Consider the following 72,089-nt stretch of genomic DNA (forward strand, 5'->3'; position numbering starts at 1 on the left):
CACCGGGCAAACGAAAAACCATCTCGACAGAATCAATTGTCCACCGTATGCTGATCCACCGATATAAGAGACCAAATGTCAATATATTGGTTGGACCAGATCTTCTCCTTCGCCGCGTCGTCCAGGTGACAACCCAGGGGGCTAACACCACAAAAGAAAGAATCCTTATACACTCCCGCTAAAACTGGGGCGCGCGCCAAAGAAGGGGTAGGAGAAGAGGACATCTTAGAAAGCAATGCTTTGAGCGTTGACTCCAAATCCGCACTGAAACCCCCCCCCCCACGCCCCAGTATATTGGTACTCACCAGGTGCATCCGCCGCTAGAGCCGAAGAAGGACCGGGTACCGGGATCTCAATCCGGGGTTCCGTCACAGGAGCCAGGCTGTGAGCCCTGGAAGCATTACTAGGCACCCGCCTCTTACGTTTAGCACCCGCCGCCCGACCAGACTCCTCAGATGCGCCGTCGATCCATCCGAAGATGACGGAGAGCGCCACCTGGAGGACCTGGAACGCCTGCTGCTACCAGAAACCCTGGAACGGTGCCGGGACCGGCGCCTGCGCGCATGGCGACGATAACGCCTACCACTATCCGGGGAAGACGATGATGTCTCAGACACCTCCCTGCGCCTGCGCGACCTTACGCTACTCCCAGAGGCTTGGGGCGGCAGAGGGGGCTGAGGCTGAATTTGAGGCAGCTGAGGGGGTTGGGACGTCAGAAGGGGGTCAGCAGCTACTATAGGGGGCTCCCCCAGCGAAGCAGCAGGTCCCACTAAGCCGACCTGGCCGCCAGCAAGTAAAATCGGGGCAACCCCTGCACCCCCATGGCAATCACTAACAGCAGCAGGCGCTGCAGGCTGAGAAGGAGGGGGGGGTAGGGGGGGAGTCGCACGACGCGACACTGCCTTGCGCTCCCATGATCCTCCTCACACTCGCCTGCCATGCACTGAGAACTTCCGGCGCGGCAGGGGACGAAGTAACCGGAAGGGGCGGGGCTACCGCGCACTGAAGCGCCGAACTAGAATGCCGGCCGAACGGGACAGCGCATGCGCGGGGCCGGGAGCTGCGGTGAGTGCCCGAAGATCTAAGGGAGGGTGCGGGGGACTATGACCTAAGCGGGTGGGAGGGCGGGTGCGCCGAGCGGACCGGCGGCCTCCATGAGAAGCAACAGCGCTGCCTTCAGCTTGCGGCAGCGCCGCCGCATCCCCAACAATCGCAGCAGAAGAAGAGGGCAGAGGGGAGCCAAGGCTGCTCAAAAAAGAATGCAGCCAGCCCTCTCCCCCTTCAGAATTACGCGCCATAAGGGCCTCCCTCAGCGAAGCGTCCCTTGCGGTCATCTCTTGTGCGGACAGCCAGACCTACTAACTCGGCTTCCGCTGACAAAGAGGAAGTGCAGCAGCAGAGGAGGGGGTTATATAACCTAGATAGAGGGAGGAGATAAAAACCCTACGCCCCCATAGTGACGAATCTCCCACAATACCTTAACCCTTTAGATACCTAAACCAGGGCAAGGTGCTACACATGACCCCAGGCTGGGGAGGGGAAGGGGGGCCACCAGTCCCTAAGCACCCTCCATAAAAAGTCGGGCGCTTGCCAAGCTTGAAATACTTCAATAATTTTCTGGCTTTAAAAAAAACACTCTATCTATTAAACATTCTATTGGGGGAGGGGACATAGATATTATCCTGAAACAAAAAGAGTCTAAGTGGATTCATATGCTAAATACTATGTCACCAGTAGGATTAAATGAGAATATCGATTTCTCCTGCTTTTTATAGCTGACCGTGATTTATCTATAAAGGAACAAGTGTACACTAGAGGGGAGGGTTTGTCGCCGTCTCCTACACTGTACGTTCTCACTCTTTCCTGATATATAACATTATAAACATAAACAATATTAATATTTCTGCCCACACTGATTCGGCACAGAATAGAATGAGTAGCTAGGATATTCCTGTTATACACGCATGTAGAACCATTGACCCTACCACCGGTAGCCTCCGTTTTTATGTGGCAATGAGATTACGGATATGTTTCAATACTCTGATATGTATTTTGACTCGGGGTTGAACGATCTGTGTGTAAATAAGTTAATGTGTGCCAGAGAGGAATGGGGGCATACAGAAGATCATTACACGATTTGGTTAATAGATGTAAGCGCGGTGTCCTCATTTGATTACCTGTTACATCATGTGACTGAGGACTTGACAGCGCGCCATCATGTGATCATGGATACGGTGACAAAGTGCCCCGACTCCACATGCTGTGGACCACGTCATCGCAAAGCACCCTGGGCGTGGTAACGTCACGTGACTGGCGACGAAGTGACTAAGACACGCAGTGACGTAGTGTCCATCACGCCACAGGTTCACGCCCATCTATGGATAGATTCACATAGACGACGGTGAGAACGCCGATACTAGCCCCCTCCCATCACACTCCAGGCAATAGCCGGCGACCTCACACAAGGGACCAGTGAGGCGCCGACATAGGTGAGTGTTTATAAGCATTGATGATTCAGACTCCACAGCGATGATGTTCGGGACATGAGGACGGCTTTGGCTAATGCTGTCCACCTCTCCCCTGGTTGTCTACAGATTGTCATGGGCCAAATTGGAACACCCGGAGCACGCCACAAATCCCAGTGACTACATGGGACCATCCATTTTTAGTCTGGGCACTGTTTATCTTGTATAACATGGTACACACTATCAGTTATATGTGACAATTCCCATTAGGCTATTCACTGATATATCACCAGGACCGTTTACCTGGATATGGTGTGGCATTCTTTCAGCATCCTGACCCTGCAGGGTCTTCACTCGATGGATATTATTTCCATTAGGAACGAGTGTGTAGGTGTGTCTTTTGGTTCGTATGTCTGACAGGACGAGCTATCCTAGTATATTATATCAAAAAGGTTATCTACCATGAATGTTTAACGCACTGTCATGATGAATGACGGTTTGCTGTGGTATCGATTTGGGAATTAACGCCCCAGACGAAGCATCACGGCGAAACCCGGGTCGGGCTCTACTGATTAATGAATGTTTTTAACACGCTTTTAAAATGGTACTTTTGTGAGTATAATAAATACCTTTAATGTGATACATTGGTACGTATTTCACTATTGTGACCTCCTTCCCTTGAGATCGTTGGAAGTGTGAATCTGGTGTTACCCCTGGCGACTGCCTCTTACTGATGGAATTGCAGTTTGGTTCGGAACCCTATTGTATTGACGGCTCCAGGCTCGGGTCGATTACACACACAGAGTACTCCTTTAAAGATTACCGAGCAATATCCACCTAATCGACGGCTGGAGGTGCACGCCCATCGCACCTGTGAAGCATCCCTGTGGAGGACATCGACTGGACTTCTATCTATGCGTGCTTGTAGTGGAGTCTTGTGAGTATAGCTTAATCACAAGGTGCGGCAATTTTTTTGCATACGTACTACACCAGAGTGCGGTTTTCACATTTTTTTCAGGTTTCCATGCTATTGCTGGGACAGATGTTTGTATGTGGTCCATTTTATTGAAGGCTTTTTTCCGAATACACAAGCATAAGAATTGAGTGAAACAGTAAAAGAACTTCCTCTAGCAGCACAATCCTTTTTGCATTATTATATATTGTGGACTCTCCTTCTCGCAGTGTCCTTGGATTTGCAGCGCTTGAGGGGCCAGTATCCTATACAGAGAATTATTTAATTGTGTTGAACTATTTCACCTTAAGGACCAGGCCATTTTTTGCAAATCTGACCAGTGTCACTTTAAGTGCTGATAACTTAAAAACGCTTGGACTTATCCAGGCCATTCTGAGATAGTTTTTTCGTCACATATTGTACTTCATGACACTGGTAAAATGAAGTAAAAATTTTTTTATTTTTGCATAAAAAAACCTAATTTACCAAAAATTTTGAAAAATTTACAAATTTCAAAGTTTCAGTTTCTCTACTTCTGTAATACATAGTAATACCCCCCAAAATTGTGATGACTTTACATTCCCCATATGTCTACTTCATGTTTGATTTATTTTGGGAATGATATTTTATTTTTTGGGGATGTTACAAGGCTTAGAAGTTTAGAAGCAAATCTTGAAATTTTTCTGAAATTTACAAAAACCCAATTTTTAGGGACCTCTACAGGTCTGAAGTCACTTTGCGAGGCTTACATGATAGAAACCACACAAAAATGACCCCACTCTATAAATGACACCCCTCAAGGTATTGAAAACTGATTTTACAAACTTCGTTAACCCTTTAGGTGTTGCACAAGAGTTATTGGCAAATGGGGATGAAATTTGAGAATTTAATTATTTTGCCTAATTTCCCATTTTAACCCATTTTTTCCCACTAACAAAGCAAGGGTTAACAGCCAAACAAGACTGTATCTTTATTGCCCTGACTCTGCCGTTTACAGAAACACCCCATATGTGGCCGTAAACTACTGTGCGGCCACACAGCGGGGCGTAGAGTGAAAGGTGCGCCGTTTGGTGTTTGGAAGGCAGATTTTGCTGGACTGGTTTATTTACACCGTCCCATTTGAAGCCCCCCTGATGCACCCCTAGAGTAGAAACTCCATAAAAGTGACCCCCAGCTAAGAATCTACACCCCTCAAGGTATTCAAAACTGATTTTACAAACTTTGTTAACCCTTTAGGTGTTGCACAAGATTTAATGGAAAATAGAGATACAATTTCAAAATTTAACTTTTTTGGCAGATTTTCCATTTTAATATTTTTTTCCCAGTTACAAAGCAAGGGTTAACTGCCAATCAAAACGTATTATTTATGGCCCTGATTCTGTAGTTTACAGAAACACCCCATATGTGGTCGTAAACTGCTGTACGGGCACACAGCAGGGCGCAGAAGGAAAGGAATGCCATACGGTTTTTGAAAGGCAGATTTTGCTGGACAGTTTTTTTTTTAGGAAAAGTATAGGGATGGCACTCTAATCATAGGTATTGCATGTAAAAGAGTATTTTATTAGTGATAACTGGCTGGTTTACGCCAGCTGTTGGTAAAAAGATAAGAATGTCTATAACTAGTAAAAGATAGCGTTCTCCTGGAAGTATAAGATGTAGACAATATAATAACAATGCACAAATTGTGGACTAAAAAGCATAAAAAAGTTGACATGAATCAGTATGTGGCTCGTTTCTGTCGACTACTACGAGTATGAGTAGTGACAGATCCCAGGCACAAATTGGCGTTCTCCTTTGAAGTAAAAAATGTAAAACAGAAAAATAATAGTGTATACAATAAATAAGATGATGATAGTATAAAAAGGTCAGGTAGTAATAAAAGTCAGATGTTAATAAAGGTAGGTGTAGGTACCAAGTCCAATGTTGTCATATAAGGAACAAATAGATGAGAGGTGGGGGCCCCCTTTTTTGAGGGAATTAGTATCCGATCTAAATTTGCCCCCTTTGTTTTAGATGGATAGAGTGTTTCTCCTCCGGTTAGTGGTTATTTGTTTCCACAATTGTCCAACAGTAGTGTTATAATAGAGTACTGCTGTTTTAGCAGGTACGTTACCCTCCTGTAGATAAGATGTGGGTTGGTAAGCGGCTCCTGGCGGGCGGATGGCGTCCACGTGTCTTCTTCCCGCTCAAAAGCTTTCTTCCTGCTTACGGAGCTGTATGCTCGGCCCGTCTGCTGCTGCGGCTGTGCGTAACTTACGGTGACGTCACCTGCGCTCGCTGACTCTCCCGCTCAATTCACAACGGCATTACACGTGGTATCCGATGGCGGGAATAAGAGGCTGCGGCTTTTTTCAAAAGTTAAGGGTGCTCCGGAGCTGTTGAAAATTGGGATCCTTTTAGTTTTAGCTAGCTTGGTATGGGTATGGCTACCTCAAATTACCCTAATGGGTACATCTTATACTTCCAGGAGAACGCTATCTTTTACTAGTTATAGACATTCTTATCTTTTTACCAACAGCTGGCGTAAACCAGCCAGTTATCACTAATAAAATACTCTTTTACATGCAATACCTATGATTAGAGTGCCATCCCTATACTTTTCCTAAAATACTCCTTACACACAAGCGTTGGGTACGCTCTGTTCGAATAGAGCACCTTATTCCATTCTTTGGGTTGTAGTGAGCCGCCCTATATTTATACTTTTAACAGGTTTTTTTTTACACCATGTCCCATTTGAAGCCCCCCTGATGCACCCCTAGAGTAGAAACTCCAAAAAAGTGACCCCATTTTAGAAACTACGGGATAGGGTGGAAGTTTTTTTGGTGCTAGTTTAGGGTACATATGACTTTTGGTTGCTCTATATTACACTTTTTGTGAGGCAAGGTAACAAGAAATAGCTTTTTTGGCACCGTATTTTTTTTTTGTTATTTACAACATTCATCTGACAGGTTAGATCATGTGGTATTTTAATAGAGCAGGTTGTCACGGACGCGGCGATACCTAATATGTATACAATTTATTTATTTATGTAAGTTTTACACATGATTTCATTTTTGAAACCAAAAAATTCTTGTTTTACTGTTTCCATAGTCTAAGAGCCATAGTTTTTTCAGTTTTTGGGCGATTATCTTGGGTAGGGTATGATTTTTGCGGGATGAGATGACGGTTTGATTGGTACTATTTTGGCGTACATGCGACTATTTTGATCATTTTTATTACCTTTTTTGGGAAGTAAGGTGGGCAAAATTTCAATTTCCTCATAGTTTTTATTTTTATGGCGTTCAGCTTGCGGGGAAAGTAACATGACCATTTTATAGATACCTAATATGTGTAGTGTATTTTATTTTATTTTTTTTATTTAGTGATAAATGTGTTTTTTTTTATCTTAACTTTCTTGAAGATCCAGTGGGTCTGATGTCTGTATAATACAGTACAGTACACTATATAGGGTATTGTACTGTATTTTACTTACACTTTGTCTGAACAGATCTATGCCTTTAGCACAGATCTGTTTAGCAATATGGACAGCAGGTTGCCTTAGAAGGCGTCCTGTTGCCATGGGAACCTTCCCCGTCTGCTCAGTTGTGGCCACAACTTCGCAGACGGGGAAGGGTAAGGAGGGGGGCTGTCTGGGGGCTCCCTCCCTCTGTCACCCAATCCGGTGGGTGGGCTGCAAAGGCACAGCAGCCCCCCGATGGGAGAGGGAGGGAGCCCCCTCTTACTGTTAACTTTTTCCATACTGCATCTGCACGTGTGAAATTCAAGCGTTATATACTGCTGTCATATTCTGTTATTAAAAAAACACCAATTTTGGGCAAAAAACTAAATTTTGCAGCCTTTGCTGCATATGTCATTGTGAGATACACCTTTTAGATACTGTGGTTCTATTCTGCTATTAATAAAACACCCATTTTGGGTAAAAATCTTTAATTGCGGCCTAGTCTGAATCTGTACGTGTGAGATACACCCTTTACATACTGTCGTTCTATTCTGCTATTAATAAAACACTCATTTAGAGCAAAAATCTTTAATTGCGGCCTAGTTTGCATCTGTACGTGTGAGATACACCCTTTACATACTGTGAAGAAAATGTAAGGCAGTTCTCACCTGTTAAAACACCCTCTGTCACAACAGATAGACAATCACAGTCTGCTTAAACTAATAACACACAAAGAATTAAATGTTACCATGTTTTTATTGAACACACCATGTAAACATTCACAGTGCAGGTGGAAAAAGTATGTGAACCCCTAGACTAATGACATCTCCAAGAACTAATTGGAGTGAGGTGTCAGCCAACTGGAGTCCCATCAATGAGATGAGATTGGAGGTGTTGGTTACAGCAGCCCTGCCCGAAAAAAACACACACACCAGTTCTGGGTTTTCTTTTCACAAGAAGCATTGCCTGATGTGAATGATGCCTCGCACAATAGAGCTCTCAGAAGACCTACGGTTAAGAATTGTTGACTTGCATAAAGCTGGAAAGGGTTATAAAAGTATCTCCAAAAGCCTTGCTGTTCATCAGTCCACGGTAAGACAAATGGTCTATAAATGGAAAAAGTTCAGCACTGCTACTACTCTCCCTAGGAGATGACTGCAAGAGCACAGCGCAGACTGCTCAATGAAGTGAAGAAGAATCCTAGAGTGTCAGCTAAAGACTTACAAAAGTCTCTGGCATATGCTGACATCCCTGTTAGCGAATCTACGATACGTAAAACACTAAACAAGAATGGATTTCATGGGAGGATACCACAGAGGAAGCCGCTGCTGTCCAAAAAAAAAAACATTGCTGCACATTTAGAGTTTTCACAAGAGCACCTGGATGTTCCATAGCAGTACTGGCAAAATATTCTATGGACAGAGGAAACCAAAGTTGAGTTGTTTGGAAGAAACACACAACACTATGTGTGGAGAAAAAGAGGCACAGCACACCAACCTCAAAACCTCATCCCAACTGTGAAGGATGATGGTGGGGGCATCATGGTTTGGGGCTGCTTTGCTGCGTCAGGGCCTGGACGGATTGCTATCATCGAAGGAAAAATGAATTCCCAAGTTTATCAAGACATTTTGCAGGAAAACGTAAGCCATCTGTCCACCAGCTGAAACTCAACAGAAGATGGGTGTTGCAACAGGACAACGACCCAAAGCATAGAAGTAAATCAACAACAGAATGGCTTAAACAGAAGAAAATCCGCCTTCTGGAGTGGCCCAGTCAGAGTCCTGACCTCAACCCGATGGAGATGCTGTGGCAGGACCTCAAGAAAGCGATTCACACCAGACATCCCAAGAATATTGCTGAACTGAAACAGTTCTGTAAAGAGGAATGGTCAAGAATTACTCCTGACTGTTGTGCCCGTCTGATCTGCAACTACAGGAAACATTTGGTGGAAGTTATTGCTGCCAAAGGAGGTTCAACCAGTTATTTAATCCAAGGGTTCACATACTTTTTCCACCTGCACTGTGAATGTTTACATGGTGTGTTCAATAAAAACATGGTAACATTTAACTCTTTGTGTGTTATTAGTTTAAGCCGACTGTGATTGTCTATTGTTGTGACTTATTTCATTTTTCCAATCTCTTGTTGATCCCTACTAACGTATTCTTATATCTTTGCGTATTACTCCAGGTTATCATATTTTTTATATGCCCTGAGATGAAATAAAGTTCCAAATCTGGTACTGATAATCCACCCTTCTTCTCATGGATACACAATATTTGTGCCTTTTAACCTCGTTTTTTTGCCTCGCCATATTAAATCCGTTAATAAACTGGCTATTATTTTGAAAAATCTTTTGGGGATTATCACCGATGTATTCCATCAGATATAATTCAAAGCGGGTAGTAAACACATCTTCACCAAGGAAATACGACCAGCCATCGAAACCGGACATAATCCTTAGGATTTGGGGTAATCTGAATGCCCAGATATTTAACTGTTTCATTAATCCTCTTAATTTCCAACAATCCCAGTCTAAAATTGTTCAGAGGATCAATCGGGACACAAGCTGATTTAGACCAGTTTATACTGAGTCCAGCGTATTTACCATACTGATCGAATACCTGAAAACTCCTGGTGAGTGATCCATGCGAACCCACAAACAGCATTATATCATCCGCATACAGAGCAATTTTTTCCTCATGAGTACCATACCTAAGTCCCACAATTTCTTTATCTTGTCTGATCATATCAGCAGGCGGCTCCATAACTATAGCAAATAGCAGAGGAGAAAGGGGGCTTCCCTGTCTAACCCCTCTACCAATATGTATGTTTTCAGAATATTCTCCATTTACTATCATTCTTGCGGAAATTTCAGTATATAATAATTTTACCCATGAGACGAAGCAATCGCCAAATCCCATTTTCTTCAATGTGCTGATCAAAAAGGGCCATTCTATCGTGTCAAAAGCCTTTGAGGCGTCTATGGTTACAATCATCCGTTCTCCGCAATTTGTAGGTTCAAGCTGGGTATTCACAAAATATCTCATGATCTTCTCAGTTGCGGTTTTCCCTAACATGAACCCCGTTTGATCCTCATATAAATTGTCGCAGGGTATCTGGCAATTTTCCTGTCCGCTTCGAGGTTTCCCACATCATAAGCAATTTCAATACTAATATTTCTTTATATTGGGCATAAACCTCAAACGGACTATCATCCACTCCTGGGGCCTTATTCTTTGTTATCCTAGATAGCATATCCTTCACTTTAAAGGGGTTAGAGGAACTTCCAGGGACTTGTTAACCTAGATATAGTAATTTTATCCAAAAATTGTTGTATCTGTTCTGAGTTTTTGCTTGTCTTACTACTATATATATCTGCAAAGTATTTTTGAAACAATTATATTTTGGCTGTTTGTTCAGTTATTTTATGACCCGTTTCATCAACTAAACAGTAGATATGATTTATTTATTTTTGAGCCGCTACCAAAGCCGCTAACTTTTCTCCTGGTATATGTGCATAGGATATAATTATCCCTTACATCATTTTCTTTTTGGTGTTCTGCCAGTAAAAACTGTTCGTCCTTTAATTTGAAAGCTTTCTCTAACTACTCAGTGTAAGGCCTCATGCACACTGACCGTTGTTTCATTCCTGTGTCCGTTGTTCCGTTTTTCGTGATTTTCTGCGGACCCATTGACTTTCAATCAGTCCGTTGAAAACTTGGCTAATGCACCGTTTGTCATCCGCGTCCGTGATCCGTGGTTCCAGTCCGTCAAAAAATTATAACCTGTCCTATTTTTTTCATGGAAAACGGTTCGCGGACCCATTCAAGTCAATGGGTCCGTGAAAAAAAGCAGAGGCACACAAGATTGTCAACCGCGCGTCCGTTTTTTTCCTATCATTTGCATGGCAAACTTGACTTAGACTTTTTTTTTTACTTTCCTTCATGTCTGGTGATCCTCCAAAAATAAAAGAAGACACACGGAAACAAAAACAGGAAACGGATCACGGAACAACGGAACCCCATTTTGCGGAACGGAACACAACAACGGTCGTGTGCATGAGGCCTAATTTTGCTCTGTAGGGTTCTCAATATACTCTATTTCCAGATATTCTCTTTTTCCAGATTTGTTATTTTCTCTCTTATTCCTTTCTTATATATTACTGTATATTTTGTAATAATCCCTCTAATTAAGGCCTTAGCCGCCTCCCATACCATGTTAACTGTCGCAGAATCTTACTGTGTATACCCATCATATTTATCCATCCTATATTTATATTCATCCCTTTTTTTTGTGTGTGTTTTTATATTTATATTAATTGGGTTGTGATCCGAAATTTCACGTTGCCCGTATTTAACCCCTACAATATCTAGTGAACCTTCATTATTTGTGAAAAGTAAATCAATCCGTGACAGACTCCTGTGTGTCTTTGAAAAACACGAATATTTTCTTAAATTTGGATACATAACTCTCCAAATATCAATCCATCCCATCTCCTCTGTGATATTTTTTTATTTAGATCCCATAGAAGGACCTTGAGTGTTTCCTATTCTACATCTATCTAATCTTACATCAATTACATTCAGGGCCAGTGCAAGGATTTTTGCCGCCCTAGGCAAAGATCCATTTTGCCGCCCCCTCATGTCACTCACTCACTCACTGACAGACACACACTGACAGACAGACACGAACTCAGACACTCACTGAATGACATACACAGAAACTCACTGACAGACATACTCACTGACAGACACTCACTCACAGACACACACTCACTCACTGACAGACACTCACTGATAGACATACACCTACCCACTGAAACACACACACACACAGAAACTCACTGACAGACACTCACTCACTGGCAGACAAACATACACATACTCACTGACAAACACATAGACACTTACTGACCGACAGACATCCACACTCACTGACATACACTCACTGACACTCAATGACAGACACACATACATTTACTGACAGAAAGACATACATACATACACTCACTCACTGACATAAATACACAGGCAGACACTCACTCAGTCAAACACTTACACACTCACCTCCCTGGGGTCCAGTGTGGTGCAGCTCCTCAGTCCTCCAGTGCGCCGTTTAGTATGCCGGGGCCGGAATTACGTCATATTCCGGCATCACAGAGGGCGCACGAGGGAGGAGTGGGGAGATGCTAGAACAGCCTCCCTATGCCGTCCGCCTCCTCTCCTCCGGTAATTTACTGGCAGAGCAGGCACCTGCCACCAGGGTAAGCAGATGCCTGCTCTGCCATATTTAAGAAGGACGTCCACCTCATGGCCCCCCTGTTACGGCGCTGGGGGCGGCTCAAGAGCCACTCTCCCAGGGCTGCAGCCCCAGTCAGGGGGAGCCCACCAGGGCGCCCCCAGCAGGCCGGTGCCCTAGGCGAATGCCTAGTTCGCCTATATGGTTGCACCAGCCCTGATTACATTATTGAAGTCCCCCATAACTAAAAGTGGTTTATCCCCCGCATTAAGTGCAATATCATGTATCTTTAATAGGACGTAAATTTTGAAGGGTGGCGGTATATACACACTTGCTATTAACCATGCTCTTCCTTCCAATATACAATCCAGAAGAACATAACAGCCCTCCCTGTCTGTATCCTTTGCATAGTCGGGAAATAACATTACTGTTATACCTGGATATTCCAGCCTCCCGCTCTTCCTTAACCTTCGTAATATCTCCTCCTTATCCCTAACCGATAATAAATTAAGGATAATTGCTCTCGGTCTCATTCCTGGAGGAGGTATTTTTGCTGACAGTCTATATGCCAGTTCCACAAAATTTTTATAATCGGAGATGTCTTGACCCAGTTCCATCAGCCACATTTGTATAAGCATGGGGGTCACGCCTAGAGATGTCCCGAACTATTCGCCGGCGAACATCGCTTCTTCGCGTTCACTGCGGCGGGCGAACATATGCGATGTTCGGTCCGCCCCCTATACGTCATCATTGAGCAAACTTTGACCCTGTACCTCACAGTCAGCAGACACATTCCAGCCAATCAGCAGCAGACCCTCCCACCTCCTATCAAAAAGCAAGGACAGCATCCATCTTAGATTCATTCGGAAGCTGCAGTCTTAGTGAGAGCAGGGACAGTGCAGCTGCTGCTGATTTAATAGGGAAATTGATAGCTAGGCCAGTGTTCTGTGTCCACTCCAGTCCTGAAAGACTCATCTGATCTGCTGTAACAGATCAGCACCCCAAAAAGCCCTTTTTAGGGCTAGTACATCAGTCTGCTTTTTTCTCTCTGTAATCTAATTGCAGTTGCCTGCCAGCGTGTGTGTCAGGCCCACAGTGTGTACTGTGCCCACTACTGCCAGTGCCCAGTTGCACCACTCATATCTGGTGTCACAGTAGCTTGCACGCATAGTAAAACTAATCGAAAAAAAATGACAGGCAGAGGCAGGCCACCCCGCAGGGGCCGTCGTTGTGGTCATAGTGCTGTGATTTCCTTTGGCCCTAGAATAATGCCCAGTGTTCAGAGGCCACGTATCCTGAACTCAAAAGGTTCTGAGGACATAGTTGACTGGCTAACACAGGACACCCAATCTTCTACAGCTTCCGCTCTGAACCTTGACGCACCATCCTCCTCCAGCTCAGCTTCAGGCACCTCTCAAATTACCACTCGCCCGCCTGCCGCCACCACCAACACTAGCACCACAGCCGCTTCACTTGATCTGTCAGAGGAGTTATTTACACATCAGTTGGATGAAATTAGTGATACACAACCATTATTGCCAGGGGATGTAGATAACAGGGATATGTCTCAGTCAGGCAGCATTACACAGATGGACGTACAGTGTGATGATGATAATGATGATGTTGTACCCGCTGCTGCTTCCTTTGCTGAGGTGTCAGATACAAGTGAAGCGGTTGATGATGACGATGTGTCTGTGGATGCCACGTGGGTGCCCGCTCGAAGAGAAGAAGAACAGGGGGAAAGTTCAGATGGGGAGACAGAGAGGAGGAGGAGACGAGTTGGAAGCAGAGGGAGGTCGTCGCAAGGAGCTAGTGGCCCAGTCAGACAGCATGTATTGGCACCCGGGGTCAGCCAGACAGCACTTACATGTCCGGCCGCCCGCACTGCCGTACCGCCCACACAGTGGCGCGCGAGCGCGCACCACTGTGAAGGACACGTGGGCCGGCGCGGTGAGATGACGTCACCGCGCCAGCCTGCGCGTCCCTGCACGCTCGCCGCAGGGCTGTGCGCGCTTGCTGACAGGCGGGAGATCCTTTGATCTCCCGCCTGTAGCTTTCTGCATTCCGGACAGCGTGATAGTAATTCCGCTGCCGGAATGCGCATAATAGAGAGAGGGGAGGTATCTCCCCTCTCTCTATTATGCATAATTATCTCCAGCAGGGCTGCAGATAATTAGAACAAAAGGATTCAAATTCTTTAGAATTTGAATCCTTTATGTTCACCAGAATGACCGGACCTTGTCTGGTCATCCTGTTGCCTTCACCCAGATTACATCAATGTGAATGCTTGGGGCACATTCACATTGATGCATCTGGGTCCATGTAACAGGAGGAGGGGGTGGGATACATAGCATATATATCAGGAGGATACATATCATAAGGGGCACAGCTATATATATATATACATATATATCCTAAACACACACATATATATATATATATATATACACACACACACACATGTACATAAGGGGCCACAGCCCTATATATATTATAAGGGGCACAGTCTAAAGGAGGCACATATTTCCCACAGGGGCCACCATGTGCACATCTGCGCACATCACCCTATAAAGTGACCGTTAATGCATGCATCCATCTGACCACTGATACCTGGTCTGCAAAGCACGGTCAGGGCAGGTATATCACGTACACTGCGCATTGGGTAAACCTACTGACAGCTTCCAAGCATGCAATGCGTGGCTCTGCAGAGGATTGGTCTCACCGCCACGACTTGCAGGCAGGCCTGCTGCCACCTCCTCTACTCCTCCTACTCCATCCTCTTCGCTAACCTCCTCGGCTGAATCCTCTTCTGCTGCTGCGTCTTGCTCCACATCAACTGCACCCCCCCAGCTCCCCAGGGGCTATTCCACATCCCGGATACGACAGTGTCACGCCGTCTTGGGGTTGACTTGCCTGAAAGCAGAGTCACACCGGACCAGCACTCCTGTCTGCCCTGAATGCACAGGTGGATCAGTGGCTGACTCCGCATCAACTGGAGATCGGCAAAGTGGTGTGTGACAACGGAAGCAATTTGTTGGCGGCATTGAATTTGGGCAAGTTGACACATGTGCCGTGCATGACACGTGTTGAATCTGATCGTACAACGCTTTGTGCAAAGGTACCCAGGCTTACAGGACCTCCTCAAGCAGGCCATTAAGGTGTGTGGCCATTTCAGGCATTCCTACACAGCCATGGCGCACTTTTCAGATATTCAGTGGCGAAACAACATGCCGGTGAGGCGCTTGATTTGCGACAGCCCGACATGTTGGAATTCAACACTCCTAATGTTCGACCGCCTGCTCCAACAAGAAAAAGCCATCAACGAGTATTTGTATGGCGGGGGTGCTAGGACAGCCTCTGCGGAGCTGGGAATTTTTTTGCCACGTTACTGGACGCTCATGCGCAATGCCTGTAGGCTCATGCGTCCTTTTGAGGAGGTGACAAACCTAGTCAGTCGCACCGAAGGCACCATTAGCGACATCATCCCATTTGTTTTCTTCCTGGAGCGTGCCCTGCGAAGAGTGCTGGATCAGGCTGTAGATGAGCGTGAAGAGGAAGAGTTGTGGTCACCATCACCACCAGAAACAGCCTTATCAGCGTCGCTTGCTGGACCTGCGGCAACGCTGGAAGAGGAGTCAGAGGAGGATGGGGCTTTGAGGAGGAGGCTGACCAACCACAGCAGGCATCCCAGGGTGCTCGTTGTCACCTATCTGGTACCCGTGGTGTTGTACATTGCTGGGGGGAAGAACAGACCTTCAGTGAGATCAATGAGGACGAGGAACAGGACATGAGTAGCTCGGCATCCAACCTTGTGCAAATGGGGTCTTTAATGCTGTCATGCCTGTTGAGGGACCCTCGTATAAAAAAGGCTGAAGGAGAATGACCTGTACTGGGTGGCCACGCTACTAGACCCCCGGTATAAGCAGAAAGTGGCTGAAATGTTACCGAATTACCGGAAGTTGGAAAGGATGCAGCAGTTCCAAAACAAGTAAAAAAGTTTGCTTTACACAGCGTATAAGGGTGATGTCACAGCACAACGGGAATCTGACAGGGGAAGAGGTGAAAGTAATCCTCCTCCTACCACGACCACGCCGGCAAGGACAGGACGCTTTACAGATGTGTTGTTGATGGAGGACATGCAGAGCTTTTTAAGTCCTACGCATCGCCACAGCCCTTCGGGGTCCTCCCTCAGAGAACGACTCGACCGACAGGTAGCAGACTACCTCGTCCTAACTGCAGATATCGACACTCTGAGGAGCGATGAACCCCTTGACTACTGGGTGTGCAGGCTTGACCTGTGGCCTGAGCTATCCCAATTTGCGATAGAACTTCTGGCCTGCCCCGCTTCAAGTGTTCTGTCAGAAAGGACCTTCGGTGCAGCAGGAGGTATTGGCACTGAGAAGAGAAGTCGCCTAGGTCAAAAAAGTCTAGATTACCTCACCTTTATTAAGATGAATGAGGCATGGCTCCCGAAGGGATTGACAGTGGGCGATACATTTAACTAAAAAAGGCCTGATGAGATGAGATGCCTTGGGCTAAAAATGGTCCACACGCTGCTGTATTTTATCTCTGCATGCCGGATGACTTGCGTGACTTCTCCGCCACCAACTAGGGTTCAAGCTGCAATGTTTTAGTGCACTTTCCGCCTGGAAAACATACATTTTTCCGCCGCTGTAACAATAACTGGCCTCTGGTGCTGCACTGTGGCTGCAAAAACGAAACAAAATAAAAGCACATACATGTGTCAATTCCCCTTCGTGATCGTTACCTTGTTGTGGTGAAGGGGCTTGCGTATCACAATGAAGCGATCACCTCTATGAGTATGTTGGCAATGGCAATGTTGGCACAACCCAGATGATAAGGTCGTTGCTTCATTGTGAACAGACCAAAAGCGATCGGCTGGATAATTTTGGATAGAAAAAACATTAATTTTCTTTGTGATCATCTAAGGTGATCATTAAAGCCTACTAGGCCAACACTGCAGAATTATTGTTTTCTGGGTCACTTAACTGTCACTGAACTACCTCAGCACGACAATAGGCTTTTAAAAACTGCCATCGCCTGCAATCTCCTAAACGTGCGCACGAGCACAGTCATCACTACACCAAGATTGACGCATAGAGGAATAAAATTTATGTCATGAGTGTGTCAACTATCGACAACTCTTTGCGGTTGTCTAAAATCTATTCAATACACGTCCCCTGATAGGGGACGTAACAGGGAATAAACTGATAGGAATAGTACTACTTAACACACCACTCATATAGGGTGGCACAGTACATTGCACGGCACACGCGCAGTGTCCCAAATTGGAAGTAGGAGGACCAACCAAGCATCTTTTTCCATCTCCCAGTTCCTAAAATCTATTCCCTAGACCGGCCCCTGATAAGGGACGTAACAGGGATTAAACTGATAGGAATAGTACTACTTAACATACCACTCATATAGGGTAGCACAGTACATTGCACGACGCACGCGCAGTGCCCCAAATTGGAAGTAAGAGGACAGACCAAGCATCTCTTTCCATCTCCCGGTTCCTAAAATCTATTCCAAACACCACACTGGCCCCTGATAAGGGACAAAACAGAGATTAAACTGGTAAGAACAGATTTTTTTAATTAAAAAAAAAGAGGACAGCCTCTGCGGAGCTAGGTATTTTTTGGCCGCGTTACTGAACTGCTCATGCACAATGGCTGTAGGCTCATGCGTCCTTTTGCGGAGGTGACAAACCTGGTCAGTCAAACCCAAGGCAACATCATCGACCTCATACCATATGCGTTTTTTCTGGAGCATGCCCTGCGATGAGTGCTCGATCAGGCCGTAGATGAGCAGGAAGAGGAAGAGTTGTGGTCACCATCACCACCAGAAGCAGCCTTGTCATCGTTGATTGCTGGACCTGCGGCAACGCAGAGAGAGGAGTCTGAAGAAGGAGTCAGAGGAGGAAGGTGGCTTTGAGGAGGTGGAAGACCAAACACAGCAGGCATCCCAGGGGGCTTGTCAGCGGCTGGGTGGAGGAAGAGACCTTCAATGACGTCAGTGAGGACAAGGAACGGGACATGGCTAGCTTGGTATCCAACCTTGTGCGAATGGGGAGTTTGCGGTTGTGCAAATGGACGATTGTTTGCGGTGCGTTAAACGGGGAGTTTGGTCTGTCAGAGTTTGGTCTGTCACTGTGAAGCGGGTGTAACCCTTACACTACCTGATCGATACAACATCATACCTGATGTTTTAAAGCACGTTATTCCAAACAATTCAGAAATGTTAGGTGATTTATGCCCTTTATGGATTAATACCCAACTCTGCGTCAACTACGTAATTTTCCATGGGAGTTTTGCCATGGATCCCCCTCCGGCATGCTACAGTCCAGGTGTTAGTCCCCTTGAAACAACTTTTCCATCACTATTGTGGCCAGAAAGTGTCCCTGTGGGTTTTAAAATTCGCCTGCCTATTTAAGTCAATGGCGGTTCACCTGGTTTGCGAACATTTGCGGAAAATTTTATGTTCGCGACATCTCTAGTCACGCCCCTCCACTCCCTCTGGGATACCCAGACATCTCAGATTAACCCTCCTAGACTTATTTTCTAGATATACTAGTTTAATTTTTAATTCCCTATTTTCCTCCTTTAAACGTTCTTTCTCTTTAACCGTTATCTGCAATAGGTCCTCCACCTCCGATGATCTTTTCTCAACTTCTGTCAACCGGTCTTTGTATTTTTGTAAGTCAGCTCTGAGGAGCCCCACCGACTCCCTAATATTTCCAGTCTGGAGAGAGAGGTCCTGTATCGCCATATTGCATTTTTTTATTTCTTGGAATATATCTTGCAGGCTAGGAGCCTGCTCCTCTTTTTAGAGGCATTTTCCTCCACTTCCTTTAGCTGTTTATTACCTCTCTCCCCAGGCTGAAAACCCTCCCCAGGTAGCACCAAGCCCAGGTTTTCCTCCAGGAGAGATTCACCCTCTTGGCCTGAAATCACATCCTCCTTTTTTTTTCTTTGTGGGGCTAGTCTGTCCACGCATATTGGTCAAAAGTAGTTGCTTAGATTTTTCAATTTTTTGGGGCATTGGGGAAATTAAAGTATTTAGCTCCAATTTCCCCTAAGCCCTCTTCCCCGTGCCCCGTCTCACCATCTCCTACCCTAACCGCTGACCCACTATCTCCCTCCTTTTCTGCTTTCCCTCCTCCTCTCCAGCCACCCCCGTCGCTCCAGAATATTCCACCGTTATCAAAACCTATAGAGGGGGAAAGTTAACATACAACCCCCAAAAAAACAACATGTATTAGTCAACATTCATATATTCAAAATTCTGCCAATTCCGCTTCCAAGTATCCGCTATCAATCAGCAGTTCATCTTGTCTTCAATGCGGTATAATACAGTTAGTTGATTAGGTGCTCTGTCGTTTATAGGACTAAGAATTTCAACAGTTAATAACATAAAACCGCTAGCAATCCCTTGATTTATTGAGTTAGTTAGGTTAGTTCATATTAATTCATGTTCATACATTCATTTTTGTTAGTTCTTTCCTATATAACTTGCGATTCCAATAGCAGCTCTCACATGCTATAGTTGTTTTGATTACCAGGTAGTCGACCATATGTATTGACATGTAGAAAGGGATTAACAGCTTATTCCTTTATATACCGCCAGCCATTTCAATTTTACCAAATCCAGCAGTCAAGTTATTTATAGCAACATAAATGATCCACCTTATTCTCTGACCACCCAGCTATGAATTGCCCTTGCCACCTGCAAGCCCCAGAATGACAACACACCCTCTACTTTAATCCTTTGGCCTGGAGCCCTCAATCAACGGCACTCCTCCACCTCTGTCATGGTCTAAATTTTATGTGCCGGCCACGGGGGGCACCCGTATCCCACGTATGTATTTTAGGACCAGTTATCGTAGCCCCCTCAGATCCGCTGTTATATCCACTATTTAATAGCCCAATTTTGGCGGAAAAAAGGAGCATATATATTTTTCACCATGTTGCCAAGAAGTGGAGGTGGGGAGGGAAACACTCACGCCCGTCGAACCGGTGACATGCGTTCCCCAGTCTTGTATCCGGCTCCACTCAGCTCCCGATTGCCTGATGCCGGGGAGCCTTTTATATGTTTGCTGCAGATGCAGAGGGACGAGGCAACCAGCAGGTGGCAGGACAGCAGCAGTCAGCGGGACAATTCTCAGCCGAGCAACAGGGAGGGAGACCGAACAGAAACCAAAGCGAGCCCAAAAGCGATGGCTGGAACAACTTCAGGTCAGTAGCCAGAGCGGCCCCCGTAACATCCTCCAGGTGGTAACCGAGGAGGCTGCAAAACCGTGGTTAGAGCGGCCTCAGAGCTTAGGCCCGACCGGCTTCTCATCGGGGCGGGAGCTCAAACGACCGGAGTGAGGGAGTGTGCGCACGTCACCTGTGTGCGTCCGCACGCATGCTCCTCCCTTCAAAACTTCAAACACACTTAAAAGGACTTTTGGGTCTCTGAAAAGTTTTGGTGGTAAAAATATTCTTAAATCACTCCCTACGCTGTCTGTCCCTTCCTCAGCACAGCTCTCCCTGACTGAGAATGAGCCGAACATGGGTCATCGGGTGCTATATAGCACCCGATGACGCGTTCCGGCCAGCCAATCACTGTAATGCCAGGAGCCAACATGGCTACAGCATTACAGTGAGGGCAGTACTTACCTGCACATTTATTGACTGCATAGCAGCCAAGAAACTTGCGGGACGGAGAACTGGTGTTCGGCCAAGCATGCTCGATTATCACTAATTGTAACTCTCATACAATCCACTGTTGGTGTATGAGAGAAGCAATCTGATGATTGATTTTAATAGTTCCCTATGGGAACTATAAAAATACTGTAAAAAAAATTAATTAATTATTTTTTCAGTATTAAAATGCAAGAAAAACTATACATATGTGGTATAGCCATAATTGTACTGACCTGGAAAAGTATGGAACATAATTAAATAATAGGTCAGTTTTAAAATATAGGAAACTACGTAGAAACAAAACATAAAACTGTTGCATAATTTCCATTATTTTTACAATTTCACACCACGTGGAATTTTTTTCCATCTCCCCACTACATCGTTTGCATTATTAAATAGTGGAATTAGAAAATGTATAAAACAAGCGATCATACGGTTATGTAAACTTAAAAATAAAAAAGTCCTGGAAAGACAGGGAGTAAAAAAACAAAAGATTTGAAAAATCCTCCAGGGCTGAAAGGGTTACCTGTAAGGTTTAAAACATATTAATGAACAGAATATATGTCTTCCTAAACAGGATTTATCAGATGTTTTATAGAAGCCGTTATGTGACATCAATTAATCTTTTATATCCAAATATACAACCTGAAATGAAAACAATGTCTATGACCCAGTGATATATTGTTTTGTTATATTGTGGCCATATGGCTTCTCTTTTGTGTGACTTCACTAATGACTAATTTTGGCTTTAGAAGCAAAAATATTTTTCTGATTCTGAATGCAGCTTCTCTCATATGTGATTCCTCTTATGTTTTAGAAGACTTGATTTATCTGAAAAACATTTCCCACATTCTGAACATGTATATGCTTTCTCTCCTGTGTGAATTCTGTCATGTGCAATAAGATTTGATTTCTCTGTAAAACATTTCCCACATTCTGAACATGAATATGGCTTCTTTCCTGTGTGACTTCTCACATGTTTAATAAGACCTGATTTATCTGTAAAACATTTCCCACATTCTGAACATGAATAAGGCTTTTCCCCTGTGTGAATTCTGTCATGTGTAACAAGACTGGATTTGTGTCTAAAACATTTCCCACATTCTGAACATGAATATGGTTTCTCCCCGGTGTGACTTCTCTCATGTCTAACAAGATGCGATTTCTGTGTAAAACATTTCCCACATTCTGAACATGAATATGGTTTCTCTCCTGTGTGTTTTCTCTCATGTATAACAAGATTGGATTTATGTGTAACACATTTTCCACATTTTGAACATGAATATGGTTTCTCTCCTGTGTGTTTTCTCTCATGTATAACAAGATTGGATTTTAGTGTAAAACATTTCCCACATTCTGAACATGAAAACATTTTCTCTCCTTTGTGATGTCTTTGGTGTGTAGAAAGTCCTGAGCTGTTTGTGGATTCTTTACCACAATGAAACCTTTCAGTCCCTTTATGACTTGTACTTGCGGTAACAATCTGTGATTGGTCAGGAGAAGGTTCCTCATAACTAGGAGGATTATATGACAGATCTGTACTGTGAAGTTCTGGATGTACATTATTTTCTCCTGAAGAGCGCTGCATGATATCGTCATCTAGTGGTAACATGACATTTTCACATTTCTTACTGGGATTTTCTGGTAAGATAAAAATGAAAATTTGTTTTAAAGTTTGCTTTTTATTTGCAAACAACAGAGTAGACAAACTTATAACATTCCAATTAGGCTGGAAGTCGATCCAGCATGAAGGAGAAGTATTCATTCAATTGGAATCCATTCCCGACTTTGGCCAAAAAACTCCACTTGTGATCCCAGCCTTACAAAGCTTCTATAACGTCCTGACAAAGTCCAGTATTCTGGTTTACACCAGGTCATGACTTTTATTACATACAGTAAATAATGACTTAACAAAACAAAAAAATTTGAAAAGCCTGACCATGTCTGGAAACGAGTCCTGCTCTCTGCCAACACATTTTGCCTTTCAACAGCAACTAGACATCATTTGAAAAAAAACAAGGAATGTCATGGTTGGAGCTGGTGAAGGGGGCCCATCATGGTTTGTGGCTGGTGGAGGGAACATCATGGTTTGGAGCTGCTTTGCTGCCTCATGGTCTGGACACCCTGCAACCATTGGGTAAACAACTGGGCAGATTTACTAATCCTGTTTAAAATGTACAGAGTAAATCTAGAGAGGCTCCACATTCATCACAGGAGCTTGGGCTGGAGGACAGATCTGCTGCAGAGCTACACAAGTCTGTCTACCTCTATACTACTTAGTGGTTGACTCTTCTGTCACAATGGAGCATTGCTAGCCCCGCCCCTGCAGAACTTGCCTGTTGTTTCTTTATGTGGAACCTTAAAATCCCCCCTTTTTGGACAGATTATAAGAGCAGCTACCTCTTGTTAGGGAGCATATGGAGGCCGCAAAGCGAGCCCAGAGTAGGGTCTATAATCGGCAGGCTCGGGACCGGAACTTTAACCCGGGTGATTGGGTGTTGGTTCTGGTACCGACTGTAGACAGTAAGTTCCTAGCTAGGTGGCAAGGGGCCTACAAGGTACTTGAAAAAATTGGAGAGGTAGATTACAAGGTACACCGGCCAAGGAGGCAAAATCCGGAGCAGGTGTACCATGTGAATCTGCTCAAACCATGGATAGATAGGGAAACCTGTACGGAAGACAGCCCGCTGCCAGGGTTCCTAGGGGAAGCGGTTTTGGCCCCTCTGTCTGTAGCCAGGAAAGCGGCTACCACAGTGAAAATTGCTGACAACCTCTCCTCTAAAACAGGCTCAGAAAGCCAGGGAGTTCATTAGTCGGAACACGGACGTGTTATTGGACCTCCCTGGACGCACGTCCATAATCCGGCATGACATTGTCACTGAGCCTCAGGCAAAAGTCTGGGTAAAACTATACCAGGTACCCGAGGCTCAGCGACAAGCCATCGCGGAGGAAGTGCAGCTAATGCTCCAGCTAGGTGTCATCGAGGAGTCACAAAGTGAATAGGCCAGTCCGATAGTCTTAATACCCAAGCCGGACGGGACATTGAGGTTCTGTAACGACTTCCGCAAACTGAATGAGGTGTCTAAATTTGACGCATATACCATGCCCCGAGTAGATAAACTTATTGAGAAATTAGGCCAAGCCCGGTATTTTTCTGTGTTGGACCTCACCAAAGGGTACTGGCAATTACCCTTGATGGAAAAAACAGCTTTCATCACGCCAGAGGGGCTGTATCAGTACAAAGTATTACCCTTTGGTCTACATGGCGCTCCCACCACGTTTCAAAGGCTAATGGACGTTGTACTCCGTCCACATCGTCTGTACACTTCGGCGTACCTGGATGATATCGTTGTCCATAGCACCGACTGGGAAAGTCACCTACCTAAAGTACAGGCTGTAGTGGAGTCCCATAGGAAGGCTGGCGTAACCGCTAACCCAAAAAAGTGCGCAATAGGGTTAGAAGAGACCAAGTACCTCGGGTATGTAATTTGGCGTGGAAAACCTTAGGTGAACAAAATTGAGGCAATTAGGAATTGGCCCCGACCTGTCACTACTCAGTGGTAAAGACCGATGCCTCTGAAATAGGCCTCGGAGCTGTACTCTCTCAGGACATCAATAGGGAGGAACACCCTGTTTTCATGAGGCGAAAGCTTACCCCAGCTGAGACTAGGTACAGTACAGTGGAGAGAGAGTGCCTGGCCATCAAGTGGGCACTCGAAATCTCTCCGCTATTATCTGTTGGAGAGAAAGTTCCGTCTGGTGACCAACTACTGCCCTCTCAAGTGGATGAGCCAAGCCAAAGAGAGGAATGCTCGGGTCTCCAGATGGTTCTTGTCGTTACAGAACTTCAAGTTCTTAGTGGAACATAACATAAGGCAGGCAGGTTACAGGGAAACGCATATGCCCTGTCCCGGGTACACTGTCTGGCAAGTGTTCACCCCCTCAGGGTTGAACAAATGAGGGAAGGTATGTAGGAAGGCGCAAGGGTCCGTCGTTGATGAAAGGTATGTGTCACTGAGATTCCTGGCCTCAGCAAGAGCCGGTAATTTCATATGTCAGCGGCAGCTAGTGCTGACTGACATGGTTTTGAAATTTAGTATGGCTGTAAAGCTGATCCGGGACAGCTTTTACTGGGAGTAGCCAAAGTGCAGGGTGGGTGGCTACTCCCCGTGTTCCAGGCCGGGTCTTGGTTTGGGCTATAAAACACAGGCAACAATGTCAGGTGGTAGGAATTTACTCTTCTCTGACAGTGAAGCTGTCAGTCTCTGTGTTGGGACCTGGGAGTTTGGGCCTGGGTAAAGGCCTGCTACCTTGTTGGCGTGAGAGCAGGTGGTTTCTGCTATGTCCAAGGACGTCTGCATTGCTGCATGGTGTGAACAAACACCAGACTCAAGGTGAGTGTTTTCCTTGAAACTGACTTTTTGTTTTGCTTATTCGTATGTGTGAATAAACACCAAACTGTTTACGTTAAAGACGTTGTCGTTGCCTCTATACTGCGTCCGCAGCCTGTCTACCGGAGCAAATCCCCACACTTGTAATAATCCATGCACCTGCTGCAGAAACAACCCAATACATGGAAATGCCTACAATAAATGTGCCCTGTGTGAACACGCTCTAATGCAGCTGGAACATTCTGGGACATGCAGTTACTGCTAGAAGTCACACGTTCAGTCTGAAGGGGATGAGCAGATAATCGCTGAAGTGATGGACAACATGGTCACATTTAGCAATTTAAAGCCGATGCCGGACAAGTATTTTACTACAAATATTTTCACATTTTATTGAGACACCAACGACTTAGGCTACTTTCACACTGGCGTTTTGGCTTCCCGTATGCGAGTTCTGTCATGGGCTCTCACAAGCGGTCCAAAACGGATCGGTTATGCCCTAATGCATTCTGAATGGAAAAGGATCCGTTTGCCTCTGATCAGTCACCATTCCGCTCTGGAGTTGGACACCAATATACTGCCTGCAGCGGTTTTCTGTCCCGTCCTGGGATGCGGAGCGAGACGGGTCCGTCCTGCACAAAATGTAAGTCAATGGGGACGGATCAGTTTTCACTGACACAATCGAAAAAGGATCTGTCCCCCATTGACTTTTAATGGAGTTCATGATGGATCCGTCTTGGCTATATAAGACATAATACAACCGGATCCGTTCATGAAGGATGCATGCGGTTGTATTATTGTAACGGAAGCGGTTTTGCAGATCTAAGACGGATACTCAAAAAACGCTAGTGTGAAAGTAGCCTTACATAACACACGCCTGTTCTACATCGAGGACAAACAGTCGTACAGGGCGGACATTGCCCATAAACTCCATGTATGATCTACAATATATATATACAATGCAGAACACGGATTGTACAAGACGTCTCTGTAGTACAGTCTACTATACCGGCCCGATGGAGGCCAGAAGGACACGCTCTCATCATGTGACTGGAGCCCTATGGATATGACTGACATATAAAGAACACGTAGCCTCTAATGTAATGTGAGAAGAAACTGTGGAGATCCTCCATTACATGTCACTGCACACACGTGTATACACTGCACATGACGGCTCTTACCCTGTGATACAAGAGGCTGGTGCTCCTCCATTACATGTCACTGCACACACGTGTATACACTGCACATGACGGCTCTTACCTTGTGATATAAGAGGATGGTGCTCCTCCATTACATGTCACTGCACACACGTGTACACACTGCACATGACGGCTCTTACCTTGTGATATAAGAGGCTGGTGCTCCTCCATTACATGTCACTGCACACACGTGTATACACTGCACATGACGGCTCTTACCTTGTGATATAAGAGGCTGGTGCTCCTCCATTACATGTCACTGCACACACGTGTATACACTGCACATGACGGCTCTTACCTTGTGATATAAGAGGCTGGTGCTCCTCCATTACATGTCACTGCACACACGTGTATACACTGCACATGACGGCTCTTACCCTGTGATATAAGAGGCTGGTGCTCCTCCATTACATGTTACTGCACACACGTGTACACACTGCACATGACGGGTCTCACCTTGTGATATAAGAGGCTGGTGCTCCTCCATTACATATCACTGCACACACGTGTATACACTGCACATGACAGCTCTTACCTTGTGATATAAGAGGCTGGTGCTCCTCCATTACATGTCACTGAACACACGTGTATACACTGCACATGACGGGTCTTACCTTGTGATATAAGAGGCTGGTCCTCCTCCATTAAATGTCACTACACACACGTGTATACACTGCACATGACGGCTCTTACCCTGTGATATAAGAGGCTGGTGCTCCTCCATTACATGTCACTGCACACACGTGTATACACTGCACATGACGGCTCTTACCTTGTGATATAAGAGGCTGGTGCTCCTCCATTAAATGTCACTGCACACACATGTATACACTGCACATGACGGCTCTTACCCTGTGATATAAGAGGCTGGTGCTCCTCCATTACATGTCACTGCACACACGTGTATACACTACACATGACGGCTCTTACCTTGTGATATAAGAGGCTGGTGATCCTCCATTACATGTCACTGCACACACGTGTATACACTGCATATGACGGGTCTTACCTTGTGATATAAGAGGCTGGTGCTCCTCCATTACATGTCACTGCACACACGTGTATACACTGCACATGACGGGTCTTACCTTGTGATATAAGAGGCTGGTGCTCCTTCATTACATGTCACTGCACACACGTGTATACACTGCACATGACGGGTCTTACCTTGTGATATAAGAGGCTGGTGCTCCTTCATTACATGTCACTGCACACACGTGTATACACTGCACATGACGGGTCTTACCTTGTGATATAAGAGGCTGGTGCTTCTCCATTACATGTCACTGCACACACGTGTATACACTGCACATGACGGCTCTTACCCTGTGATATGAGGCTGGTGCTTCTCCATTACATGTCACTGCACACACGTGTATACACTGCACATGACGGGTCTTACCTTGTGATATAAGAGGCTGGTGCTCCTTCATTACATGTCACTGCACACACGTGTATACACTGCACATGACGGGTCTTACCTTGTGATATAAGAGGCTGGTGCTTCTCCATTACATGTCACTGCACACACGTGTATACACTGCACATGACGGGTCTTACCTTGTGATATAAGAGGCTGGTGCTCCTTCATTACATGTCACTGCACACACGTGTATACACTGCACATGACGGGTCTTACCTTGTTATATAAGAGGCTGGTGCTCCTCCATTACATGTCACTGCACACATGTATACACTGCACATGACGGGTCTTACCTTGTGATATAGGAAGCTGGTGCTCCTCCAATACATGTCACTGCACACACGTGTATACACTGCACATGACGGCTCTAACCTTGTGATATAAGAGGCTGGTGGTCCTCCATTACATGTCACTGCACACACGTGTATACACTGTACATGACTGGTTTTACCTTGTGATATAAGAGGCTGGTGCTCCTCCATTACATGTCACTGCACACACGTGTATACACTGCACATGACGGCTCTTACCCTGTGATATAAGAGGCTGGTGTTCCTCCATTACATGTCACTGCACACACGTGTATACACTGTACATGACTGGTCTTACCTTGTGATATAAGAGGCTGGTGCTCCTCCATTACATGTCACTGCACACACGTGTATACACTGCACATGACGGCTCTTACCTTGTGATATAAGAGGCTGGTGCTCCTCCATTACATGTCACTGCACACACGTGTATACACTGCACATGACGGCTCTTACCCTGTGATATAAGAGGCTGGTGCTCCTCCATTACATGTCACTGCACACACGTGTATACACTGCACATGACGGCCCTTACCTTGTGATATAAGAGGCTGGTGCTCCTCCATCATGGCCTCCTTGTACAGATCCTTGTGTCCTTCTATATACTCCCACTCCTCCATGGAGAAATAGACAGTGACGTCCTGACACCTTATAGGAACCTGACAACACAATGACACCGTCATCACCCAGACCCTTCCAGTGCTGTTACTGGAGAATTTCCCAGCATTCCCAGCAGTGTCACCTCTCCAGTCAGCAGCTCCATCATCTTGTGGGTGAGTTCTAGGATCTTCTGCTCATGTATCAGGGGGTGAGGGGGAGGCTCTGTGATGGGGGGAGGGGTCCTGCTCTGCCCTCCTGACTCCTGGAGATGGATGATGGGAGTCACACAGTCCCCCGATGTCTTCTTCACTATTGTGTACTCCTGTGGATGGAGAGAGACACTTAGGGAATAAACCCTTCAGGGGCCATGTGCTCTCCTCCGGCCCTCTCCTCCTGGTACAACGTGCCTACTTACCTCCTCATGGCTCCTACAACATGACTATTGGTCACTGGTCACATGACACATCACTCACCATATTGGGGGCTGATCTTCAGGGTCTCCGTCACTGGGAAGGTCTGGAGGCCGTTCTCCAGGACCCTGGACTCTTCCTATGATGGATTCACCTCCCAGATGTCTGACTTGTTACAGAATACAATACAGAGGAGAGAAATCTAGAAAAGTTTACCTCTCCGCTCAGCAGGGAGATGATCTCCAAGGTGAGGTCTAATATTCTTCTGCTGATCTCCTTCCTGTCCATCCTTGGGGGTCGTTCAGGAGAAGAGGAGAGAACTGGAGGAGCTGGAGGCTTCTAGTACTGCAGGTGCCTTTATGAGAAGAGGAGAGGAAATCATCCAGGGGACAAGACCAGATGTCACCTCCAGAACCGCACTTCCTGAGCCTGGAGGGCCCCGCTTCTGAGCCCCCACTACATGGATTCCAGGGGCCCCAACATGGAGATCTCTGGTGGCTCCACAGGAGATAAATGTCTGGTAGATGCAGGTCCCACCTCTGGGCTGTGCTCAGCTGTGTCCAGAACTCCTAGAGAAGAGACGGGAGAGAGCTGAGCTCAGGCCGGGCCCCGCTCCATTCATTCTCCTCCTGGAGGCAGGGGCCCCTCACCAGGACAGACAGGGGCCAGCGAATGATGACAACCCCCACTATCCCCCCTACTCCTCCCCCATCATACTAAGCTGAGGAGCGGAGAAGGATTCCTTGTGTGTAATGGAGGAGAATCTCCAGAGGTGACATGTCTGAGCTCTCCACCACACTGTCTCCTCACAGCTCATCTTACCTGCAGGCTGGAGGAATGGCTGATACCATAGAGAACAAGAGCCCTGACCACCGACCAGGACCTGCCCAGTATCTGCTGCACTGCCAGAGCTGAAGGACCTGCGGTGACGTCACCGTCATGTGATCAGTGCAGGGGGCGGGGATTAGCAGTGGGGAGAGGAGATGGTGAAAGAACAGTGAAGATGTCACTGTCATGTGATCAATGCAGGGGGCGGGGCTCAGCAGTTCAGCAGTGGTGAAGGACCTGGGGTGACGTCACTGTCATGTGATCAGTACAGGGGGTGGGGCTCAGCAATGGAGAATATTGGTGTGTAGGACCTGTGATGATGTCACCATCATGTGATCAGTGAAGGGGCGGAGTCAGCTGGTAGAGACGAGATAAGGAGGAGGAGCTGTAATTGTGGTCATGTTACATGTGAGGGATGATCCTTGTATGGAGAAAGCATTTTATGATTTCTTTCCTACAGAACTGGAAAAATGCTGGGAGTTGTAGTTCTCGCCTCTGATATATTACTGTCTGGACATGCTGGGAGTTGTAGTTCTCGCCTCAGAAACCTACAATAACAGCCTGGTGTGTTACCTCTGAGATATCATATAACATTCTGTACTCTTCTCCTCTGATATATAACAGTCTGGGCATTGTGAGAGTTGTAGTTCTCTCCTCTGATATATTATTGTCTGGACATGCTGGGGGTTGTAGTTCTCTGATATAACAGTCTGTACAGAGCTGTGGTCACCTCTCTAGAGTCTCCTATGGACGACATAACAGACTGAGATGTAATTGTTCCCGGGAATGCAGGTCTGAAGAGGAAGCCCCTGATGGAGAATTCAGGATAAACTGTTTTCCTCCTCTGAGGAGGAGAAGAATAAAGAGGGGAATATTCTAAGGGAAGAAAGTAACAAAGAGATTGTTCATGTCCGACCGGTTGGGGGACCAGGATGATGACCAGGGGGTCTCCACCTGTAGGGTTCTAGGGCCTTCAAAGTGGTTGAAGCTTTGAAAAAAAAGCTATGATGGCCGAATGCAAACATCCTGGAAATGATCCAGTTCAGTCCGGATTCACAATACAGTCAGAGTCTCCAAAATGGCTACCACAGAAAAGCTGAAAGTTCCTTCATCACTTACATAGTGGGTTCCTCCTCCTAAAGTTAATACATCTATAGGATATAAAGTTGAGATGGCTGCATATTTTATAATCTCAGCTAAGGCAGTCCTACTCCTGGGTGAGGAACACGGCCTTATGCTCCTGCATTTCACAGCCAATCTGTTCAGGATCTCCTCAGCTATTTTGTCCCTTACACGGTGGTGTCCTTTAAAAGATAACTGTCACACTTAGACCCTAATTTTAATTTCCATATATGTAGTTACTAATAACAGGATATTCCAGAATCAGTTACTATTAGACTGACTTACCCCATATTTAATAAGATTAAGCCCTTAGGAACCAGTCTGCATAAAACTGCAATCTCACTATTCAGTTAAGATGGCCACCACTGCCCTCCCCCTGAGGCTAATCCCGCCTGCCCTCACTAGCCAGTAACAATAGCGCCCCAAAAGTGTCAGTAACCACAGCCCTCCCCCTAAAGGGTTAATCTCCTGCAGCACAAAGGGGTCCTCTTACCTCATGTTGCTGTCATGTATACACTGAGCAGACGGCAGATCTCCCTTCCCTGGTCTGCGCTGCTCCAACTCTGCATTCTCCAGCTCTGCTGACTGAGGGAGCGTCTGCCAAGCGCAGGGACAGGGAGAAGTGCACACAGCCCAGGCACTGGTATCAGCTGCTGGGGAGGACCTGGCTCTAATCATTTACACACAGTCCCTTGCTGTCAGGAATGTGACCTTGCACGCAGCCTGCTTCTGCGTCATCCGTCCTTCAACCAAGAGGACGGACCATGCCTAGCAACAGGTAGACGGACCATGCCTAGCAACAGATAGACGGACCATGCCTAGCAACAGATAGACGGACCATGCCTAGCAACAGATAGACGGAACATGCCTAGCAACAGATAGATGGACCATGCCTAGCAACAGAGGACGGACCATGCCTAGCAACAGAGGACGGACCATGCCTAGCAACAGATAGACGGACCATGCCTAGCAACAGATAGACGGACCATGCCTAGCAACAGATAGACGGACCATGCCTAGCAACAGATAGACAGACCATGCCTAGCAACAGATAGACGGACCATGCCTAGCAACACATAGACAGACCATGCCTAGCAACACATAGACGGACCATGCCTAGCAACAGATAGACGGACCATGCCTAGCAACAGATAGACGGACCATGCCTAGCAACAGATAGACGGACCATGCCTAGCAACAGATAGACGGACCATGCCTAGCAACAGATAGACGGACCATGCCTAGCAACACATAGACGGACCACGCCTAGCAACAGATAGACGGACCACGCCTAGCAACAGATAGACGGACCATGCCTAGCAACAGATAGACGGACAATGCCTAGCAACAGATAGACGGACCATGCCTAGCAACACATAGACGGACCATGCCTAGCAACACATAGACGGACCATGCCTAGCAACACATAGACGGACCATGCCTAGCAACAGATAGACGGACCTGCATAGCAACCCTATTTTAAGCACAGGTAAAAGTAGGCAGTACAGGGAACAAAACTGTGGAATTAAGGTGTAATTGAATACACAGTGAAAAGTTGAAATAGGGCCACCAAGGAGATATTACTCACCACAATCCAATACTCCCAAAAAATAAATTATTATGACAGTTATCCTTTAAAGCTGCTTCCTTAAGAATAAAGAGAATTTCTTTGGTTCCATACTTGGATTACTGACCACCTTCAGGCTGCTGGCCAGTTATTTGAGGGTTTTAGGCCTCATGTAAGTAGTGGCAGAGGTAGCTTCTTGAGCCTTATGGCACTTATGTTCTATACAGAGAAGAGATCCTTGGCCTGTGGAAATATAGCTCAGATGGGTTGAACAGTAGGTGCATCCTCATTTCAAGCTAGTCAATCTTTCAGATGGCAGAAACATCTAATATATTAGTGTTCTGTGTTCCAGCTGATCTGGATTCTGTTGACTATTAATTTCTCTACTAGGTGGAGAATTGCACCTGGAGGGGCATACAGTAAGTGGGCTGATGGAGTCCCTTGAGAGGTCTCTCTCCTCAAATCTCAAAGAGTTTAATGCTATAGAAGATCCTGTCTGACTCGCCCCACAGAATGGGAAGCATTCTGTGTAAGTGCAGACATTACAAGAAGGCTGATACCAGATCACAACCCCATCTTTAAGCAGTGGTAAGGGTCATGACATGAATAGAATTAAACCTGACCCATATGTCTGCTGTACATATTTGAGGCTCGCTCAACATTGTTGCTGACCAACAACTGAGTCAAACTCTAGCAGTTGCAGGAGAATGGTCTTGGAATACAGAGATTTTCAAGCAAATTGCCAAGATAAGGGAAGTATCAGAGATGTATCTCAATGCAATCAGGTTCAGTGCCAAGATCGAAATATTCCTTTACCTTTATCAGGTGAACAATTCCTTGATGGTAGATACCCTGTCTATTCCTTGGAGTTCAGGCTGACCTACATTTTCCTTTCAGTGTTCATGATACCTAGGGCATTGATGAAAATCAGGTTAGACCAGGCCAAGGTAGCACAATCATACCATTCAAGCAGAAGAGGTCATGGTTCCCAACTCATGCAGATGAGTCGAAGGTGTTACTGAGACTTCCCCCAGTGCAGATCCTGGGTGCTAAGATCTGGAAAAATTCCGCCTGACAGCCTGAAGGTTGACCAACTTCTATTTCTATCTAGAGGCCTCTCTGATGTAGTCATGAAGACCCTTCTATACTTTGGGTCTAAATCTACCAAAAGGTCATGTTTATCAACTGTTAGTAACTCAACCTTCAGGCAACTACCTAAGAGAGGAAGCTGCTATTTAAACTTGTAACCCCGCCCAGAGGCGGTGCCAGAAAGCAGGAAGTGTGGGCTCCTGGAAACATAAATGACAGGAAGCAGTGGACGCGTGCTCTATGGGATACCAGTATGGGATGGAGCACGGAGGCAGCGCAACCGGAGGGCGCGTCTGGCAGTCGGATACCTGTCTTATCTGGCGGAGACAGCAGCGGGCAGCGAGGTAGGAGATTATTATTATTATTATTAAAACGCCATTCATTCCATGGCGCTGTACATATGAAAAGGGGTATATATACATAATACAGACAACTGCAATAAGCATGAACAAGACAAGTTATAAACTTGTACAGAAGGAGAGAGGGTCCTGCCTGCGAGGGCGTACAATCTACAAGGTATGGAGGAAAGACACAGTAGGTGAGGGTAAAGCTGGTCATGGTGGTATAGAGGCAGCAGGGTCACTGGTTGTAGGCTTGTCTGAAGAGGGTTTTTTTAGGTTTCTCTTGAAGGATTCCACTGTGAGAGTCTGATGTTGGGGTACAGAACTTCAGAGTATGGGGGATGCACCGGAGAAATCTTGGAGGTGACTGTGTGAAATGGTGATAAGAGGAGCGGGTGGAGAGAGGGCGGTCTTGTGAGCAGGGGCGTCGCTAAGTTAAAACATTTGTGGTCTAGGCCCCTGATATTTTGTCCCAGGCCCCAAATGTCCTGCCTGCCTGCTAGATGCAACTATATTGCCGTCCTCAGGATAGCAATACAATTAAATCTAATGCACTGTAAGATCTCAAGAACCTGTGGTGACATCACAGGTCATGTGACCAGTAAAACAGGAAGTGGTTGAGAAGGACCTGCGGTGAGGTCACCATCATGTGACCAGTGCAGGAGAGGCCAGCAGTGAATAGGGGAAAAAGCTGAGGTGATGTCTGATACATCAGGAGAGGTAAGTGAAGGGAGAGGCAGAGGAATGCTGGGAGTTGTGGTTATTTAACTGGGACTGTATGCTAGGGCTGTGTGTTGGAGGTGGCTGGGAAGAGAGTTATGTTATTTACATGGGACTGAATGTTGAATGTGGCTAGTGGGGGGGGGGTGATGTTATTTAGATGGGAGTGATTGTTGAGGGGGTGATGTTTACATGGGATTGCATGTTGGAGGCGGCTGGGTAGGGGGTGATATTATTTTACTTGGGACTGTATGTTGAAGGTGGCTGGGTTGAAGGAGATGTTATTTACATGAGACTGTATTTTGGATGGGGCTGTAGCTAGAGAGGAATGTTATTTACATGGGACTATATATTGGAGGGAGCTGGAGAGATGGTGTGATGTTATTTACATGGCACTCTATGGTGGAGGGAGGAATATAACTACAGGGAGCACTATAAATACTGGGGGCACTTCAGGGTTAGCATTATAACATTAGGGGGCAGTATAAATACTGGAGGCATTATAGGAGTTCTTATTACTTCTGGGAGCTCTATAGGAGGGTCTTATAGATCCACATTATTACTACTGAGGGGTCTGTAGATAGCTTTATTACCACTGGGGGAACAAAAGGAGGCCTTATTTCTACTGGGGGCTCTGTGAGGGTATTATTAATTTTGGAGGGCTATTCTACTAATGGGGGCACTCTTGGGGAGCGTTATCACAGTTGGGGGCACTGTAGGGGCAGTATTACTAATGAGGGCATTCGAGAAGGGAATTACTATTGGTGGGACTGTGAGGACCACTATTACTATTGGGGCACTAATATTTCTCTAGGATAGTATTTGGGTTATTGGGGAGCACAGCGAGCAGCAGGATAACACTGTGGGGACTCCAGGTTGAGGGAAGATGATAGAAAAGTGAGGAAGCTAAGATGTCTGTGTGCCACACTCTGCAGAGACGAGGCGGCTGAAAGAAGATGTCCAGACTAAATGGAGAAGATGATAGAGAAGATCTACATCAGAGGAGATGTCACCTGGAGGCCCTGGATGTGAGAGGTATGTGCTGCTGTATAGCAAGTACAGCAAAATGTGTGTGTGGGGAGCTTAGAGAGCTGGGACATATTCATTGGGGCTCGGGCCCTAGATCTTTTGCAACTTTACGTGTGGGGATGTATCTGGAAAGTAGCTCAGAGATGCACGGAGGGGACAGGTTGTGGACGGTCTTATATGTATTTTAGCCAGTGAAGGGATTGGCAGAGAGTAACAGGGTGAGAGGTGGATTAGTCGGGCAGCAGAGTTGAGGATAGATTGGAGGGGTGTGAGGGCGCTAGATGGAAGGCCACAAAGAAGAATGTTACAGTAGTCTAGGCCAGAGATAATGAGGGCATGTACAAGCATTTTTGCGGACTCCTGGTTGAGGAATGCATGGATGCAAGATATTTTTGACTTGAAGGCGGCAGGTGGTGGAAGAACTTGGATGTGCGATTTGAAGGACAGGGCAGAATCTAAGGTTACTCCAAGGCAATCGATTTGGTTGACTGGGGAGAGTGTGCAGACATTGATCGTGATAGATAAGTCTGTTGGGGGGGTTGAGCAAGATTGGGGAAAGATGATAAATTCAGTTATCCATCTTGAGTTTTAGAAAGTGAGAGGAGAAGAAGGAGCATATGGAAGATAGGCATTGTGGGATTCTAGATATTAAGGTGGAGATGCCTGGATCAAAGAGGCAACTTTGTTTGTCGTCAGAATAAAAGTGATACTGAAAGCTATGGGTCCTAGGACAGACCCTTGCTTGACACCAACAGAGAGGGAATGAGATGAGGAGGTGGTGTAAGAGGTACTAAATGTCCGATCTGTGAGGTATGATGTGTTCCAGGAGAGGGCCAGGTCAGTGATGCCAAGAGATGAGAGAGTTTGTAACAGAAGGGAGTGGTCAATCGTGTCAAAGGCAGAGGACAGGTCAAGGAGAAGGCGGACAGAATAATGTTGTTTGGTTTTGACAGTTAGGTGGTCGTTGATGACTTTGATAAGGACAGTTTCAGTCGAGTCGTGGGGTCAGAAGCCACGTTGTAACTGGTGAAAGAGGGAGCAGGAAGAGATGACAGTTAAAAGTGGACATGTTGTTCAAGTAGCTTTGAGATGCTGGGGATATAACAGGTGAGACAGCAGGAGGTATGGCAACGGGCCTAACTACTTCCAATGAGCGCATCTCCCTTTTCAATATTTTTTTTTATAAACACAGGTTTAGGAGGGGCTAGGTATCTGTATGTAGGATCAGGGGTCTCTAATTTGATTAAATCATAGATCTGAAGTTGATTCATTAAAAAACTTTGTCGGTAATGCTGTTTCCGTACATTAATTAATTTATAGGTTCCTTGTAGCTAAATTTCATCTCAGCCGAAGTTGCGCGAGACTTCGGTGAATGATGGCATTTGTATTAGCATATTTTTTAAAATTTTAAAATAGAAATCCAAAGTCGACCTTGATACTTTAGCCGAGATGAATTTTGGCTACACGGAGCCCATACATTTAAATGCTGTACGGAAACAGCTTTAGCAATGGAGTTTTTTAATGAATCGACTTCGGATCTTGGATCTGAAGCTCAATTCGCTCAACCCTAGTGAAAGCATTCCCAAGATCCTGACAACCTGCCCACCCCAAAACAAAAACTAATAGTAGCTATAGAAATTGCCGGGTCTACAGAGGACATAGACGGAATGTCACAAAGAAACTCACACCAAAAATAATTTCACAAATGAAGCCCCTTTATTGTGAAACATCGGTCATGAAATAAACTCAATGTTTTGTTATCGGGAACTCCAGGTGTCCTTAAAGGGGTTATCCCACTTAGCGTTTTTATACTTACCTGCTGCCACCGCGCGTTCACTTCCTGGATTCTGGCTGGGGGCGGGCTTCATCTTGATTGAAGTCTTCTCCCGGCCGTGACGCGTGCTGGACTGAATGCGCACGCCGCAGCGCATGCGCTATGGTGACTTATTCCTACAGAGCCGGCGTGCGCGTTCGCAGCTCTGTACCATTCTGGCCGGGAAGAAGTCACTGTCGCGCATGCGCGGCAGCGTGCGCGTTCAGAACAGCGAGCGGACCGGCCGGGAGAAAAGGAGTCGTCTTCTGGGCAAGCGCGACCTTCCGGCTTTTGGAGAAGAGCAGTGGTCGTAACCAGGGGAGACCGAGTCACAACAATCAGGTAAGTGGGTATGAATTTTATCCTAATTGGTGGGGATTTGTTAATAAAGTATATTTACAAAAATGATCACTGTCAAATCATTAACAGATTTAACAGTGATCATTATGATGGGATAACCCCTTTAACCTAAAGTCCTCACAGCTTCAGGTGGGAGCACATGGAGCAAGTCCCAGCAGCAGATGGGGACCAGGATTTCACTTCAGGTCACTTCAATATCATTAAAGATGCTTAAAGCAGTTTTCTCACCTCAGACATTTATGCATATTCGGCTAGTGATGGTGCTGTATGTGTTATTTAATATTTCCTTCAATTTTGCAAATGAGCAATACAAATATCGTATTTTTCGCACTATAAGATGCATTTTTGGGGGGGGGGGGGGGAATGGTAGTGCATCTTATAAGACAAATGCTGCCATTTTTACACTGGTGACGCTGATACATCGCCGGCCGCTATGCTGCACAGCCCAGCCTGCGATGTATCAGCAGGGAAGGGAGGAGCGGCTGGAGGCCGGCAAGTGATGTTGGAATCGCAGCGGGGCCGGTGCAGTCACTGTACTCTATTACACCGCTCACCGCAGTCTTTATATGTAAAGTCTAGACCTGAGAGGTTTGTTAAAGTATGGCCATCCTCTACAGTAGTAGCGCAATCCTCTGTAGTACTCACTATGAAACTCCAGTAGCAGGCAGGCTGGGAGCGTAACGCCACTCACCACGGCACGCTCCTTCTTCATTCATAAAGTGGGAGGAGCAGGCGCGTGACGTAGTGAGTGACGATACGCTCCCGGCCTGCCTGCTACTGGAGTTTCATAGTGAGTACTACAGAGGATTGCGCTACTACTGTAGAGGATGGCCATACTTTAACAAACCTCTCATGTCTACACTTTACATATAAAGACTGCGGTGAGCGGTGTAACAGAATAGAGTACAGTGACTGCACCGGGCCCCGCCGCGATTCCAACATCACTTACCGGCCTCCAGCCCTTGTATTGCGGGTTGACGCTGTTATGGGGGGGGGGGGGATCAGTGGATGATGCTATATATGTGTCATCCACAGATCCCCCTATAACAGTGTGTAGAAATCGAGGGCCACAGCAGCATGTCCAACCAAATCTTCTTTATTGTACAAAACTCCAAAGCACAGTGTACAAAGGTAGCAACGTTTCGGCTAAGTGTAGCCTTTGTCAAGCATATGTTACAAATGCACAAGCTCACATATAAATACAAAAAATGAGACCCTCCCACATTAATGATGGCCCAATGGTCAGATTGATCTGCCAGCCCACATCAGATGCGGCAAATCACAGTGGACTCTCACAGCAGTTACTAATGAATGAACATACCCCATCTACCTCACCTGTATCAGATGATCCATAGTGGCAATGAGCGTGACCCGTAGCGGCACATTGTGACGACTGCGCATGTCTGCACATGTCATTCGGCCGCGACTGCGCATATCCGCGCACGTCATTCGGCCGCGACAATCCAGGGTATAGCAGAAAAAGCGCGAGACTACACTAGCGGCGCAACAGCCAATCAGAGGCGCCTGCACCGACGGCGTCATAGCCGGCGTGCAAGTCATGTGACCGAGAAGGACTCAATCACATGACCGCTGAAATAATCGTGTTGTAAGTCACATTTTGTTGCTGAAACCCAGCAGTGCCGCATAAATATAACATGTAAATCTCCAGTGTGGATCATGATGTGTAAGCAGATGCGTGCGTCCTAAAAGTAGGAGATGCCCACTACTGCAGAACCGCCGTCATGGAAAAAAATCCCAAAACTGTAAATGCATTGACTTAGATGTTTCACCACTGTTCAAATCATTTAAAGGGGGTGCATAAAAATCTACAAACATAAAAACATATATAGCTATACATATAACGGACGGGGATCTAGCTGATCCCTGCCACATTGAACTCCAAATTGAGTCTAAAGGGCTGTAAGGACCTCAGCGTATATATCCATTTGAGTTCTTTTTTTCCTCAGTACCGCATCCTTGTCTCCACCCCTGAGTAGGGTGCCCACACTGTCAATCACCCTGAACCGCAGTTGGTTGACAGAGTGCCCGGCCTCCACAAAATGTTTGGCTACAGGTTTGTCCATGTTTGCCTTGCGGATTGTGCTTTTGTGTTTATTAATCCGTTCACGGATTTCCATTGTAGTCTCCCCTACGTAGATAAGACTACAGGGGCATTGAATGACATACACAACATCACGTGATCTGCAAGTATAGTAGCCATTGATTTTATACTTTTTGCCACTATGCCCAGACACATACCCAGACCGGGCAAAGGGGGACTCTGGGCCAACAGAACTATTCCACGTAGAACTCTGCAAACACTTTCTCCAGGTCCACAGGAGCACCTCAAACAGCTCCTGTTGAGCAGAACTGGGAAGATTCCCACTCAACTTTGCTGTCCAGTAGAGGGCGCCATCATTCAGAGCCCATCTACATAGCAGCAGTCCCAGCTCCTACCATCACAAAGCCTTGCTACACCAAGAAGCCCCAGAAAAACAAAGCACCCCGCAACAAGTCACCCAAACCCAGCCTGCCCAATCCACCAACCAATATAGCCTGACAAAGGGTGAAATCCAGAGGACGATACACAAGTACAAAGAGGAGTATATTAGCGTCTGGAGAAACGACATAAGAACATCCCAGAAGCTGACAGTATACCAGAGCCTGCAGAGGGGGTACAAACTGGCCCCATATCTAGAGAAACTCCCCAATCCAAAAGACCGACAGATCCTGAGCCGGTACAGACTGAGCGCCCACAGCCTGCTCATTGAATCCGGGCATCATCGACAGAGGTACATGCCCAGGGAGAGCAGACTGTGCCAGCAGTGCGACCAGGAGGCCATGGAGGATGAGGCTCATTTCCTGCTGCGGTGCCCCAAATACTCAGCAGTGAGGGAGACTGACTTCAGGAGACTGTCTGATCTCTGCCCAGACTTCACCTCCATGGAAGAGGAAGAGAGACTCTCCATACTGCTGGGGAAGAGGAGAACACAGCGGCCACAGCAGCACAATATATTACTGCCTGCCATGGACTGAGAGGAGCCTGATATACCATGGACTCCTATACCCCCACCCTGTATATGTCCCCATCCCCCAACCCTACCCAATTATTTCCCACTTGCTTTGACAATGCTAAAATGTATTTAGTCCTGCCAATAAAGCTGATTTGATTTGATAGATAGATATGGGATAGAAAGATAGATATGGGATAGATAGATAGATTGATAGATAGATAAAACGGAAGAAATTCCATGGCACATCCAAGAAGTAAAATTGAATATAACGGCTTTATTCACCAGAGATGCAACGTTTCGATCCGCTTCCTGGAATCTTTCTCAAGCAATGACGATCCCAGGAAGCGGATCGGAACGTTGCATGTCTGGTGAATAAAGCCGTTATATAAAATTTAACTTCTTGAATGTGCCGTGGAAATTCTTCAGTTTATTAGTTTGGAGCAGGATCGCCTCCTCAGCCACTGGCACTCCACCTATACGCAAGAAACTGCAGTGCTGCCCACCTCTTATTTTTTCTCTAGATAGATAGATAGATTGGAGCAGCCCAGGAGTAAGCAGCATTGAACATGAGCTCCTGAGTTTCCTAACGAAACAAAATGATTTAGACACTCTTAAATAACGTCTTCAACATGTCCACACATTCCCCGACGTCCTTTGCTAAATTACTAAATGGTTGCCGTATTTCATAAAATGGATAACGTCTTAGGACATGTCCACTCATTCTTTGACGTCATTTGCTAAATCACAAAATGGGTGGCCGTATTTCACAAAATGGATGCTGCGGACAAAAAATAAGGGCTCGTTTTGGATTCAGAAAGGGCACGTCGAAAGCAGAGGACGCTAGACAGAATAAGGGGGCGTTGAATGGGTGGTATTTAGGTGTGGTTTGGAATGGGCGATGGGCGGTGCTTTGGGATGGACTGGGAGGGATTGTGGACAGAATGGGGCAGGGTTATGGGCAGGAAAAGGGGCGTGTCAACCGGACACTTTTAGTTTGACGAAACCTATAGAGGTTATACTAATTATAATATGAGCCAAAAAGACAATGTCTGTCAGTGACAATGGTGACTCTGTCATGGAGAAAATACAGTTTATTTTATCTGTAAATACTGTTTGAATGAAGATGAAACATTAATATGTCCACATACATTATAAAACTATTACATGGAGCGTCGTTACTTCTCCCCATGTCACTCTGGACTCTCCCGTAGTGTGGGTGGAGGTGTGAATACAGTGGTAAGAAGCAAGGTCCATGGGGACAGTTCATCCTCACTGCTCTGGAGGTAAACAAGGCTCTTCTTCTCTTCCTTACAGTGCCATGTAAAAAGGCATTCACACCCCTTGAACTTTTCCACATTTTTTTCGCGTTACATCCACAAACCTAAATGTATTTTATTTGGATGTTATGTGATCGACCAACAGAAATCTGCAAGTATGTGTGACGTGAAAAGAAAATGATACATGGTTTTCAAAATTTGTAATGACTAAAAGATGTGGCATGCATTAGTATTCACCCCCTTGAGTCAATACTTTGTAGGACCACCTTTTGCTGCAATTACAGCTACAGTCTTTTGGGGTATGTCTCTACCAGCTTTGCACATCTGGAGGCTGACATTTAGATCAGACGGAGAGCGTCTGTGAACAGCAACTTAGGTCTGGACTGTGACTGGACTATTCTAACACATGAAGTTGCTTTAATCTAAACCCTTCCATTGTAGCTCTGGCTGGATGTTTAGGGTCATTGTCCTGCTGGAAGGTGAACCTTCGCCCCAGTCTCAAGTCTTTTGCAGCCTCTACAAGGTTTTTTCTCCGGGATTGCCCTGTATTTAGCTCTATCCGTCTTTCCATCAACTGTGACCAGCTTCCCTGTCCCTGCTAAAGAAAAGCCTCCCCCCAGCATGATGCTGCCACCACCATGTTTCACTAAGGGGATGGTGTGATCAGGGTTATGTGCAGTGTTGGTTTTGCATTTAATACAAAAAGTTCCACTTTGGTCTCATCTGACCCGAGCACCTTCTTCCATATGTTTGCTGTGCCCCCTACATGGCTTATGGCAAACGGGAATTCTTATGGCTTGCTTTCAAAAACAAAATTATTTCCACTCTTCCATAAAGGTCAGATTTGTGGAGTACAGGACTAATAATTGTCCTGTAAACATATTCTCCCACCTGAGCTGCAGATCTATGCAGCTCTTCCAGAGTGACCATTGGCCTTTTGGCTGCCTCTCTAAATAGTGCTCTCCTTGCCTGGGCCCTCAGTTTGGGTGGACAGCCATGTCTTGGTAGGTTTTCAGCTGTGCCATACTCATTCCATTTTTGAATGATGGATTAAACAGTGCTTCGAGAAAATGTTCAGAGCTTGGGATATTTTTTGTAACCTAACCCTGCTTTGCACTTTTCCACAACTTTATCCCTGACCTGTCTGGTGTGTTCCTTGGTTTTCATGATGCTGTTTATTCACTAATGTTCTCTAACAAACCTCAGAGCCCTTCACAGAACAGATATACAGTTAATGTAGTTATACTGAGAATACATTAGACACAGATGGACTCTATTTACTAATTAGGTGACTTCTGAAGGCAATTGGTCACACTGAATTTTATTTAGAGGTATCAGAACCAGGAAATGTATTGGGTAATTCACATATCAAACACCTGTTCTGAATTTTGCTGTTGTTAGAGAACAGCAAGTTGTGCAAAAGTACTGAAACATGGAAAAGCTGGACATGTGCATTCAAAAGTTTAGAGAAGGTCAAATTAAGATCACCTGTAAAAGAGTGCATTTTAGGTCCATCCTTAAATTTCACCCACAAGCTAAACATCCCTAACTTTTTGTGAGTAGTGTTTGTCAGTGGATCTATTCTATTCAGAGGGGTATTGACTTTGGGGTTCCCAGAGATGAGTCACTCTTCTTCTTTAAATATATGGATTTTGCAATTTTCTATGCAATGCCTCCTTCTAACAGGTAAAATTGGCCGCCAAGCCCATAGCACTCTCCACAGTGTTTAGCTGGTCTCTGTGTCTCAAGCCCTGGGTCACTGACAATGATTTGAAATACAGTCCTGATCAAAAGTTTAAGACCACTTGAAAAATGGCAAAAAATCTTTTTTTACATTGTTGGATCTTAACAAGGTTCCAAGTAGAGCTTCAACATGCAACAAGAAGAAATGGGAATGAGACAAAGCATTTTTTGAGCATTCAATTAATTTAAAATAACGATTAAACTGAAACAGGCTGTTTTTCAGCTGATCCAAATTTTAGGACCACATGCCTTTAAAAGGCCAAATCGGTGCAAAGATGTAGATTCATTGTCATTGTCTGTCAGGTAGTCACACGTTGTGATGGCAAAGGCAAAAAAACTCTCCCTTTTGAACGTGGTCGGGTTGTTAAATTACATAAGCAGGATCTCTCACAGCGCGCCATCGCTGCTGAGGTGGGACGCAGTAAGACAGTCATTTGGAATTTCTTAAATGATCCTGAGGGTTATGAAACAAAAAAGTCAAGTGGAAGACCCCAAAAAATTCCACCAGCACTGAGCCGGAGGATCCAATTGGCTGTCCGTGAAGACACTGGATGATCCTCGACCCAAATTAAGGCCCTTACTGGTGCTAACTGCAGCCCCATCAGATGGCATCTGAGACTGAAGGGCTTCAAAAACAAAAAAACGTCTTCAAAGACCTCGTCTCCTTGAATGCCACAGAACTGCTCATTTGGACTTTGCAAGAGAGCACCAAGCATGGGACATTCAAAGGTGGAAGTTTTATTCTCTGATGAGAAAATGTTTTACCTTGATGGTCCTGATGGTTTCCAACATTACTGGCATGACAAGCAGATTCCACCTGAGATGTTTTCTACGCGCCACAGTGGAGGGGGCATCATAATGGTCTGGGGTGCTTTTTCCTTCAGTGGAACAATGGAGCTTCAGGAAGTGCAGGGGCATCAAACGGCCGCTGGCTATGTCCAGATGTTGCAGAGAGCATTCCTCATGACTGAGGGCCCTCGTCTGTGTGGTAATGACTGGGTTTTTCAACAGGACAATGCTACAGTACACAATGCCCGCAGGTCAAGGGACTTCTTCCAGGAGAATAACATCACTCCTTTGGCCCATCCTGCGTGTTCCCCTGATCTAATATCAGTATGGGATCAGGGGAACGGCAGGGTGGCAGATCGCTGTCTGCACATCGCAGCACTATGGGTCCCAGTACTGGCTTACCTTGTAGGAGACGCAGGCGCCCGCCAGCATACCGCCGCATCCGTCCTCACTGCCAGGTGTCATCTGATGCGCTATAGCACGTGCGCACGCACCTCTCCCTTTCTTATAGGAGTAGGCAGCTGGTTCCTCATTACCATCCCCACCCGGAGGTGGGACTATTTGTATTTAAGGCAGCTTCACTCATCATGAAGTGCCCAAGCGTGGTTGTTGTACCTCTTGACTCCCGCTGCAGCGTCCCACTGTGTCTGGTTATTGGATTTCCTGGATTCTGACCTCTGCTTCGTTTGACTACGCATCTGCCTGCCGTCTGTTTATTGGATCACCTGGATTATAGACCTCTACACTGCCTGACTACGCGTCTGCCTATCTCCTCCTGCAAGTCTGCCTGGATCCAGACCATGCACTGCCTGACAACGAGACTGCTTATATCTGCACTGCCTGACTACGCATCTGCCCATCTCCTCCTGTAAGTTTGCCTGGATCCAGACCCTGCACTGCCTGACTGCTTATATCTGCACACTATATTGCTCTGAACCTTGTGTTGCCTGTATCTGTCAAGTGACTTTTGAATACTGTCTGCCAGTAAAGACCATCTGTTCCTTTATTCTGCATTTGTTGGACTCTGTTCACACTACTGCAGGTAGCTGCATTCAAGGTAACAGGTGCAGACACCAGGGTCCTGACTCTGAGAGTCAGCAGTCAGCAATATTGGACTAATTCCAGTCCTCTATCAGCTGACACAGAGGATCCACATCCTCTGGTCGTAACATCTAAATGCAATTGAGAACCTTTGGGGATGGATGGCAAGGGAAGTTTACAAAAATGGACAACAGTTCCAGACAGTAGATGGCCTTCGTGCGGCCGTCTTCACCACTTTGAGAAATGTTCCCACTCACCTCATGGAAACGCTTGCATCAAGCATGCCGAAACTAATTTTTGAAGTGATAAACAATAACGGCGGAGCTACTCATTACTGAGTTCATGTTTGGAAGTTGGATTTCTGTTTTGGGGGGGTTTAGTTTTTTTTTAGAGGTGTGGTCCTAAACTTTTGATCAGCTGAAAAACAGCCTGTTTCAGTTTATTCGTTGTTTTCATTAAATTGCTCAAAAAATGTTTTGTCTCACTCCCATTTCTTCTTGTTGCATGTTGAAGCTCTACTTGGAACCTTGTTAAGATCCGGCCTCGCTAAGTTTTAAGGCCGATTCCTTGGCCTGTATTTGTGAGAGGGGCACTGATGCCTATATCAGGGCAGCATGCCCACTCCCTCAATGAACGTCGTCTCAACAGTGGCCTGGTTTCGTGTCTCAAAATACGCCGACAAACTCGCGCCTAGAACAGGTAAGTGGCTGCCTCGTATCGCAGCTTCGATGTCGAAAGTCTGGCCGGCAGTGCCTGCTCCCTAGGTAAGGGGGAGCCACACCGCACGGCATGAACCGTAGGGTGCAGGGGTCAGCGTGATCCCGAATTCAACTATCGCATCTTACATCCTTAATGTATGGCATGGGCCGCCGTGCCGCTAGTAAGGTAGGGTTGCAACCGCAGCGCAAGTTTTTCCATAATCATGCCCACTCTCGCGCCGATCTGCTGTTTGGTTTCCACAGACGCTCCTTGCAGTGTCTCTGGTGCCCTCCAGTGGTTCTGTCTGGTACTGCGCGCAGGAGGAGAGTCTCAGTTCTCATGCTTGCTCCCTCTAGTGACCACTTCAGTTACTACATGTAATCGTTGTGGCAAAGAAAAAAATAAAATAAAAATAGTTGGAATTTTACTTACGTAATTATACTTTCTTCGAGTCCGAAGGCAGCACAGAAGGGATATTTCCCGTCCCAGTCACTCTATCATAGGACCGCCCACCTAGAAAAATCTAACAATCAAACAATTAACAATTAACACAATTGACAATACCCTAGGTACTCTATATAACACGCCAAGGCACTGCATCCATTGTGTAATAACGTAGACCAGCTCATGCAAGTAAAATTTATTGGGAGGGTTAGTGTGCTGCCTTCGGACTCGAAGAAAGTATAATTACGTAAGTAAAATTCCAACTTTCTTCTTCGTCCTACAGCAGCACAGAAGGGATATAACATAGAAATTAAAGGGGGGGAAAGCTCTGTTTTACTGCTGACAAAACTGCTGTGCTGAAGGCTGAGTTCTCGGGTCCATTGCTGAGCCTGTAGTGATGCACAAACGTAGAGGATGAAGTCCAGGAAGCTGCATTGCAGATGTCTAGGAGATCAACTTGCTGTCTTTCAGCCCAAGATGTAGAGGTTGCCCTCGTGGAGTGGGCTCTTAACGGCCGAGGCGGTTCTTTACCATCTAAGATGTAGGACTCCGAGATGGTTGTTTTAATCCAACGACCCAGAGTGTCTTTTGAAGCTTTCATACCCTTCCTCGGACCAGAAAATAAAATGAACAAATTTTCTTCCTTTCGGAAATCTCTCAGCCTTTCAAGATAGCAAATTAATGCTCTACGAATGTCCAGAGTATGGAGTCTTATTTCCTCATCTGACTTAGGGTCAGGGTAGAATACAGGAAGAACAGATTCTCTATTGATGTTAGTTGAAGACGCAACTTTTGGTCTAAATGAAGGCATGGTTCTTAGTCTGACACCATTTGGCAAAATTTTCAAATATGGCTCTCTGGAGGACAAAGCCTGCAATTCCCCTAGTCTCTTTGCGCAAGTGATGGCAATGAGAAAAAGGATCTTGCAGGATAACCAGCTAAGATCCACTTCGGCAATAGGTTCAAAGGGAGGACCTGTAAGTCTATTTAGAACCAGTGATAAATCCCAGATGGGCATAGGCGGTCTCACAGAAGGCCTCAACTTTTTCAATGCTCTGAAATATCTAGCTATTAAAGCGTCACCTGCATATTGTCCATCTGTCCAAGCATTAATGGCTGTCATGTGGACTCTTAATGTATTAGGCTTTAGGCCTTTTTCGTGCCCTTCTTGCAGGAATTGCAAAATGGAGTTGGTGGAGACTAGTAACTCTTTTTCCTGCAACCAGGAAGAAAACTTTCTCCATAATCTGTTGTAAACTGCAATAGTGGACTGCTTTCTGGAGGACAGTAAAGTAGAAATGACCTCATCTGAAAGGCCCTTCTCTTTTAATCTTTCCCTTTCAGGTGCCACACGGTTAAATGCAACTTGTTCAGTTGAGGATGGTAAAGGTCTTCCTGTAGAAGAAGATCCGGGTACAGAGGCAAAGTCCAGTGATCGTTTTTCGAAAGTTGAGATACGGCAGAAAACCAAGCCCTGCGGGGCCAATATGGAGCTATTAGAATTGCTTCCGGTGCTTCTGAGAGGAGTTTCGGTATGATCTGAGGTAACATTGGTATGGGAGGAAACAGGTAGACAAACTTGTGGCTCCAATTCAGAGAGAAGGCATCCAGACAGTCGGGTCTGTCCGTTCTCCTGAGAGAACAAAACTTCAGGGTTTTCTTGTTCTTCCTCGTTGAAAACAGATCCCATTCTGGACGACCCCATTTCTCCACTATCTGGGCGAAATATTTCGGGTTCAATTCCCATTCTCCTGGGCACACCTTCTGTCGACTGAGTCGATCTGCTCTGATATTCTCGGAGCCCTTGATGTGAACTGCCACTAGGCTGTGTAGGACTGGCTCTGCCCAAGACATTATTTTGTCGCAAATGGACTGAAGAGAGAGACAACGCGTTCCCCCTTGTTTGTTCACATAATATGCCGCCGTTGCGTTGTCCGTCTGCAGGAGAACTGATCTGTGGTAGAGATGAGGTTCGAAATGCTGCAGGGCTAGTTGAATGGCTTTCAATTCCCTGAAGTTTGAGGATCGCCTCATTGTGGTTGAAGGCCATTCCCCTTGAATCCACCGATCTCCCATGTGCGCACCCCAACCTTTGCGGGAAGCATCTGTGGTTATCACTACTCTTTGAATGACTCGGAAATCTTTTCCTTTTTCCAGATTTTCTTCTCTTGTCCACCAAAGCAGCCCCCTGCGTGTTGCATATGATATCTTCATCATAGTAGTCAGTGATTTGGGATTCTTGTCCCAACAGTGAAGAATTTCTCTTTGCAGGTCTCTCATATGAGCCTTCGCCCATGGCACCGCCTCTATAGCCGCTGTCAACAACCCGAGGGTACTCATCGCCGAACGGATGGATATCTTCGTTGTAGAGATCAGCGACTGAATTCTGCGAATGATCTGAGCCACTTTGAGAGGAGGAAGAAATACCTTCATTACTTCTGAGTCTAACACAAGACCCAGGAACTGGATTCTCGTAGTGGGGACCAGCTGCGACTTCTTTTGGTTGACAATGAACCCAACTTGCTGAAGTAGATTCATAGCAGTGTGAAGATCCGATCTCAGAACCTCCTCGGAAGCTGCAATAAGCAACCAGTCGTCCAGATATGGCACTATCCTTAGACCTTGAACCCTCAGAGCTGCAATAAGGACGACCACTACCTTCGTAAAGATACGAGGTGCCGGAGATAGCCCGAAGGGAAGAGCCCTGAATTGATAGTGCCAAATCCGACCTAGAGTCTTGACCGCCACCCTGAGAAATCTCCTCGATTCTTTGTGGATAGGTATATGAAGGTATGCATCTTTTAGATCTATAGATGCCATCACCTCCCCAGGTTGCAGGATGCTCAGGACAGATCTTATGTTGTCCATCTTGAACTTTATCTTCTTTAAATGGTTGTTTAGAAACCTTAAATCTATGATGAGGCGCCACCTGCCGTCTGGTTTTGGAACGGGAAACACTCTTGAATAGACCCCCGAATACACCTCCTCTTCTGGAACTCTCTCCAGAACATTCATCTGTAGGAACTCCCGAAGAAGGGGCATGATTCTTGGATTCTCCGTGTTGTTTAACAGGAACCTTTCCCTTGGAAGATGAACGAATTCGAGTGAATAACCGTCTTTGATGATATTCCGAACCCAGCTGTCTGAAGTGACACTCTCCCATTTCATATAAAAGTTTCTTAACCTTGCGCCTACAGTGAGGGCAGGCTTGATGTCAGAATTTTGAATTGGAGGCAGGGGTTTCAGAGGGTTTCTTCTTTCCCTTGTCCTGGTAGCGGGAGCGAAACCTCTTCCCTTGCTCCTGTCTATTACGACCCTGAAAAGAAAATCTTCCTCTCTGCGTACGAAATCTGGTAGATTTGGGCCTGAAAGTTTGCGGAAAGGCTAAAGCCTTCTCTTTTTTTATTTTCTTCCAGGATCTTATCCAACTGGGATCCTATTAACTTTCCCGGTTCAAATGGGAGAGCGCAAAAGTTGGATTTAGAGGAAGCATCACCCGTCCAAGGTTTTAACCAAATCGATCTTCTTGTGGAATTCGCTAAGGCCATGTTCTTGGCTGAGATCTTTATGACATCAAGCGGAAAATCACAAAGGAATTCCGCAGCCGTCTTAAGGGTCGATACTTGGTCCAGCAGTTCATGCCTTGGTACCCCCTCTTGGATGTCTCTGGTTAGTTCGCTGAGCCAGACTCTTAACGCTCTTGCCACAGGCACTGAGGACATAGCTGCCTTCTGTAGAGAAGCCAGGTTGCAATGAGATCTCTTTAGGAAAGTGTCAGCTTTCCGATCCATAGGATCCTTTAATAGAGAAGAATCGTCTGATGGAAAAAAAGATCTTTTGGACAGACGTGCAATGGCTGGATCAACTTTAGACGGTACTTCCCATTCCTCTGATGCGGCCGGGTCTAACTTGTATAAAGACTTGAAGCGAGGTCCTAAGTCCAGGCGTTTATCGGGTCTTTTCCATTCCCTTTCCATGATGGTCTTTAGAACCGGATGAGCAGGGAGGACTCTGGATTTCTTCTTAGGGAAGTAATACAGGTTACCCTTATCCTGTACTAAATCTTCTTCATCATTAGTTTCCAGACAACGCTTTACGCGTCTGATGAGTTTTTCTGCTGAATCCTTTTTCAATAGAAAAAATTCTTCACTACCTGAATCTGAATCTGAGGATAGGTCAGATTGAGATACAATAGCTGATGATTGAGACATGTCATCTGAATGATGATGATGATGATGGCTTCTTTCCTTCTTACTGCCAGAAGTAGACGCCAAATTCTGCATATTTTCTCTGAACCAGGAAAAAAAAATTTTTGCTTCTTCTGCTAACGGGTCCTGTGGGGTACAATCCAAACAGATATTGGATGTCGCTTCTGGAGATAAAGGCTGTAGACAAGTGATGCATAGCTTAGATCTTGCGGGCTGCGGATCAGGCGTGCGTAACTTCTCTGCACAGATATCACAGATGTCATCATGTAAATCATCAGGAAGCGGCAATCTACAACCTGCACAAACACGGTGCTTTGTCTTTTTGTGGCTCTTCCGGCTCGACATCTAAGAAAAAAATAAATGTATTAGATGCAAAAATATAGAGCATAAGGGAGGCAGACAGAGCAGCAGTACCCTATGGTAATACCTTCAGAGACTCAGAACTCGGCTGCCCCGCACAGCAGGAATGTGCACACAGCTTCTGAGTCTCTAAATAGGCACCAGAGTTTGAAATTGCCGCCCAAAACACGCCCCCAACGTGATGACGTCACAGGACCTGGACGCCGCACAGGAGAGGAATGTGGCTAGAGATAAGGGAACTGAGTCTAAACAAACAGAGACCGCAGCGCATAGAGAAAGGTAATTAACCCTTCCTGAACTTACCCAGGGTAACACCATCAGACCAGAGCCAGGCATCGCCGGCAGACAGCCTAATACTTACCCGGCTGCAAACGTCTGTACACCGGGAATCAGGTCAGCCAGGCAAACGCACTGGACACAGACCGGCGACCTGCTACAGGTATTACCAGGCAAACGCACTGGTAGGCAACAGCCACAATACACTATAACAGGTCTGGGCTAGGAAACCACTAGCCAGACCGACGGAGCCTGAACAACGCAAGGCTCGAGTCCTTTCCAGGTGGGCAGCAAGGTGAGACAATCACCTGCTAGAGTAAGGACTAGAAAAAACACAATGGATGCAGTGCCTTGGCGTGTTATATAGAGTACCTAGGGTATTGTCAATTGTGTTAATTGTTAATTGTTTGATTGTTAGATTTTTCTAGGTGGGCGGTCCTATGATAGAGTGACTGGGACGGGAAATATCCCTTCTGTGCTGCTGTAGGACGAAGAAGAAAAAGTGTTTATATGTATGTATATATGTATGTGTGTGTGTATATATATATATATATATATATATATATAGAGTTAAAAAAAGAATATATACAGTACAGACCAAAAGTTTGGACACACCTTCTCATTCAAAGAGTTTTCTTTATTTTCATGACTAGTGTTGATCACGAATATTCAAATTTCGAATTTTTATCGCGAATATAGGTACTTTGAAAATTCGCGAATATTTCAAATAGTTATATATATTCCTAATTTCGAATATTCGATTTTTTTCCCTTTATTTTTATTTTTTTTTATTCATTTTTTTTTTATTCAATTATTTTTTTAATCAGTACACATGATCCCTCCCTGCTTCTAGCTTGTGGGCCAATAAGAAGGTTGCAATATACTTGACTTTAGGAGTAGTAGTGTTTGCGAATTTTGCTCTATATTAGTTTTTTCGAATATTCGCTATATTGCTATATATTCTTGTTTTAGAATATTACGAATATTCGAAAAAACTAAGTTATAGCAATATAGCGAATATTCGAAAAAAAAACCAGAATATAGAGCAATTTAGCTAATATAGTGCTATAATCTTCTTTGTCTAATAGTTGTAATTTTTTCTCATCTGAAGTTCAGATTGGAAAAAAATTACAACTATAAAAAAAGATCATAGCACTATATTAGCTAAATTGCTCTATATGAGTTTTTTTTCGAATATTCGCTATATTGCTATATATTCTAAGTCATAGCAATATAGCGAATATTCGAAAAGAAATCGAATATAGAGCAATTTAGCTAATATAGTGCTATAATCTTCTTTGTCTAATAGTTGTAAGTTGAAAAATTCGCAATAAAAATTCGAATCCGAAAATTCGAATTACGAAAATTTGCATATTACACAATCATTACCTTGCCGATTTTTTAAAGAAAAAAAATCACGAATTTTTGAATTTTCACGAATATTAAAAAAAATATTCGCGAAATATCGCGAATTCGAATATGACCCCTGCGCTCATCACTATTCATGACTATGAAAATTGTAGATTCACACTGAAGGCATCAAAACCATGAATTAACACATGTGGAATTATATACATAACAAAAAAGTGTGAAACAACTGAAAATATGTTATATTCTAGGTTCTTCAAAGTAGCCACCTTTTTGCTTTGATTACTGCTTTGCACACTCTTGGCATTCTCTTGATGAGCTTCAAGTAGTAGTCACCTGAAATGGTTTTCACTTCCCAGGTGTGCCCTGTCAGGTTTAATAAGTGGGATTTCTTGCCTTATAAATGGGGTTGGGACCATCAGTTGCGTTGTGGAGAAGTCAGATGGATACACAGCTGATAGTCCTACTGAATAGACTGTTAGAATTTGTATTATGGCAAGAAAAAAGCAGCTAAGTAAAGAAAAACGAGTGGCCATCATCACTTTAAGAAATGAAGGTCTGTCAGTCCGAAAAATTGGGGAAACTTTGAAAGTGTCCCCAAGTGCAGACACAAAAACCTTCAAGCGCTACAAAGAAACTGGCTCACATGCGGACCGCCCCAGGAAAGGAAGACCAAGAGTCACCTCTGCTGCGAAGGATAACTTCATCCGAGTCACCAGCCTCAGAAATCGCAGGTTAACAGCAGCTCAGATTAGAGACCAGGTCAATGCCACACAGAGTTCTAGCAGCAGATACATCTCTAGAACAACTGTTAAGAGGAGACTGTGTGAATCAGGCCTTCATGGTAGAATATCTGCTAGGAAACCACTGCTAAGGACAGGCAACAAGCAGAAGAGACTTGTTTGGGCTAAAGAACACAAGGAATGGACATTAGACCAGTGGAAATCTGTGCTTTGGTCTGATAATCCAAATTTGAGATCTTTGGTTCCAACCACTGTGTCTTTGTGTGACGCAGAAAAGGTGAACGGATGGACTCTACATGCCTGGTTCCCACCGTGAAGCATGGAGGAGGAGGTGTGATGGTGTGGGGGTACTTTGCTGGTGACACCGTTGGGGATTTATTCAAAATTGAAGGCATACTGAACCAGCATGGCTACCACAGCATCTTGCAGCGGCATGCTATTCCATCCGGTTTGCGTTTAGTTGGACCATCATTTATTTTTCAACAGGACAATGACCCCAAACACACCTCCAGGCTGTGTAAGGGCTATTTGACCATGAAGGAGAGTGATGGGGTGCTGCGCCAGATGACCTGGCCTCCACAGTCACCGGACCTGAACCCAATCGAGATGGTTTGGGGTGAGCTGGACCGCAGAGTGAAGGCAAAAGGGCCAACAAGTGCTAAGCATCTCTGGGAACTCCTTCAAGACTGTTGGAAGACCATTTCAGGTGACTACCTCTTGAAGCTCATCAACAGAATGCCAAGAGTGTGCAAAGCAGTAATCAAAGAAAAAGGTGGCTACCTTGAAGAACCTAGAATATGACATATTTTGAGTTGTTTCACACTTTTTTGTTATGTATATAATTCCACATGTGTTATTTCATAGTTTTGATGCCTTCAGTGTGAATCTACAATTTTCATAGTCATGAAAATAAAGAAAACTCTTTGAATGAGAAGGTGTGTCCAAACTTTTGGTCTGTACTGTATATATATGTAAAAAATGAAAATAAAAAAAGGGGAACGATGACGCATTTTCGCACATACCCGTCTACTCGTTATTTTCATCCAGGTGCCAACACGCATTGGCCGTAGCGCGTATGCTATGTTCTCACGTCTCCTTTTGTTTCAGAATCCATGTTCTGGTTTTTCGTGATTTACGTTTCCTTCCTACGTCTAGCAGGGAAAATGTCACACGCGTCAGACATAGTGGAGGCTTCGGTCGACGAGAAAGCCGCCAGGATGTCAGAAGGGGGCAGTATTCTGTCTCCACGCAAATGGACCATCCCTAGGTTAATGTTGGAACTTTCAAAAAGGGGTGTCTAGTTTCCTGCTACTGCCAGAAAAGCCGAACTATATCGTCTGCTCACCGCTAGCTCGTGCCCTCAACGTCAAGAAGAGGTCTCCATGTCCACAGTACATACTTCCCTTGCACAAATCCATGTCATGCTGAACAACCTGACTTCATCCGTCTCGGATATCCAAGCCAGACTGGAAGCGGTTGAGTCTCGCGGTACTGCTAATACTCCACTTACTACTGATGTAGCCATCCCTTCCACATCTGCAGCAGGGGGCTCAGGTGTCACAGTAGCAGTGCCCAATATCACCCCGGCGCACTTCGTTCCTACCAATTTAAAGTAAGATATCCTGGAAGATAGGGATGTTAATCTTGCATCCTTGCTTATCGCTACCCGGGATCTTTCAGATAGTAAGGTCACTGCTTGTGGTGATGTGTCCGTGGTCCTAAGAGGTTGGGACCACGGGCTGAATCGCACCATACCAGAGTTTGTTCTTGCCTTCAGTTTGTACAGAGACGTGATTTGCTCAGTGCGTCCTGACAGAAGGGAAGAGCTAGATTTGTATTTATTTAGAGTAACCGAACTGGGGCATAAATACGGGGGTAGTTCCTTCTATGACTACCACTGTTCGTTCTCAGCTAAGGCAGCAGCTGGTCTCAGTCAATTCCAGTTCCTTACGAACTGGGCCAACATCGACACTGAGATATTTTGCAGGCATTTCGCCAGGCTGAGGGCCCGATCATGCTCGCTGTGTCAATCCATATATCATTCTACAGTATGGTATCATAAGGCCGCTCCCAGTGCTGAGTTCAGTTCCACAGTTCCGGTTGCCGGGTCCTCTGAACCGCAGAGTTCCTCTGGCATGGTTGACAAGTTAGGTAGACCTATCAAACTTCTCGGCAGGTCACAGATATGCAACAATTTCAACGACTCATCCTCTAACTATAGTCAGTGTCGTTTGCTGCATATTTGTTCTAACTGCTTCAGAGCCCATCCTAAGTCAGTCTGTTCATTAAAATCGGATAAAAGTTACACGTGTGTCGTTTACAACGGTTCTTGCGCTACCATCACGACCCAGGTTTTGTGGAATTCCTAGTCACAGGTCTCACGTTTGGTTACCACAATGGAATGGTTGCCCTACCAGAATCTACACACGGATGCAAAAATTTACAATCTGCTAACCGTAACCCAAATGTCTCCGATAAATTGATCACAGCAGAGTTAGTTAAAGGTTTTGCTGATAGGCACCTTTTTCATCCTCACCCTTCGAAAGATGTAGGGTCAGTCCTGTAGGCGTGGTCACTGGTAAATTTAGTAAGAAAGAGAGATTGATTATCGACCTGTCTGCCCCGCATGGTTCCTCCATTCCCAGCATAAATGCCCTTATTCTGTCAGCATGAGATATTTGTCCATAGACCAGGCCATCGCCATCATATTGCAGTTAGGCCCCGGCTCAATCCTGTCAAAAGCTGACATTTCAGATGCCTTCAAATTACTGCCTATCAAGCCGTCTCAGTGGCAGTGGCCTGCTATCAAGTGGAGGGGTCTTTATTATTTTGCATCCAAACTCACCTTTGGCTCCAAGAGTAGCTCATGGTTATTCGACCAGTTAGCCCAAGCTTTCCGATGGATACTAAACCATGAATTCCACTGCAGTAATGTCATTCACTACCTAGATGATTTTCTAATTATTGAACACCCTGACTCCACCACAAAAGACCTTCATTCACTTCTAAACTGTTTCAATTTGCCGTTCCTGTGTCTCCCAAGAAGGTTGAGGGCCCATCCACAGTCATCACCTTCCTCGGCATCATTCTGGACACCCACAATATGCTAGCCAGATTGCCGGAAGACAAGTTACACAGGATCAGGGAAGTCATCCACAATTTCAAGTTAGCCAGGGTGGTCAAAAAAGTGGAGCTACAGTCTCTTTTAGGCATGCTGAACTTTGTGCATCATTCCGCAAGGTAGGGCATTCATTTCTCGTTTGCTCACACTCCTCCCTACAGCCCCTTCCCAGGATAGCCTCATATGCCTGGACGAGCTGGTCATTGCCGACTTAAACATGTGGGACCACTTTCTTAGGCAGTGGAATGGATGCAGCCGCAAATACAGGCTTTGCCGCTATTTTTGGCACCCACTGGCTAGCAGACAAGTAGCCGAACGAAGTCAGCTCTATACCAGGTTTCTTTCACACTTCAGCAATTTTTGAACTTTATCCCATAGTAGCAGCTGCCCATGTCTGGGGTCAAGATTGGCCTGGCCAAACAGTATAATTTGTTTCAGATAATGCCGCAGTCGTTGAAATTCTGAATAGCGGGTCGCCAAGTCCCCTCACATTATGTTATTTGTAAGACGTCTGGTTCTTCTTTCTGTACAACACCAATTCGACTATATATGTTCGCACATCCCCGGGACCAACAATACAGCTGCCGATGCCTTATTTCGATTTAACTTTCCCCTTTTCTCGCAGGTTTGTCCAGAAGCAGACGCCATCGGTGCCACAGTCCCTTCGTATGCCTCCCTGACCCTAATCTAGACGCTCATTTGGCCACGGCTCGTTCGTTGTTAGCCAAATCCCTCTCGCCTAATACTGCTAGGGTGTCACGGAAGGTGTACAGGAAACAAGACAACACAAAATGAATATACGACTCACTGGATCCAAAACTAAGGAACAAAAAGGGAGACCCCTGCATCAGACCTGGCACTCTCCCTGACTGCTCAGCCTATGCAAAAATCCCAATGGTAGATGATCGCATATCCTCGTACCTCGACTGTATAACACCTGAACACCCTATAATAGTGAGGGGACACGACCACCGGCTCCCTACACTAGATACAGAGGGAGTCAGGGTCACCTGGGATCCAGAAAACAGAAAAACACAAATGAATGCACAACACTTATCTTGTAGAAGACTGGGAAGTAGGATTAGCATGCACACACACTCCAGGAAGAAATATAAACCGCACACTGATGCACTATGGGGAGGAATTTAAAGGGATGCAATCAGTACAACTACATGACAGCTGAGAGAGGCTAACGAGATGAGGAACTGAAAGCAAAACAAAGGAAGCTCAAGGAGGAGGTTCTGAAAGGCATCTGTCAGAGCTTCTCAGATGTCTGGTGGTGACAGTACCCCTCCTTCTATGAGTGGACTCCGGACACTCAGAGCCCACCTTCTCAGGATGAGACCTATGGAAAGCCCTGATGAGACGAGTGGCCTTAATGTCCGTCACTGGGACCCACATCCTCTCCTCAGGACCATAACCCTCCCAATGAACGAGGTACTGGAGAGAACCGCGGACAACACGAGAATCCACAATCCTAGAGACCTGAAATTCAAGATTACCATCAACCATAATCGGAGGAGGAGGCAAAGGCGAGGGTACAATGGGTTGAACATAAGGTTTCAATAAGGACTTATGAAAAACATTATGGATCTTCCAAGTCTGAGGAAGATCAAGACGGTAGTCAACTGGATTGATGACAGACAGGATTTTGTAAGGCCCAATAAACCTAGGACCTAACTTCCAGGAGGGAACCTTCAATTTGATATTCTTAGTAGACAACCACACCAGATCACCAACATTGAGGTCCGGACCAGGCACACATCTCTTATCCGCCACACGCTTATATCTCTTACTCATGCTCTTTAGATTATCCTGAATCTTTTGCCAAATAGATGACAAAGATGAGAAGAATCTGTCCTCATCAGGTAAACCAGAAGACCCCTCTCCTGAGAATGTCCCAAACTGCGGATGAAACCCATATGCACCAAAAAATGGTGACTTATCAGAGGACTCCTGACGACGGTTATTTAAAGCAAACTCAGCAAGGGACAAAAAAGAACACCAATCCTCCTGATTCTCCGCCACAAAACAGCGCAGATATGTCTCCAGATTCTGATTGACGCGCTCTGTCTGGCCATTCGACTGCGGGTGGAAAGCAGAAGAGAATGACAACCGAACCCCCAAACGAGAACAGAAAGCCTTCCAGAATCTGGAAACAAACTGCGTGCCCCTATCAGAGACTATGTCTGAAGGAATACCATGCAATTTGACAATGTGATCAATAAATGCCTGCGCCAGCGTCTTAGCATTGGGCAAGCCAGGAAAAGGGATGAAATGCACTATTTTGCTAAAACGGTCCACTACCACCAGAATCACAGTCTTCCCCGAGGAACGAGGCAGGTCCGTTATGAAGTCAATGGACAGATGTGTCCAAGGACGGGAAGGAATGGGTAAGGGAAGGAGAGGACCTGATGGCCGTGAATGAGGGACTTTGGCACGAGCGCAGGTCTCGCAGGCTGCCACAAAACCCTCAACCGACTTATGAAGCGCAGGCCACCAGAATCTCCGAGCAATGAGATCCACTGTGGCTCTTGCCCCCGGGTGCCCAGCAAGGACCGTATCGTGGTGTTCCTTAAAAATCTTGTGTCTTAAAGCGAGAGGCACAAACAACCTCCCAGGAGGACAAAGATCAGGAGCCTCTGACTGGGCTACCTGCACCTCTGCCTCCAATTCAGGATAAAGAGCAGAGACCACTACACCTTCAGCCAAAATGGGACCCGGGTCTTCAAAATTCCCACCTCCCAGAAAACAACGTGACAGGGCATCTGCCTTCACATTCTTAACCCCAGGGCGGAACGTGACAACAAAATTAAACCTTGAAAAGAACAAAGACCATCTGGCCTGTCTCGGGTTCAGACGCTTGGCTGACTCCAAGTAGGCTAGATGTCTATGGTCAGTAAACACGGTAATAGGGTGTCAGGCTCCCTCTAACCAATGGCGCCATTCCTCAAAAGCCAACTTGATGGCCAACAACTCCCTATCTCCCACATTGTAATTTCTCTCTGCGGAGGAGAGTTTCTTCGAGAAAAAGGCACACGGTTGCCATTTGGCAGGGGAGGAACCCTGAGACAATACCGCACCCACACCCACCTCAGAAGCATCAACCTCAACTATGAAGGGTAGAGAAATATCAGGTTGTACCAAGATGGGAGCGGAAGCAAAACTCTCCTTGATATTAGAAAAGACCTTACGCGCCTCTACCGACCAGGAAGAAAAATCTACCCCCTTTCTGGTCATATCAGTGAGTGGTTTAACAACAGAGGAATAATTCAAAATAAACTTCCTGTAATAATTGGCAAAGCCCAAAAAACGCATCAGCGCCTTCTGATTCTCAGGAAGCTCCCACTCAAGCACAGAGCGGACCTTCTCGGGGTCCATGCGAAAAACCAGAAGTGGAGAGAAGAAACCCCAGAAATTGAATTTCTGTAACCGCAAACACACATTTTTCCAGTTTCGCGTACAATTTATTCTCCCGCAGGATGAGCAAGACCTGACGTAAGTGTTCCTTATGAGTTTTGAAATCGGGAGAAAAAATCAAAATGTCATCCAAATACACTAATACAAATTTCCCCATTAAATGATAAAAAATGCTGTTTACAAAATGCTGAAAAACGGCTGGAGCATTCATCAAACCAAAATTCATAACCAAATTCTCAAAATGGCCCTCAGGGGTATTGAAGGCCGTATTCCATTCATCTCCTTCTCTGACCCTGACCAGGTTGTATGCCCCTCTTAGATCTAATTTGGAAAAAACTTTAGCCCCAACAATCTGGTTAAACAGGTCCGGGATCAGAGGAAGCGGATAAGGGTCACGAATTGTGATACTGTTCAGCTCCCTGAAATCCAGACAAGGTCTTAAAGAACCATCTTTTTTCTTAACAAAGAAAAAACCAGCGGCAACAGGTGACTTCGAGGGTCGTATGTGTCCTTTTCTCAGACTCTCAGAGATATAAGCACGCATAGCGACCCTTTCAGGTTGGGAGAGATTGTATAAACGAGATTTAGGCAGCTTGGCGCCTGGGATGAGATTAATAGGGCAATCGTACTACCTGTGCAGGGGCAACTCCTGAACTCCACTCTCAGAGAAGACATCCGAAAATTCAGAGAGTCTTAGTAGAAACCTCAGAAACAGATGTCGTGAGGCAATTCTCTCTGCAAAAGTCACTCCAACCATTTATTTGCCTCGCTTGCCAATCAATGGTGGGGTTATGTTTAGTGAGCCAGGGTAGCCCCAACCCTAGAGGAGTAGGCAATCCGCTAAGGACAAAACATGACACATCCTCAACATGAGCATCACTCACAATTAAACGGATATTGTGTACTATGCCCTTTAATGATTTCTGAGAAAGTGGAGCAGAATCAATAGCAAAAACAGGAATATACTTTCCCAAAGTGCATGCCTGGAAACCATGAGTTATCGCAAATTGATTATCAATGAGATTGACAGCTGCTCCACTATCTACAAAAATCTCACAAAAAAATGTTCTTGCTCTCTAGCGCCACCCTGGCAGGCAGGACAAAATGGAAACTACAAGCAAAACGGAAAACCTTCAATTTCCGCCTCAACCCTGCCAATGGTAACAGATGGAACATTTTTAAAGGATTTTTTCCTTTTTGTTTCTTTATTACTCCCAAAAAACTGCCTGAATCTCCTAGAGGGACAAACATTTGCCAAATGATTTATACCTCCACAACAAAAACAAACCTTCCCATGCAGGCTGAATCTTCTATTGTCAGAGGCAATCAACCCCAGCTGCATGGGCTCCTGCTCAGAAGGGGTTGACAGCGACTGAGACCCCTGCGCACAGAAAGAGACCGCTGCACTGTCCTGGGATTGAGTATGACAGGAAGGAGTGATCTCTCCTCTCTCTCTAAGACGCCTGTCAATACTAACGGCCCGAGACATAGCAGAGTCCAAGGAAGTAGGCCTCTCATGAAAGGCAAATGCATCTTTCAATCCCTCTGAAAGACCATGGCAAAATTTACTTCGGAGTGCAGCATCATTCCAACCAGTATCAGCTGCCCATCTCCGAAATTCTGAGCAGTATATATCTGCGGATTGTTTACCCTGGCATAACAGACGTAGTCTAGACTCAGCCAAAGCAATATGATCCGGATCATCATATATCTGACCCAGGGCTAAAAAGAATTCATCCACTGAACGGAGGGGCCGTGCCCCCACCGGCAGCGAAGAGCCCCACGACTGAGCGTTACCTCTGAGCAGCGATATAATGATCCCCACCCTCCGTTCCTCATCACCAGAGGAATGGGGAAGAAGGCGAAAATGGAGTTTGCAAGCCTCTCTAAAACGCACAAAATTCTCACTACCCCCGGAGAACGTATCCGGGAGCGAGATCTTAGGCTCAGAACAAACTCCATGAACGCAAGCTGAACCGGTCACTTGAAACTGAGAAAGAGTCTTACGGAGATCAGCTACCTCCAATGAAAGACCCTGGAAGCGTTCAGTCAAAAGTGAAACCGGATCCATGCTTGAGACGGTTTTGGCGGTTTATAATGTCACGGAAGGTGTACAGGAAACAAGACAACACAAAATGAATATACGACTCACTGGATCCAAAACTGAGGAACAAAAACGGAGACCCCTGCATCAGACCTGGCACTCTCCCTGACTGCTCAGCCTATGCGAAAATCCCAATGGTAGATGATCGCAAATCCTCGTACCTCGACTGTAGTGAGGGGACACGACCACCGGCTCCCTACACTAGATACGGAGGGAGTCAGGGTCACCTGGGATCCAGCAAACAGAAAAACACAAATGAATGCACAACACTTATCTTGTAGAAGACTGGGAAGTTGGATCAGCATGCACACACACTCCAGGAAGAAATATAAACCGCACACTGATGCACTATGGGGAGGAATTTAAAGGGATGCAATCAGTACAACTACATGATAGCTGAGAGAGGCTAACGAGATGAGGAACTGAAAGCAAAACAAAGGAAGCTCAAGGAGGAGGTTCTAAAAAGGCATCTGTCAGAGCTTCTCAGATGTCTGGTGGTGACATAGGGCCTATCAGACAGGTTGGGGAGCTTTTCGCAAATTCCAGGACAAATTCCCTCAAGGCAACACCGAGTTCGTTGAGTACATTCTAGCATTTATTGGTTACTGTCACACCGATTTGAAACTGTCACACTCCACGGTCAAGTCCTACCTCGCGGGAGTCCAGCATTTCAGAGCCATGAGTCACCTGGGGGAGGGTTCCTTGTTTTCTATCAATGCCATCAAAGCCACTCTGAAGAGTCTGAACAAATGTAACAGTGAGAGACGCACTTGCCGGCAACCCATTACTGGCCAGGTCTTCCGTGATCTGTCCGACATGAACCTTTTGGTGCCCAGCAGAGTTTAGTGGTAAAAGCGGCCATGTACTTGGCCTTTTACGGTTTCTTGAGACTGGGAGAGTTCACTTCCCCTCCTAACAGTCATAGGTTTTTTCACCGTCAGACAGCTCAACGCTACCAGAGACGGTTTCATACTGTCGCTAGTTACCACTAAGACATCTCAGGTAGGCCTCCCGACTCAGGTGTCATATTTTCCTACCACACATCGTTGGTGCCCCGATCGCATACTCCAACAGCTATTGACCGTGTTAAACGACAAACTGCCCGATAGCCCGTTGCTGCACCTCAACGATACTCACCTCACCTGCCACAAATTCATAACCCACATTCGTGTATTGTTGGCTAACCTTGGAATAGACCGGACCTCAGTATCCGGGCATTCTTTTCGAATAGGAGCGGCATCCGTCTCGTCAAAAAATCAAGTGCCAGCACATATCATCAAGAGACTAGGTTGCTGGCGTTCCTCTTGTTTTAACGGATATATACCTCACCCGAATTCCGAAATGTCTCATGCTTTTCAAAGTTTGGTGTTGGAATTTGGAGTTATAAAGTTGTCTTGAAAGAAATGTGTTGTTTATTTTTGGCCTCCTTCAGGTATACCCACAACGGCGCGGTTTCGGCACAAATCTAACCGCTTTAGTTATACATCAACAGGTAGGAGTTACGTTCTCCCGTCAGTGCCCTGACCACAAGTTTTAAGGCCGATTCATTAGCCTGTATTTGTGGGAGGGGCACTGCTGCCTATATCAGGACAGCATGCCCCCTCCCTCAATGAACGTCGTCTCAACAGTCCCACCCTACCCACCCTCAGCCTCAGTTTCTCACACCAAGGGATGCCCTCCTTCAGGTATCCCTACAAAGGCGCGGTTTCGGCACAAATCTAACCGCTTTAGTTATACATCAACAGGTAGGAGTTACGTTCTCCCGTCAGTGCCCTGACCACAAATATGATTTTTTGCCATTTTTCAAGTGGTCTTAAACTTTTGATCAGGACTGTATTATCTATGTAGCCTTCTTTTTGAACCAGGTAAACTGTGTGGTTTGGAGCTAGATAAGATCATGGAAGGTCTCTTCACTAAAAAGGGGTTACCCCAGTCCTTTCATTGCAAGCACAGTACATTTCAAGGTACCAGACCCTCAACCGTCCAGAGAACAATTCCATGTGAGATGAATCCCGGAGGGAGAATATGATGTGTGAATGTGAAGGCTTTTGAAAGAAGAAGGCAGATTTCTGACACTAAAAGATTCTTTTTTCTTCCACCCATGGATCCAGATCAAAGGTCAAGTGTTGTTCTTCCTAAAAGAATGGCTTTTGGTAACTACAGACGAGAGTGCTCTAAGTATCATCAGAGAAGGTTATTCAATAGACTTTTTAACTTATTCCCTTAACAGATATACAAGAACCAAGCTTCTTCCACACAGAAAGCAGCTGATCCAGAAGCAGCTGTACTTTATTTTATTCAGAACAAGTCACAGGAATGTAATCACAGGTATATTTTTTTCTAGTTCCAAAACCTTCCAGAGATTAGTTAACTATAATCGATCTAAGATAGCTCAATTATTTTGTCAGAAAGAAAACTTTTTGTATGGAGACAATCTGGTCGATAGTTCCAATTATTGAACAAGGAGATTTCATAGCAATGATCAATATAAAAGATGCTTATCTTCATGATCCTATTTTATCTCCACACGTGAAATTTTTAACAATTGCCCTTCAACTTCAGAATTTCCTCGGCTCTTACACATTTACAAAGTTGATCTTGGCTGTGGCTGCTGCTCTAAGAATTTGTGAAATTTATGTTGTCCCTTATTTGGACGATTAGTTAGTTAAGGCAACTTCAGAGGAGCTACTCAGACATAATCTGAAATATACACTCAACCTTTTTCAGCAGTTAGGACTAAATGCCAATTCGGAAAAATCAGACACCCAACTAGGCACCTCCAAATATTTTCTGGAGTTTGTTCTGGATTCTAGAAAGATGATCTTTTCATTATCTCTGGTGAGTCAAGCAAGAATAAGAGCTGCAGCAATATTCCTTTCAAGGCCCTGAAGGGTATTTATCAGTACTCTCATGAAGGTTTAATGTCAGCAGCATTTGAAGCAGTCCTTTGGGCTCTCTGGCACTTAAGACCTCCACAGAGAGAGGTGTTGTATCATTTGAATTGCACTGAGAAAGGCCTGGACAAAATGTACTCCCTGTCACAGAAAACCCATTGATCCTCGAGGTGGCAGCATCACCAAATAGACAGGGATTCCATGATACAGTTTTGCTGGTGCCTGTCGACAACCGATGTAACCCTCCTGGGTTGGGGTGCTACCTAGATGATGTCTCAGTGAGGGGCACCTGGAGTCATCAGGAGCAGACATTACCCTCAAACCAAAGAAAGCTTAGGGCAAATTGTCTGTCTCTGCCGCATTTTACTCCACTGATCAGGCAGAAGCCCTTTGTCTATGCGGTTCACATTCATATCTCAATATGGTGGCAGACCATCTGAGTCTGGTTACTAGCTTCACAGGGAGTGGACTTTGAATCCATATATCTTTCATTAGATTACTCAAGAGAAGGGATGTGCCAGAAGTAGACCTGATGGCTATAAGACTCACTATCAGAAAGACAATCCCTTGGTGGTGGACATTTTGTCCAAACCATGAAGGTTCAGGCTGGTCTACATCTTCCCTTCAGTTCCATGATACAATACTGATAATAATAATGAAAATGAAGAAGGAGCAGACCACTGTAATAAGTATCATATTGTTTTGGCCAAGGAGGTCATGGTTTTCCTAATTCATTCAGATGAGTCGAAGGCTTTGGAGGCTTCCCCAGCTGCACAATCTGGACACAGATAAAATCTAACAGCCTAGAGCTGCGATGGCTAACCTCCAGCTCTCCAGCTGTGGTAAAACTACGACTTCCAAGATGCACACTTGCTTGGTTGTTCTCAGAACTCCATAGAAATGAATGCAACATGCTGGGAGTCATAGTTTCCCCATAGCTGGAGTGCAGAGGTTAGCCATCACTGGGATAGAGGGAGCTTACCATCGCAGGCCTGGGAAGCTTTAGAAGCAATTTCACAGCAGGGTCTCCATTCGGAAGGCAGAGAGAGCTGCATCCCTCTGTCTTACCTCACATAGGCAGCAATCGCTGTTGAACGCGGCATCTGAGTGGTTAAGTGTCAGGGTTCGGTGCGATTGCCGTTCCCCATCATTGTATCAAGGTGCCGGCTGTATTACTGTATATATCCAGCACCCGCCGCATATGGATTGGGCTAATTGAGGATAGGTCATCAATATATATTGCTGCATAACTATTTTAATCTCGTGTTGTCCATTACGTGAGGACGCACTTGATGGTCTTACTATGTGAGGCACATGGTTTTATTAATTTGGGCTTCCATGTTCATCACATTAATAGTAATTAAGTCCATCATGTGCCTCCATATATTAATCCTGTTGCCCAATATGTGAGAAGGTATTTGATTGTGTTACTATTAATGTGAGGCACTTGGTTTTATTAATTTGTACTTCCTTGTGCCTCACATTAATAGTATGTTTCCTTTATCAAGTACCTCTTCACATAATGGGCAACATGGGGTTACTGTGGATATTTCTTTGTGTTATTTTATTTGTTATCGAGAACTTCATTCTTTAATTGGAATTAAAATCAAAGTCTAAATTCTGGAATTGTGACCGTATCCTTACTATTCTGTGACTTCTCTCATGACTATCACGATCTGATTTTTGAATAAAACATTGCTCACATTCTGAACATGAATATGGCTTCTCTCCTGTGTGACGTAGCGCATGCTTAACAAGAGTTTGTCTAACTGTAAAACGTTTCCCACATTCTGAACATGAATAGGGCTTCTCTCCTGTGTGACGCATCTCATGTTTAACAAGAGTTTGTCTAAGTGTAAAACATTTCCCACATTCTGAACATGAATACGGCTTCTCACCTCTGTGACTTCTCTTATGTATAACAAGACTTGGTTTCTGTGTAAAACAATTCCCACATTCTGAACATGAATACTGCTTCTCTCCTGTGTGACTTCTCTCATGTGTAACAAGATGTGATTTATATGCAAAATATTTCCCACATTTTGGACATGAAAATGGCTTCTCCCGTGTGTGAATTCTTCTGTCTGTAGAAAGACATGATCTTTTTGTAATCTCTTGAAACCTTTCACCCCCTTTCTGACCGGGACTTGTGGTAGCAATCTGTGATTGGTCAGAAGATTCCTTACAAACAAAGGGATTATATGACAGATCTGTACTGTGAAGTCCTGGATGTACAATAAGGTTTTCTCCTGAAGAGCATTGCATGTTGTCTTCATCTTCTGCTTTATAATTTAGTGACAACATGAAGTTTCCCTCAGAATTCTTATGGGAATTTTCTGCTAAAGATACTAAATTAAATTGTTATTTTTTTAAATCAAAATTACATAGTCAACAAACTTATAACATTCCTATTAAAGGGGTTGTCTCATCTCACTGTTACTAAGTCCAGACCACCAGCCGGCCGGGAAACAACAGAGAGCACCAGCACCCACTGTCTCAGTAGCTCTCATTGCAGCGCATGAAAACTATGGAAACTGAAAAACACAGCAAACTATGCTGTATCTGAGTTAGGGAAACTGTGCAGATTGCTGTGCTATTCTGTTTTCGTAGCTGGTGGTCTAGACTGTGTCTCATCTCACCTTACTAACAGCAACATAAGACAACCCCTTAGGCTGGAAGAAGCCATTCACTTTGAATCCTCTCCTGGCTTTGGCTAAAAACAAACTGTACAAAAACTGCACTTGTGATCCCAGCCTTATAAAGCTTCTACAACTTCAGCAGTGGGGAGAGGAGGTGGTGAAGGACCTGGGGTGATGTCACTGTCATGTGATCAGTGCAGGGGGCTGAGCTCAGCAGTAGAGAGGAGAAGAGGTGGTGAAGGACCTGGGGTGATGTCACTATCATGTGATCAGTGCAGGGGGCTGAGCTCAGCAGTGGAGAAGAGAAGAGGTGGTGAAGGACCTGGGGTGATGTCACTGTCATGTGATCAGTATGGGAGGTGGTGCTCAGCAGTGGAGAGGATAAGATCTTGGAAGGACCTGTAATGACATTACTGTTATGTGATCAGTTCAGGGGGTGTGGTTCAGCAGAGGAGAAAAGGTGGGGAAGGACTTGTGATGATGTCACCCTCATACTTTCACACTAGCGTTATTCTTTTCTGGTAATGAAATCCAGTGAAGGGTCTTAATACCGGAAAAAAGCGCATCAGTTTTATCCTAATGCATTCTTAATGGAAAGCAATCCATTCAGTATGCATCAGGATGTCTTCAGTTCCGTCCCTTTTACGGTATTTGGCCAGAGAAAATATCACAGCTTACTGCAGTATTTTCTCCGGCCAAAATTCCGAAACAATTCCGCACTTGCCGGATCCGTTATAAATTTCCATTGAAATGTTTTAATGCTGGATCCAGTCCCAGGTTTTTCGAAAATTGCCACATCGACGGATCCGGTTTTGTGGTCTGCGCATGGGCAGACAAGAGATAAGTAAATTTCTCTCAAATTAGATTCGGCCGGTTCGACCAATTTTTCTAAAAGATTTGCTTAAATACAAATTTATTTGCGTCAAATACATTAAAAACAAACTATTTCCTGGCTGCAGAGAGCCTGTATAGTGGTGTAGAACACTGTGCCTGTATAGCGGTATAGAACACTGCACCTGTATAGCGGTGTAGAGCACTGCGCCTGTATAGCGGTGTAGAACACTGGTGTCTGCATAGCGGTGTAGAACACTGTGCCTGTATAGTGGTGTAGAACACTGTGCCTGTATAGCGGTGTAGAACACTGGTGTCTGCATAGCGGTGTAGAACACTGGTGTCTGCATAGCGGTGTAGAACACTGTGCCTGTATAGTGCTGTAGAACACTGTGCCTGTATAGCGGTGTAGAACACTGTGCCTGTATAGTGGTGTAGAACACTGTGCCTGTATAGTGGTGTAGAACACTGTGCCTGTATAGAGGTGTAGAACACTGCGCCTGTACAGCGGTGTAGAACACTGTGCCTGTATAGCGGTGTAGAGCACTGTGCCTGTATAGAGGTGTAGAACACTGTGCCTGTATAGCGGTGTAGAACACTGTGCCTGTATAGCGGTGTAGAACACTGTGCCTGTATAGCGGTGTAGAGCACTGTGCCTGTATAGCGGTGTAGAACACTGTGCCTGTATAGCGGTGTAGAACACTGTGCCTGTATAGAGGTGTAGAACACTGTGCCTGTATAGCGGTGTAGAACACTGTGCCTGTAGAGCGGTGTAGAACACTGTGCCTGTACACCGGTGTAGAACACTGTGCCTGTATAGTGGTGTAGAACACTGTGCCTGTATAGTGCTGTAGAACACTGTGCCTGTATAGCGGTGTAGAACACTGTGCCTGTATAGTGGTGTAGAACACTGTGCCTGTATAGTGGTGTAGAACACTGTGCCTGTATAGAGGTGTAGAACACTGTGCCTGTATAGAGGTGTAGAACACTGTGCCTGTATAGCGGTGTAGAACACTGTGCCTGTAGAGCGGTGTAGAACACTGTGCCTGTACACCGGTGTAGAACACTGTGCCTGTATAGTGGTGTAGAGCACTGTGCCTGTATAGCGGTGTAGAACACTGTGCCTGTATATTGGTGTAGAACACTGTGCCTGTATAGCGGTGTAGAACACTGTGCCTGTATAGAGGTGTAGAACACTGTGCCTGTATAGCGGTGTAGAACACTGTGCCTGTATAGAGGTGTAGAACACTGTGCCTGTATAGCGGTGTAGAACACTGTGCCTGTATAGTGGTGTAGAGCACTGTGCCTGTACACCGGTGTAGAACACTGTGCCTGTATAGTGGTGTAGAACACTGTGACTTGCAGTAACACACATAGGGAGTCTGCTGTGGTAGTGAAATAATACTGTGAGTCCGTATGACATGCAGATGACAGGCGTCGCTCTTAAAATCACTGCACACTTCACTTATTTGGGCAGTCACGGGGCCAACACTGACCAAATAACTCAAGTGTGAACTCAGCCTTACAGGTCGATGTTAGCGCCAAGAAGAAGCGCACTCCTTTTACACTGTCGTCAGCTGATTCCACATAGATGTCTACAGAACCTGCTCTATTAAACAAGTAGAGCCCCCCGACAGAGTGTAGAGGGGGTCAGCAGTAAGTTTGTGTTGACGTCACTGATTATTTTGCCCTTCCTCTGATCCGTCAGAACAATAACCCCCAAAAAACGGATCCTGTCTGTGGAGCATCCGCCTTCACTCAGTCAGCATTTGGTCAGTAATCCATCAGTATTGCTTCTGCCCAAAAGAACAGGAGTGGATCCAAAACAGAGATGACACGTGAATGGAATATTTGCATGTCTTTTGTACCCACTCCTGCTTTTGGCTACTAAATCATAAGCCAATTCTGATGGGACCATACAGGCCTTACAGCTGCTACACAGACAGGATCTGTTGTGCGTCTCATTTTTCCTTCCTTCTGACAGATCAGGATAAAGGTCTAATAAATTATGTCAGCCAGGCCGAAAGGTCAAAATAGTGGCCCAGTCATGAAGTGGGGAGGGTGGGAACAGCGTGAGAAGTCCACAGAGTGGCCCTATTACAAAGTGGTGAGGTGGAAGCAGCATAAGGAGACCCCAGAGTGGCCCAATAACAGAGTCTGGAGGTGGCGGCAGCATCAGGAGGCCACAGACTGGCACGTCGAAAGATTGTGGAGGTGGCAGCAGCATGAGGAGGCCACAGAGTGGCACGGCGATGAGAGATTGTGGAGGTGGCAGCAGCATGATGAGGCAACAGAGTGGCATGAAGACAAAGTGTGGAAGTGTCAGCAGCATGAGGATGCCAGAGTAACACGACAATGAGAGTCTGGAGTTGGCAGCAGTATGAGGAGGCCACCGCGTGGCACAATGACCAAGTCGGGAGTTTGCAGCAGTATGAGGAGGCCACCGCGTGGCACAATGACCAAGTCGGGAGTTTGCAGCAGTATGAGGAGGCCATAGAGTGGCCCAATGACAGAGTGTGGAGGTGGCAGCTGTATGAGGAGGCCACCGAGAGGCACAATGACAGATTCTGGAGTTGGCAGCAGTATGAGGAGAAGAAATGTTTATAGCAGCACAACGAAAAAATTAAACCTTTCTTGTGGTGGTGCCAGCCGTGTTGGGAGCCAGTCTGAAGATCCCCCTTCAATGCGTCATATATGTAAAAAAAAACGCAGCACTCACTTGTCTTCAATTATGCAGGATTTATTCACCAACAAAAATGCGACATTTTGACCGTCATGGTCTTTCTGAAGCCTGAGAAAGACCATGACGGTTGAAACGTCACATTTTTGTTGGTGAATAAATCCTGCATAATTGAAGACAAGTGAGTGCTGCAGTTTTTTGACATATACAAAGCAGTATGAGGAGGCCACCGAGTGGCACAATGACAGATTCTGGAGTTGGCAGCAGTATGAGGAGGCCACCGAGTGCACAATGACAAGGCCTGAAGTTTGCAGCAGTATGAGGAGGCAACAGAGTGGCACAATGACCAAGTCTGTAGTTGGCAGCAGTAGGAGGAGGCCACCGAGTGGCACAATGACAGTCCAGAGTTGACAGCAGTATGAAGAGGCCACCAAGT

At 45.6% G+C, this 72,089-nt stretch overlaps 1 protein-coding gene across 1 annotated transcript; it reads right to left on the reverse strand.

Moving 5' to 3' along the window:
• Positions 1-21,376: 21,376 nt before the first annotated feature.
• Positions 21,377-28,719, reverse strand: LOC122924023 (gastrula zinc finger protein XlCGF17.1-like). The gene is made up of 2 exons (XM_044274940.1): positions 28,659-28,719; positions 21,377-22,443 (listed from the first exon to the last, which is right to left on the reverse strand). The coding sequence occupies exons 1-2, from the start codon at positions 28,690-28,692 to the stop codon at positions 21,593-21,595; spliced, it is 885 nt and encodes a 294-aa protein (XP_044130875.1). The 5' UTR covers positions 28,693-28,719; the 3' UTR covers positions 21,377-21,592.
• Positions 28,720-72,089: the final 43,370 nt, after the last annotated feature.

Source organism: Bufo gargarizans, unplaced genomic scaffold (assembly GCF_014858855.1).
Source record: "Bufo gargarizans isolate SCDJY-AF-19 unplaced genomic scaffold, ASM1485885v1 original_scaffold_2145_pilon, whole genome shotgun sequence".
In the NCBI taxonomy this organism is placed as follows: Eukaryota; Metazoa; Chordata; class Amphibia; order Anura; family Bufonidae; genus Bufo; species Bufo gargarizans.

Bases quoted from the DNA above. Each gene is read 5' to 3' on its own strand.
- LOC122924023 (XM_044274940.1), bottom strand. From the start codon at position 28,692: ATGATGGAGGAGCACCAGCCTCTTATATCACAAG. The intron at 22,444-28,658 runs GTAAGGGCCGTC...TTATCTTACCAG, and splicing joins CCAGCCTCTTATATCACAAG to AAAATCCCAGTAAGAAATGT.